General features: G+C 40.0%; 3 protein-coding genes across 6 annotated transcripts; all 3 read right to left on the bottom strand.

Moving 5' to 3' along the window:
* Positions 1-2,087: 2,087 nt before the first annotated feature.
* LOC104091873 (uncharacterized) lies at positions 2,088-8,321 on the bottom strand. The gene is made up of 3 exons (XM_070189480.1): positions 7,678-8,321; positions 7,507-7,591; positions 2,088-2,318 (listed from the first exon to the last, which is right to left on the bottom strand). Exons 1-3 carry the CDS (start codon positions 8,319-8,321, stop codon positions 2,088-2,090), a joined length of 960 nt encoding a protein of 319 aa, XP_070045581.1.
* Positions 8,322-15,915: 7,594 nt separating this feature from the next.
* LOC104091867 (endoglucanase 25-like) lies at positions 15,916-19,464 on the bottom strand. The gene is made up of 6 exons (XM_009597312.4): positions 18,940-19,464; positions 18,164-18,474; positions 17,471-17,926; positions 17,176-17,311; positions 16,920-17,092; positions 15,916-16,674 (listed from the first exon to the last, which is right to left on the bottom strand). The coding sequence occupies exons 1-6, from the start codon at positions 19,310-19,312 to the stop codon at positions 16,273-16,275; spliced, it is 1,851 nt and encodes a 616-aa protein (XP_009595607.1). The 5' UTR covers positions 19,313-19,464; the 3' UTR covers positions 15,916-16,272.
* A 2,653-nt stretch (positions 19,465-22,117) lies between these two features.
* Positions 22,118-29,694, bottom strand: LOC104091866 (disease resistance protein RUN1-like). 4 transcript variants are annotated; one of them, XR_011411817.1, is made up of 7 exons: positions 29,046-29,692; positions 27,491-28,586; positions 26,981-27,406; positions 25,890-26,855; positions 25,270-25,794; positions 24,498-24,616; positions 22,118-22,559 (listed from the first exon to the last, which is right to left on the bottom strand). XR_011411817.1 is itself a non-coding variant. In XM_009597311.4 (6 exons), the coding sequence occupies exons 1-6, from the start codon at positions 29,546-29,548 to the stop codon at positions 25,452-25,454; spliced, it is 3,183 nt and encodes a 1,060-aa protein (XP_009595606.1). In that variant the 5' UTR covers positions 29,549-29,694; the 3' UTR covers positions 25,269-25,451. The 4 variants fall into 4 exon arrangements, 2 of the variants coding, with proteins under 2 accessions (XP_009595606.1, XP_070044039.1); XR_011411818.1 differs by having other exon boundaries at positions 29,050-29,184; XM_009597311.4 differs by lacking the exons at positions 22,118-22,559; positions 24,498-24,616 and having other exon boundaries at positions 25,269-25,463; positions 25,615-25,794; positions 29,046-29,694.
* Between the last annotated feature and the right edge of the window lie 42,395 nt (positions 29,695-72,089).

Below are 72,089 nucleotides of genomic sequence, written 5' to 3' on the forward strand. Positions count from 1 at the left end.
GTTCACCTGCAAGACTAAGATCAAGGTTAAGCATCTTAATTGCCCAATAAGCTTTATGTTCTATCTCAACAGGTAAGTGACACAATTTTCCATATACCAGTTTGAACAGTGAAGTCCATATGGTTGTTTTGAACGTAGTTCTGTACACCTATGGAGCTTCCTCCAACTTTATAGACCAATCCTTACGCGAAGCACTAGCCGTCTTTTCAAGAATTCTTTTAAGTTCACGGTTATCCACTTCAACTTACCACTAGTTTGGGCATGGTACGTGGTTCCTGTTTTGTGTGTGAACCTATACTTGAATAGTAGTGCAGCAAACTGTTTGTTCACAAAGTGTGACCCATTGTCGCTGATAATCACCCATAAGAACTCACACACCACCCGAGCACCATTGGTCCTAGTAGAGATTGCTTCGACCCACTTAGAGACATAGTCAACGGCTTCTAGGATATACTCATAAGAATGTGACAACGGGAATGGACCCATGAAGTCAATTCTCCACACGTAAAACATTTCACATACCAGAATGGAGTTGAGAGGCATTTCGACCCTCTTGCTAATATTACCTGCCCTTTGACACTTGTCATAAGCAGCTACATACGCTCGTGCGTCTTTGTACAAAGTAGGCTAATAGAAATCGGCTTCCATGACCTTTGTTGCAGTGCGATTTCTACCATAATGTCCTCCAGCTACTCCATCATGGCAATGAGACAAAACGCTTGCCATCTCTCCTTCAGGCACACATCTTCGAATCACACCATCTGCACACAGTTTAAACAAGAAAGGGTCATTCCAAAAATAACTTTTTACCTCACCTTGAAGCTTCCTTCTTTGATCATGAGAGAGATCGTGAGGTAACCATCTGCTAGCCAAAAATTTGGCTACATCAGCATACCAAGGCGGCCTTTCGGAGACCGCAACAATGGAGAAAATCTACTAATCAGGGAATTCTTCCCTTATTTCAACTCTTTCAACCGGATATCTCTCAAGTCAAGGTAGATGATCGGCGACCTAATTTTCTATTCCTTCCTATCTTTGATCTCTAAGTCAAACTCTTGGAGCAACCGCACCCACCATATCAGACACGACTTTGACTCCTTCTTACTCAACAGATATTTCAAGGTTGACTGATCCGTATGTACAATCACTTTGCTCCCCACCAGATATGATCTAAACTTGTCAAAAGCAAAGACCACAACAAAGAACTCTTTTTCAGTGGTGGCATAGTTGACTTGAGCGTCATTCAACGTCCTGCTTTCATAGTAGATGAGCCTAAAAATTTTATCTTTTCTTTTCCCCCAGAACTGCACCCACAACTGCATCACTGGCATCATACATTATCTCAAATGGCTGGCTCCAATCATGTGTCACCATAATAGGAGCACTTACAAGCTTTTCCTTTATCAATTCGAATGCTCTTAAGCACTCTATATTGAAAACAAACTTAACATCTTTCGCTAGCAATGCAGTCAACAGTTTGGTAATGCTGGAAAAGATTTTGATGAACCTCCTATAGAATCCAGCATGTCCTAAGAAACTCCTTATGCTCTTCACAGAAGTCAGTAGAGGGATCCTAGAAATTACATCAACCTTAGCTCTATCTACTTCAATCCTTGTACAGTCACTTTGTGGCCCAAGACAATTCCCTCTTTCACCATGAAATGACACTTCTCCCAGTTAAGGTCGAGTGCGTGGCTTCACAGCGTTCAAGCACGAGCTCCAAATTCTTCAAGCAGTCCTCAAAGTCATCATCAAAGTGGGTGAATCATTTATGAATACTTCTAGACACTTTCCGTTTAAATCAGAGAATATAGACACGGGCAAGTAAATATGGTCTTCTCAACATCTTTTGGGTCAATGAGTATCTGATTGTATCCTGAGTACCCATCCAAGAAGCAGTAACATCCATGTCCAGCCACTTTCTCGAGCATTTGATCAATAAAGGGGAGTGGGAAGTGATCCTTCCTTGTTGAATCATTCAGCCTTCTATAATCAATGCACATTCTCCACCCAGTGACTGTTCTGGTGGGGATCAATTCATTATATTCATTTTTCACTACTGTCATGCCCCCCTTCTTAGGTACAACTTATACTGGACCAATCCACTGGCTATCAGAGATAGGAAAAATCACTCCCGCATCTACCTCCTCCAAATATTTGTTCATCTTGCGTTGGGACTGCACCATTGGCTTGCTATTTTCTTCCAACAGAATTTTATGTATGCAAATGGCCGGACTGATTCCTTGAGTGTCAGCTATACTCCAGCCCATGGCTTTCCTGTGCTTTTTCAGTAGCTCCACCAGTTTTCGCTCGTGTACCTGTCAAGTCAGCAGAAATAATCACAGAAAAATTGTTAGTTTCAAGAAAAGCATATTTTAAATGAGTGGGAAGGATTTTCTGTAACACCCCGAAAAATTTCGAAGTACTTAAGCGCTATTAAGAAAGTTGATGTACGCTAATTATATTATTTTGTGTGTAGACAAGGACTATTATATGAATGATATCAATTGATCATGATAATATATGTATGATGTGCATTAAGAATGATTTATGGTCTAAGAAGAGCCCCAAGGCTAAGAGAAGTTGAAAATTTTATAATGGGATAAAGTTTTAAGTGAGTTCACACAAGATCCTACTTCAAATGCATGCCGCTACCAAACTAGTAGATGATCTACCTATCACATTAAAGATCTTTGAGTCTAGTTTCCAACTCTTTAAACCGTTTGTCATTTGGACACTCCTATAAGAAGTTATGACCAAATTACCAAAGTCTAGAAAAATGAGATTTTGCGATCGCATAATTATTATGCGATTGCAGAATTATTATGCGATCGCAAAAGTGCTTCTGCGACCGCAAACTGGTCGCAAAATAGACCAGTACAGCCCAATTTTTGGCACCAATTGTGCGGTGCATTTTACGACCCGCATATCCATTCTGCGGTCCATTATGCGACCGCAGTCCTGATTTCAGAGGGTTAATTTTTCTATTTTCATAACCCCACCCCATTTTGATAAGTAGGCTTTAGGGATTATTTTGGGAAAATTATCTAAGGTTTTTTATAGAGAAGTGACAGTGTTCTAGAGAGAGAAAGTAGATGAAGTATTTTGTTCATCAAGATCTTGCCCAAGCTTTGAAATCTAACAAGGAAATCTCACAAGATCTTAAGGTTCCATACCCTAGTTTTCAAATTTGAATTTGGGTAAAAGATGGTTGATTGAGAGTATGATTCTTGGGTGTAAGAGTATTATTTATATATGCTTGTACTAATAAGGTTTGTGGACAGATTGTTGAGCTCAAATAAGTAAATATTGGGTTGTAGAGTGAAGAAAATCTTGTAGAAGAACCTTGTAGTTAAATTTGCACGCCTAGTATTTGATAAAATGCTCAAATGAGTTGAGACCATGGATATCTTCCTAATTATGGTTCAATTTTGTTATGTCTCAAAATAGATTGGGATTGCTAGAATTTTTGGGACGTTGTAGTAATTTAAGGAAAGCTCAAAGCGAGGTATGTTGGCTAAACTTCCTTCTTAGAATTGAATTCAATGATGTTCCCGTAAGTTTCAAGTATGGATGTCTCAAGTACCTTATTCTATGTTCTGGGTTGTTCCCAATAAATTTGAATGTCCCAAATAAGTAAAGTGCCGAGAATTATGTATTCAAAACATGTTTCGAATATTCCTATCACATTATGTTATCTTTTGGGAATGTGCTCAAGAATGATATATGTATTAAAATGCTATATCTTTGAGTCACTACTAGAAATTCAGGAAAAATCATCCAAAAAAACCAACCAAAGTTGATCGGTAATGACCAATAACCATCCAAAACGTGACCATTAACATGTGGTTGGTATTTTGAAGGTCGGAAGGGCGTACCGACCAACTTTGATTGGCCATTAAATTCAAAAAAAAAATGCCAAAAAAATCGATCAAAGTTGGTCGGTATTTTAATTATGTAATTAAAAATGCACCATCTGGGAATCGAACCGGGCTCTGTACTGTGGCAGGATATTATTCTACCACTAGACCATTAGTGCATTTTATTTTAAGATTGTCTTTTATTTCATTTATACTCTTTAATTGTATTTTCGCACTAAAGTTTTATTAAAAAATAAAATTACCGACCGAATTCGGTCGGTTTTTTGAAATGACCGGCCGAATTAACCGACCGATTTCGGTCGGTTTTTTAATATTAATTTTAATTTATTTTAAATGAACAGACCAAAGTTGATCGGTTTCTTGAAAAATAAATTTTGCCGAACTCAAAAATAGTTTGTTCGCATTTTTGCGCCAAAGAAAACTGACCAAAGTTGGTCGGTTTCGTAAAAAAAAATTAAAAAATAAAATATTTTGAAAAATCGACCAACTTTGGTCGGTTTTTTGGCCGGTTTTTTAACCAACCAAATCGGTCGACCGTGGTCGGTTTTTGCCAAATTTCTAGTAGTGATAGTGGTGTTTCAAAGGAAGGTTATGATGTCAAATTGTGTGAGAAAACTCAAAATGCTTAAGACTCTTAATTGCTCATATGTTTACCTAAAGTATTGATTGAAATGTCTTATTGTTGATAACCTACAAAGATGGTTGGAAGTGAAATAAGTGAATTGGGGATATAAAGTGTGGCCAATGTACCAAGAGTGAAAGTTATACTTGTGGCCAATGGTGCCCATGAAATGAGATGATGTGAGAAAGTTTATGAAATGAGCTTTGATTCAACTATTCTAAAATTAACTTTGAAAATAGAATTGCCTAAAAGCTTATGAACTCAAGTGATGCCCATATGTGGCTGTTTTAGCTAATGCTATGTTTAGTGAGTATTTTCAATGTGTTTTGCATTCTTACATATTCGTGAGTGAAAATTGTGTATTGTCCTTTTGGGGAAAAGGTAATTCAAGAAGAAACAATATGTTACTTGTTTATGATTTTAACTTGTGCTTCGATTGCCAATCATTTTACTCCATTTCTCGGAAAGAAATCCATTGTGTTTAAAGTCTTCATTACTAATTAATCTAAAGTTGTGATTTTCGGAATATTGTATATGTTGATATTTAGGATGATGATCCATGTAAGGAAAGATATGAAAGTGTGAAATATGAAATACGGCCATTGTGCCATGAAAGGAGAATCATATGTATGGCCAAGAGAGCCAATAAAATAATAATATTGTAAGTGGTTGAAAGTACGGATTAAGTGATATAGGGTGTGAAAGGTTATGAGATGCACGTATTTGTACTTTTGTTTTCAATGTGTTATAAGCCCCTACGTTCTTGCGAGTAAAGATTATGATGTTCCTAAATGTTCTAAATGCTCTTAATGTTCTATGATCACCCATGACAAGTACAAGTAAGTGATAGTATGAACATGAAATGTGATCGTTGCCTAAATGAGAATTTCGAAGTGTTGTATGTCCCAATGGTTTCAACTATAGTTGTATGCTTCTGAAATAATGTATGTAAATGACTTTGATTGTTAAGTCCCCAAGAGTCATGAACCTAGATAATGACCTCAAGAGGTCAAGGGAGTGAATAATGAGATGTCCTTTGTTAAATGATGATGAACCTTAAAAAAAGGAATTGGGCCCATGTGCCATTGAAATCAAATTATTGATTTACCATACATGCGCTAATGTAATGAGTTGTGTTTCTCCATGATAAGCATGAACATGAAGTATTCCAATGATATGAGTAATTATGATGTTAAATGTAATGACAAACTATGTTGCTTTGAGTTTATATATGGTATTGTGATTGTGGAATACACCTCCACCTGTATATATTGGGGTAAGGCGGCAGGACCACTTTGTGTAGAGATTGTTGTATTATGGAATACACCTCCACCCGCATATATTGGGGTGAGGCGGTATGACCGCTTTGTGTAGGGATTGTGGTATTGTGATACACCTCCACCTGCGTATATTGGGGTGAGGCGGTAGGACCGCTTTGTGTAGGGATTGTGGTATTGTGGAATACACCTCCACCCGCATATATTGGGGTGAGGCGGTATGACCGCTTTGTGTAGGGATTGTGGTATTGTGATATACCTCCACCTGCCTATATTGGGGTGAGGCGGTAAGACCGCTTTGTGTAGGGATTGTGATATTGTGGAATATACCTCCACCCGCATATATTGGGGTGAGGCAGCATGACCGCTTTGTGTAGGAATTGTGGTATTGTGGAATACACCTCCACCCATATATATTGGGGTGAGGCGGTCGGACCGCTTTGTGTAGGGATTGTGGTATTGTGGAATACACCTCCACCCGTATATATTGGGGTGAGGCGGTAGGACCGCTTTGTGTAGGGATTGTGGTATTGTGGAATACACCTCCACCCACATATATTGGGGTGAGGCGGCATGACAGCTTTGTGTTGGGATTATGGTGTTATGATACACCTCCATCCGCATATATTGGGGTGAGGCGGTAGGGTCGCTTTGTGTTGGGATTGTGGTATGGTGATACACCTCCACCCGCATATATTAGGGTGAGGAGGCAGGGTCGCTTTGTGTAGAGGTTGTGGTATCATGATACACCTCCACCCGCATATGTTGGGGTGAGGCGGCAGGGCCGCTTTGTGTGAGGGTGGTTATAAAGAATCCCCGACTTAATATCGATAAATTTGAATAGAAGCTCTTAATAAATTTGCTTAACGTTAACGGCTATCTAAGCCCATTTATTGTTACCATGATTCATCATATTCATGTTGTATTTCCAAGCTCTTGAATAGGTGTATTTGTATCGTGTAAGTGAACGCTGTGAACGGTCTATGAGACGCATATGTGTATAATATGATATGTGAACACTAAGGACGGTCTACAAAATGTGTATGTGTAAAATAAGGGAGGAAGGTGCCACTTTCGTTGGCATTGTTTGTACATATTGATAAAATTACATTATATTATGTATTCCACGTATAGTTTATATGGCGCAGTTGATCCTAAAAGAAGGTTAGAATGATGCAAGTATAATAAGACTTGAAATGTGATTTTATTGGATGTTTCGTAGTTTCTTGATGTACTTTATTTGCCTCTTATTTGAGTTACCGTATTTTCATATGTTGTTTTGACTGCCTTACATACGAGTACTATTCCACATGTACTCACGTATCTTTTTCCGGGGGTGTTGCATTTTTTAATGGATGCAGGTATACTTCTACAGGATGATATGGATCTTTGATAGACATCTTCTTCACTACTCAGCTTATGGTGAGCCCGCTACAGTTCTAGTGGGTGTTTGGGTCAAGTAGTTACAGCTATTTATAGAGCTATGTAACCACCACGAGAAAGAAAATATGGGCCATTAAGCCAAGTGTAATTAATATGAAAGTCAAGATCTTATTATGTTATGGTAAACCATGCATGAGTAATGATGAGAGGTTAATGTAAATTAGGCTTGCTCGACTGGGTTTACTCGTTTGAGCGCCAGTCGCGCTCCTCGATTTTGGGGCGTGACATTTTCAATTCCACTAGGCTTAGCATCCTCCTATTTTAGTTCCTCCTCATCAACCACTTGATCCTCAGTCTCAAGAGCTTCTTCCTCTTTTTTTATTTCAGGATCTTCATCCTCCACTGTGCTAGACTGGTAATACACCTCTCTAGAGTATCCCCCATAAGCTTGTCAAACATGTATATTTTAGCCAATTCTCCAACAACGTCCAGCTTGAAACACGAGTAGGCATACCCCTCATCACTGGGGTATTTCATCATCCTCTTTATCTGAAACACAACTTTTTTGTTGCCCACTCTGAGCATAAGCTGCCCTTCATAGATATCAAGGATAGCTCTGTCTGTGCATAAGAATGGCCTCCCTAGAATTACAGGTACCTCCTTGTTCACCTCCATATCCACCACAATAAAATATACGGGGAAAAAAAACTTGTCCACCCGCACTAAAACATCCTCAATGATTTCCTCAGATAGAATGGTGGTTTGGTCGGCCAGTTGTAGGGACACTGGTATTGATTTGATCACTCCAAGCTCACCTTCCAGTTTCCTGAATAAAGACAGAGGCATTAAATTTATAAACGCACCAGAATCACAGAGGGCCTTGTCGAATATTTCACTCCCCAACGAGCATGGTATGGTGAATCTTCCTAGATCCCCACACTTTTGGGGAATTTTATTTTGCAAGATGGCACTGCAATGGGAATTTACCTTGACCACTATTGTTTCCTCTAATTTTCTCTTGCTAGATAGGATTTCCTTTAAGAACTTGGCATAAACAGGCATCTGAGTGAGTACCTCTGTGAAAGGAATGTTCACATACAGTTGCCTGAGCATCTCCGGGAATCGCCCAAAATATTTGTCAAGTTTCTCTCGCTTCATCTTTTGAGGGAATGGTAGAGCTGGCATATGTCTACTTTTCTTCAATCCTTTTTTGTACCCCACTACTCTCGCTCTTTTGCTCTTCACTCTCTTTCTCTACTGGTGTCTCAATCTGCTTGCTAACCACCTCAGGTCTAGCTTTCACCTCTGGGTCAGTCAATGTTTTACCACTTCTCAAAGATATAACTTTGATTGTTTCCTTTGGGTTCTTTTCAGTGTCAGAGGGAAGAGTACCGGGAGTCCTCTCAGATAACAAATTCACAATCTGTCCCATTTGTCTTTCTAAATTCCGGATAGTCGTGCCATGATTCTCGAATTTTTTATTTATTTTGTTGATGAATGCCTTCATGAGATCTTCCATATTTGACTAAATTTGCTATGGTGGCTGGTATTGATGCTTCTGCTGGTTCTGAAAACCTAGTGGTCCTTGACCCTTGGGTCTGAGATTGTTTTGCTGCCATGAGTTCAAGCTCCCATTAGGTGAACTCCATGAAAAACCTGGATGTCTTTGACCCATAGCATTATAGTTGTTCCCACCTTGGTAGTTTCCTCTATTAAAGATCCCCACAATGTTGACTTCCTCAGCTGTGGCTTGACAGTCATGTGTAGGGTGTCCCAATCCACAGATGTCACATCCCACCTGTGGTTGATTTTGCACCTGAGCTATCGTCAGTTGCTTAATGTCCTCAGCCATAGCTGTAATTTCAGCTTGCATTGCTACCGACGATTCTACTTGGTGCACCCCCGCTGATCTTCTTCGATCCTCTTAGTCAGTGGACCATTGTTCTGCGTCTTCAGATAGTTCATTCAGAAGTGTAACAATATCTTCAGGGGTTTTCTTCATCAGAGGACCTGCAACCGCACTATTCAGCAATCTCTTTGATGATGGGTTTAATCCATCCCAGAAGTCCTGGAGTTGCATCCATTGCTCCATTCCATTATGAGAGCACTCTGCAATAGCTTCTGAAATCTTTTCCATGCCTCGAACATTGTCTCCCCTTCACCTAGATTGTTGTTGGTTTTACATGTGTCTGGCATAATCTCCCAGCGACCTCCCAGGCCTAGGGGCTGTATTTTCAAATTTATCTTCGATCATGGTTCGGTTGAGATTAAACCTTCTATCCCCATCAATTGTTTCATCCACAACTCTACGGGCTGCTTCAGCTGCTAACTGTGTTTCCTGTCGCTGAGCTGCCTCTCTCGCAGCTAGGTTCACCTCCTCTTTGTTGTTCAACATTGTATTCTGAGTTGAAGGCTGACCCAACAGCAATCCGCTCGATCCTTTCTCCCTTCTCAACTACCTCAAGTGCTTGTCTAAATCTAGATCGTATGGCACCAATTCCTTGGAAGAGGATCGAGTCATACGCCGCTGAACTTAACTTGTTTCCTGAACACAGATGAGAAGAGCATAAAAAAGGAAAATAAAATAAAATTATTCCTGAATTAGCACCGAAAATTAATTCAAACACTATTAAGTGCCAATCCCCGGCAACAATGCCAAAATTTGACGAGCGCAAAATCGGTGTATAGAACTTAAGCTCGCTAGTCAAAGATAGTATAATATTAAATCGTTTCCACATGGATGTAAGGCCCCGTAAAATATTTCCTAAAAACCTGAATTCCAAGCTCGCCGCAGTTCGGACTTTTTGGATTGAACAGTGCGCTGGGGAGTTGAAGGAAAATTTTGGGCAGAAGTAGGCATTTTTACGGCCTGTTCTACGACCGTAGAATCACTCTGCGGACCGCGGAATGGCCGTAGAGTGGAGCAGTCTTTTGGGAAATTTTTAATGTCATTTTTGCGGCCCATTATGCGACCGCATAACTATTTCGCGGGCCGCACTCTTGTCGCATATTCCGCTTTGGGATTTTTTGGAGGGAGGTTCAGCGGTGTACTATGCAACCGCAGAACCGTTCTGCGGTGTATTATGCGACCGTAGAACAGGTCTGCGGGCCACGTAGTGACCGCAGACCTGTTTAGTTCCTTTCCAGTTTTGGCACCCAAATTTCGCAGTCATTTCGCGGACCGCAAGCAGAACCTATTCCGAAGTTTCATTTTTTGGGTTTTTAAACCTGACCCTATTCCGTTAAAACACCTACCTTGGACCATTTTGAACTTATTTTCTGATATTTTTAGAGTGAGAGAGAGGGTCCTAGAGGGAGAAAGTGATCTTCATCAAATTACTCTTCAATTCTCACTTAAAACCTTAAAGATTATCAAGTGAGGCACCTAGGTCTTCTTCCTAAGAGGTAAGATTCTATCACTCAAGCTCTTAATTTTAAAATGTAACTAGAATGGGCCATTAGTAAGGTAATTCATGGGGATGGGAGTGCTTACCTTGTATGCATGTGTTCCTAAGGTATGTGGGGAGGCTGTGAGTTAAAGATAGAAAAGAATGGGGCGTGGGTTGGTGGAGTCTTTCATAAAATGGGCCATGAAACCTTAATACACATATAGTGTTTGATAGAATGCTCAAGTGAGCTAGAATTATGATCGTTTTCCTAATTTTGGGTTCAATTTTGCAATATTGCTAAAATAGATTAAAGTTGCTAATATTCCGGAACGTCTTAAAGTTTTAAGAGACTCAATTGAGGTATGTTGGCTAAACCCCCTCTTCTTAGAATTGAATCCCGTGGTATTCATGCAATCGACGTAAGTCCCAAATTGAACGTCCTAGAAATTGCTATCTCGAATGTGCTTGCTTTGCAAATATATTTGTAATATGTATTCCCATGCTTTCATTATGTTATCTCGTCATCTGGGAAAATGTTCAAGAATTAGAATATATGCTAATATTCCTAGACTTTAAGTCAAATTCGATTAAGGATTGTTATGCCAAATTGTGTGAAAAGCCTCCATGTGCCTTGAATTCTAAATTGCTCACATGTGAAATCAAGAGTCTTGAATGAAAATCGTGTTGTTATTGATGATAATAATAATAATAATGTTGGATTGTCGAAAAGAACTTGAATTATGTAATAAGGCCAAGTGCCAAGAACGACTTTATAATTAAAGCCACCTGTGCCAATGTGCTAAAAAGATGAGAAAAAAATATGAAGTAAGATGATCGATTGGAATGGTTGATGTCTCGAATGAGATGGATTAGCCGATCAGGCCGAGATCGGACTCCGTGTAATAATACGGTGGTATTTTGAATGAAATTGTGAACATGGTTGATGTCTTAAATGAGATGGCTTAGCTGATCGGGCCGAGATCGGACTCCGTATAATAACGCGATAGTATTGTGAATGAAATAGTGAATATGGTTGATGTCTCAAATGAGATGGCTTAGCCGATCGGGCCGAGATTGGACTCCGTATAAGAATACAGTGGTATTGTGGATTGTGGCATATTGGCTCTAAAAACTATCCAACCTAATAATACGGGAATTGACTTAAAAAGCTATGTGATCCTTAACTTGATGTTTTAAAATTATTTGAAGCTCTTATTGAATTCTTGACTGTTCCTCTTGTATTATTATTCATTCTATTGAGATGGTGTTTAGCTATACATACTAGTGCTATTCGACATTACTAACATCCCTTTTTTCGGGGGCGCTGCATCTTAAAATAGATGCAGGTGGTTACATAGCAGATAGTGTTGATCACAGATAGTGCTGCATCCTCTTCTCGGTGGACTCGGTGAGCCCCATTTCATTCCGGGGTCATGTATTGTACCTTTTGTTTATATTGTGGTCACTTTTTGAGGTATAGCGGGGGCCTTGTTGTCGGCACCATCTTTATTCTCTTTTATATCTTTAGAGACTCCGTAGACACTATGTGGGTTGTATATGGGTGTTAGAAAGGTCAACGGATCATGTTGTATTTGGGGCTCTTGTTCCACTTAGTCATAAGGATGTATGTATTTTGAAACTTAACAATGATGTGACAAAATAAAACGACCTAGTAATGTATATATGTATGAACCTTCTATTGCCTAACAAATGAGAGCATGCCTTCTCTGGATCATAGGTGAGTCGGGTAGATAGTGTCTAACAGGCTTGCTCGACCGGGTCCACTCGGTTGAGCATCGGTTGCGCTCCCCGAGGTTGGGGTGTAACAATGGATTGATTTAAATAATGTTCTAATAAATCTTCAGCTTAATACTATCCATGAAATAAACCTTTTTATTATGTTATTATCAACTAATAATAAAAACTAAAATTATCAATTGTGAGAAAATAATGAAAATTTAATGACTAAGTAGCAACGATTGAATATCAAGGTGAGAAGTAAGGGTTGTGACAAGATATGTGATCAACTATTATTCTGGGTAACTCCGTGCTAAGTTCACTCTTAACTTCTATTGACTCTTACGATTTCAACAAATGATTAGTCTATCTTACAGATTCAAATTCTTCTTCCGAATGAATGAGAGTTCTGTTAACCGACCTAATGACAGGTTCTAAGAACGTATGCGAATATACAGTGAGTGAAAAATATTTCAAAGAACGTCTCCCGACTATTCTTCTAAATTGGGTCAATTGATAACTCTCTAAGCTCTTTCGATTACCTAAGAGAGTCGTAAAATCAACCCAAACAAGAAAATACAATGCGAATTGCAGCAACACTTCTCTTTCGATTAAAGTAAAACCACAATTGGATTTGCAATTCAATTAATACTCATTCAACGAATTCAGGCAATTAACAGAACGTAAAGCCCCAAAACACTAGCCAATCACAATATCCGTCAACAACCCTAAGGAAGATTACTCCATAGTGGAGAAGTTATTCATCACAAGAGTATTAGAAGAACAAGAAGACATTACAATTCCCAAAATCAAACAAACTACTGTATTGAATGAATTGGATGAAGTATTTTGAGTCTCCATTATTTTCTTGCCTTCTTCTCTCCCTAAAAGTTCTCTAAAATTCGAGATATCCGTTTTTAGACGAGTTAGGCTTCATATAGGTTAAAAGGAGTCGCCTCCAAAAATACAAAAATAGGCCTGGGTAAAGTTTCCGGAAGTGGTCGTGCACGGCCGCGCATATAACCGTGCACCTCTGGCAGTGCACTGTGTTACTTGCGCGCTCAAGTGCGCGCCGGAGGGGGTCTCATGCGCGGCCGCGCATCTAGTTTAGCCTTCTGCTCAACTCTTAGTTTCTCCCATTAAGTGCACTATTCATCCGTTGATCTCCGAACATGATCCCAACTTAATCCTTGGGCTTTTACTCAGACTTCAAAGCTCCAAAATAGCTCGAATTAGCTCCACAACCTCTTCATAACTCGGAATCGCTCCTATAAGGCACAAAACACACACTCAATGCAAAACAATACCATTTAAAGTTCAAACACTAGTAAAGTGCAGTGAATTAGAGTGCAATTAGTTACCAAAATACATAATTATAGCCTACCATCACATATGAACTTTTTTTTGGATAATATATGGTAGTCAAATTTAAACTCAGAATTTTTCCATCTACAAGTTTAAAAATATCAGACATAAACACACTTACTCAGTAATGTTAGGTTTGCTACATTGCACCACTGGTTGAACACAAACTCCGTACAATTGGTAATTCCTCTTTGTTCTTGCTTCTTTTTATCTTCATTTATTTTTTGTCTGGATCAAACACAGAGATTAAGTCAGGATATAAGCAGGGCTGCAGGCGCATGCAGATATAAATTTTCAAAAAAGAATTGTACACGTAGCAAGGTATTTTACATCCTGGATACGGTAAATATTCACAATAACACATGCATACTTACGCTTTGGGACTTTACAAAAATACATGTATATTTCCCATGGATAAAGCTGGGATGTTGCTGTAAAACCAAAATTAAAACTCTAGCATCAAGTTACATTTTGAATAGGTGCAAGTATAATTTTGTGTTCATCCTTCTCTTTCTCAGAGGGAAGTTCGACTGAATCTGTTAGTGGCCTTGCTTAATTTGTTAGCTCGCATAAATAGTTTTAGACATATAAGATAGAAGAGGGCTTAGTTTAGTATACACCAGAAATTAATTTTGAAGTGGATAATTAAATGATTATAAAGATGCTTTGTTTGATCATATTAGGTTACGTTTTCCCCGTACAGGGTGGAATACTGTAAGTCATCTTTGTCTCACAGTATAGATCTAAAATCTGAATTCAATTCTCTATCAATTGGAGTCTAGGATATATCTTTCAATATATGGTAACTACTTAATTTTATGCTACATGTTATCTTATTGTTCTTCTGCAATATGATTTGAAGCAGGTAAGGTCAGTTCTATTCTAGAAATGAACTCAAAAGAGACTGTTGGTCATAACATGAGCTCCTTTACTTAAGTTGGTTGTAATGTCATCTATTGTAAATTAGCTATTTTCTAAAATTTAGTAAACTGCTCTTTATTTTGGGGGAGGGGAAGCTTATAACCCTGATAAAGAAACACAATATTAAGTGTTCTATCCACTTTACTTTATGTTAAACATCTTATAATATGATTGTTTTTATTCCCGTTATTTATGTGAAATTGATGATATGAAAAATAGTTATTTCATTTTTACAACCGCGCTAGCGCGGATAAATTTACTAGTCTGGAAATAAAGGGCAGCCATATTCAGCTTGCATGATACTTGGTATCTCATGCCTCTATAGTCCTGCATTAAGTCAGCCAAAAGAGCCAAAACAAATTGGAGAGAATGTCAGTAACAAGATTATAGGCTAGCTGCAGAAGACAGCAAAATCTTTGAAGAGTTAAACTGCCTGGATGTAGATGGTTTAAGTAAAGCCCCCTTGTAACAAAATTTTCAGCTTTTCACTTTGTTCAATATTGTGACCTAACTTGATAGCTTGCTCAAGTTGGCACAACAGAATGCTATATCACAATTCATATCATATGGAAACCAAACTGCAAATGACCTTTTACGGCGGATAACATCTGCTGGCCTGGTCTCTGAAGGTAGTAGGAGCAAAATAATACTGAGTTAAGATTTAAGAATACGTGCTACTAGCCAAGAATCAGAATTAGCCATCCGTAGAATCATTGATAGTGCATCAATGTTAATCGTCAATACTAAGTGGACAATTAATTATACTACCGAGTCTAGTTGGTACATAAAGTTAACACTAAGGATTAAGTCAGGGTGTATCATCTAACACATCATTTGGATCAAAGGTTAAATGAGTTCTGCAGGGAACAAAACAAATAGAAGTAAAAAAAGTAGAATTCTTTTGACACGTGCAACAAATGCTGAAGAGGAAGACTTAAGCAAAAATGTAGCAAAGTTGAGTTGATAGTAGGGCTGGAAGTATAAGAGATGAGCTTGAAAGACGACACTCAAAATGTGCTCTACACATATATCGCCTGTGAAATTTAATGGACTAGATCGTCTCTCGGTTACTCATTCAAGAGACACATCTCCAACTAAACTAATCATCTTCCTCTTCCTCCCAACTAATCCAATGTGCCTTTGACTTCAATGATGTCATTATGTCAACTTATTAGACTATCAATTTATTGCAGCAGCCAGTACATGTCAAGGTGGATACACATTATGAAAGAATTAAGAGGCAGAGAACAAAAGCAGCACCACTTAGATTAAGATCTTAAGCAGCAGTTCCAAACCACGGTCTACAACTACCATTATTCTTGCACTACTGCACTACAAAATGCAAAAATCAAATATCTGTGGGACATTAATTGAAAGTTTGTCCAATAAAAATTTGAGGCTGTTCACGTTCCAGTTCTCAATGAGTAGTATATCATTGGTTTGTTACATACATACAAACTGTGTATATGATATATTGCAAAACATACCGTTGGGCATTCCTTCAAGACAGAGTACTACATCTGGATTCTAGACCAAGCTGAGCACGAGCTTTATACGTTCAAGGTGCTCATTCTGTTTCTTGGCTTTCACACTACTTCAAACTTTATGGTATCAGAATCCCATATCGACCACATTATGAAAACAAATGAACCTATGGTCACACAAGACAGGGGGTTGATAGAACTAGCATCAACAAATCATGGTTTCCAAGCAGCTGGCGGAGGTGGTGGAGTGGGGAACATGGGTGGTACTGCAGAGAATATTGTGTTCTTGTCAATTCCAACACTTTTATCTCCAGATAGAGCTACAAGGGCTGCAACTAAACCAGCATTTCCAGCAAGTGTTGGCTCAGTATAATTGTAATTAGTACGAACATCATGGAAACCATCATTCTTGTCCGGTCCAGCAACCATGGCTCCAACAAGAGTATTCGGATTATTCTTAGATGAATCCCTCCACTTCCATCCTCCTTTACAATTATACTTGACCTTGTTTTTAGGAATTGATGCACCTCTGTGGTGGACACGTTTTGGATAGCGATTGCCGAAGCCCACAACATAACTCATCTTCCTCGGGTTCTTGCCAAGGATGTAGTTAATCTAGAAGTCAAAGAAAGACAACTGAGTTAACACCAGAAACGGTTTAATTTTCATCAGAGTTGACTAATAAGAACATGCTTACACCATCTATATCTAATATACTCATGATCTTTTGCATTTATCACTTAACATATCACAGAGATTTTTAAGTAGTATTCCACACTTATTAGCAGAACTAGGTAAAAGGAACAAGAAAATAAGAAAAGAGATTATTGCAAACATAAAGATCGTAAAGTTTCATTTACCTGTGTCTGTGCAAATTCACGTAGGACATCGGTAGAATAGAAATTGGGTCCACAATACCATCCAGGGGTGTCAGCAGCAGCAAGATAGTCGCTATACAAGGTAGCAAGGAAGGCAGCATTGACTACATACTGAAGAGGCTGAGGCCTTCCGTGGTTTAACTGTATCAGCCCTCCTACAAAGGCCCAACAGTTTTATATTTGACTTCCCACAAACTCTGCAAAACTTTACATGCTAACTAGCTAAAACAAGGCTTACCTTTTGTCCGGTTAAAAGAAGAGAAGTATGGCAAGAAGGAGCACATGATTATGCTTGTCTGGTTATGGAATGTACTTAAAATATCTTCATAAGGATATCCAGGGCTCAAAAACAATCTCAAACGGCTCAGAAGCACCTAAATACAAATGAAAAGCATTGCTTCAGTACAATATATAGATCTCTCAACGAAAAACATGCAACTTATAAACAGATATACAGACTAAGTTCAAAATGTTGCAGGCAAGAAAAATTCAACGATCATGCAAGACAAAATAAAGAGGCGATATCTTCTTACTTGTGATCCAGTGAGCTTGTTATCCCAGCTGAGCACACCGTAGTCAGGACCTCCCCAGAAAGCACCAGCGCGTTTGGCAATACCAGGAGTTGTAGCAAGCTGAAGATATGAAGTATTTCCTGTAGCATAATACAACCAGGACGCACCCCACACAAACTCATCCCAGTAACTAGTCGAATTGTAGAATATTGCAGCTTCATTACCGTTACTGTATCTACCGCGCTGCTCCCTGGAAAATTTGAAGAGAGTTCTAGCACCATGGACGAGCTTCTGTGAGTAGACTTTGTTGTCCTTAAAAACAATGGAGGCAGAAGCCAGAGCAGCAGCCATCTCGGCAGCAAGATCCGAGCAGCTGTGACATTCTGTTACAGGCCGTGGATAATCAATGTCTTCTGGACGCACCCAACAATAGTGATCATTGGGATCTGGCCCTCCTGAAGTATCCCCTTTCCCCACCTATAAAACAGAACAGAAATCCTTCTATGAGATCAAGCAGCCCATATGTATGGTCATTTTCTCAATGATCGAGAGAAACAAAACAATGCAATCATTGATGTCGTTCTTGTCAATAAGATACAGTTGGTGATGATAATTGATAAGGCAGAAACAATGATTGATGAAAAGAAAACCATTATAAAATGTTATAAACCAACGTAATCAACTAATTCAAAATGCCCAATGAATGATATTTACCTGTGCAACAATGCGATCAATAGTATCAGCAGAGGAATTGAAGGTTTTGAGGAGGTAATCAGTACCCCACTTAATAATATCTTTGACATGACTGAGCTCTCCAGCAGCTTCATATTTTGCACTATACTCAATCACACTCCAACTTAACATAGTGAGAGCAAAAGATTGAGGGAAGTTAAACTTTATTGCATCTCCTGCATCATAATAGCCACCAACCAAATTCTTAAACATGGTTGAATCATCAGATTTGCCGTCTTGCATACCTGAACTCCCCCTCCATGATACATTGTTGTGCTTAGGTAGTTTCCCAGCTGTCAAAAACAAACAGATAATTAAATGACGAACTGAACAAAATAACCACCAATCTGACCCAAAATGTAGCTGTCAAACATCAAAAAAGAGAAACACCCAAATCCAGATAGTCCACAGATAAATTTGTTGAAGGCAAAATCATAAATCTGCATCTTAAAACCCTGTAATCTTGTGATCTTAATCATCAAATAAAGGCAGGCAACATAGAAGAACAGATGGCAAAGTTCTATTCTTCACAAAACAACATCGATCTTCCAATTTTTAATGCTTTAGAGTAAGGAGATATTTCACTAGTAAGTAAAGCAAGTAAATGAAAGAGATACATAGGCAGGATCGAATCATGTATTTAATCAAGTCCCATAGTATCATTCAAATTAGAATCTGAATCCCATAGATGAGATAGCTGAAGCAAAGAGTTTAACTTGTATAGTAAAGGAAATTATTATATTGGGGTAATTACTTACAGCGTTGGGCATTGAAGAACATAAGGGCCTTGCGAAGAGCCAAAGTGTAATTATCGGGTGGGGGACTACGGTGTCGGTGCTTAGGAAGAGTCTTGACAATGAGAGTTACAAAACCAGCAATTAGAGCAGCAGCAATAATGCAGCCGAGAGTCCATTTGAATACCTTTCGACTGACAATAATACAACCAAGATCGACATACTTCTTCTTCTTCTTCTCAGTTGGACCCAATAGCCAACTCTGCTGTGTCTCATCCAGATTCCTTGACAAAGCTGCCCTGTCAAAATCCTGTAAATTCCTGCTCCTATCATCATCTGTTGCTGAATCTGTTGCGTTTATCTCCAGTGCCCCTCCCCATGGATCCCTCCCGTACATATTGCTGTTTCTGATTTCTTGAGCTAAAAGAAACTACTAGTATATACTTATATTTCAGCTCAAAACTGAAGGGAGAGGAATTAGGAGAGGAAAGAGCAGTGTGGCATATGAAGATGCTTTTGGTGGTGTCAAGACAATTTACAACAGTGTAGTGTAGTGTAGTGTTGGTGAAGAAATATAGTGTAAATGAGTTGAGGACACCGACACTTGTGCTAACAGACGACAAAGACACTTTGCCTAAATCTAACCTCTCTCTCTCATGCTTCTTTACTTTCTAACTACTCCATTTTGCATGTAATTATTAGCTTCTCATGGTAAAAAGGTGAACTTAGGATTCTTAAATCATGTCCACTATTATTTACTACTCATTTCTTAATTAATAGGAGTAAATACATATATATATATTCGAAATACGAGTGCGCCCACTATAAATAAATGTCTATATATCGTCATGACTTCAACTTTATTACTACTACTTTCTTTTTTGAACCAGTTTTAAATTAAAATACAAACTTCGGTTTAATTAAGTAGTAGTTCATACATGAGATTCACCGACATTTTTATTACTGTTTGATTAACTTATGAATATTTTCACAAGTCCTTGCACTATTGTTCTAGGCCATGTTTTGGTCAAATATCTTTTTTACTAGCATTTTTGAATACCCAACTTTCGTCGTTTCAATAGTACTAGATATACCATTTCTTGTACAGTTTCAGCTTTCAAATTTAGCTGTTGGAGAAAAGTTCATAATTAGTATATACCTACTAGTGCTAGCATTACACTTTTCATTAAAATATAAAGTACTAGTAGTATATTTCACTTCAAAATTTAAATGAGGCTGAGTAGGAGAAATATTGGAGAAATCTGGGAAAATGCAGTTTGACAAATTTAATTAGGGTGTTTACTTTTTCTTGGTTAATTTTCTTGATTTGGTTTGCTGAACTCTTTCACCTCAAGGGCTATATACCTAACTATTGGATGAGAGATGAAAGGACCCCATTTTACAGGGAGGGGCAAAATGGTCCACTAAGGGAACCAGCTGACACATTTAGCTGCATTAGTTTATCTTCAACTTGTCCACCGACAGAGGAAGAAATATATAAATAGTAGGTTGGTTCATAATATAAAACGAAATAAAGAAGATAAAGGACATTGAAAAAGACAACAGTAGTATGAGCATTTTTTGCATAATAGATAGAATAATTTAATTTAGTGATAATGCATAAAATCGGGGGGTCATATTACCCACTAAACTTTTTAAAAGTCTAATAATTTTCACCCTAAGTGCTGAGTGCTGACTTGACATAGAGAACAAAACATTTGGCAAAAGGTGAAATACACACGTTGCCACATATAATTTCGTATTTTTTTTATTTTTTAAATCTGTTTCATTTTCTTCCTTGAAGGAGTTATTCTCACGCAGTACGTCAGCAGGAAAGGCGCAAACAATTACGGAAACAAAAATTAGGGGTAATAGGACCCTCGCAGAACTAATGTGTGTCGTAGCAACTTCGGGTATAGTTCAGGAGGAATTTTTTATATTATCTCTTTAATTTACTATAAGAAAATTGATTATTATTTTTATCAAGTCCTCAATTAATGTTTATCATAATAATTTATTTGCTTCCTTATAAATTATCCAATACTAGTATAAATAATGTTGTTAATTATAGAGGAAACTCGTAGAAAAGTACTATTCCAACCCCAAGATTTTCCTATTTATAGATTTCAGAAGTGGGAATATTATTGTCGGCGGGGTTGCTTAAATGAAGGAATCATTAATGTTGATTTTGGATTTGTTTTCAGTTCATACATGATAGAGTAATAACCAAGAAGAGTAATATACAATGAAAGGGAAACGGTGTCTCACCTTTTCAATATAAATTATACTACGAGAAATGGACATCTCAGTTTCCTTTCGAAAAAATATAGTGTGGATAAATAACAAAAAGAAAAAAAACAACAACCAATATTTACATAAATCTAATAGATGCATAACGTTATCTTTCATATGCACTTTTGTCGCTATTAATGATGATTGGTATATATTTTCACTTAAATCAACCACTAGACTACAGTGAACTACTGTAATTTAATGTACGTAAGTAAAAAGAATTTGTTATGGAATATATCATATGCGCTTTAGTCTTTAAGGTTCCAGGACTAATTAGGGTTGGTTTTGGATTTTCTTTTTCTTTTTCTTTTTCTTTTTCTTTTTCTTTTTCTTTTTGTAGTTAATTAATCACATGGCTGTTTGTTTATAAATAACCAAAATATACAAATAAAGGGAGAAGGTGACTCACCAGCTCAATACCTAAACGAGAAATGGACCTCTCATCTTTCTCTTAAAAAAATATGGTCTGCATAGTAAAGAGAGAACGTATTTCATCAAATTAACACCCAATATTTACATCAAATTAATAAATACATTGCATTCTAACATATATACTTTCTTCACTGACTATAATTAATTTATACGGAGTATATTTTACCACCTCAATCTGTCACTTCAGCATAATATAATAATGTGTATGCAAGGGGGAACCCCTCTTTTTTTTTTCTTTTTTTTTTTTTAAAAAAAATTCCTCCCAAATTAAGAGAACAAGAAATGGACATCTCATCTTTCTCTTAAAAAAATATGGTCTGCTTAGTAAAGAGAAAATGTATTTCACATTCAATAATTACATCAAATTAATAAATACATTGCATTCTTTCATATACACTTTTTTTACTAACTATAATTAATTTATACGGAGTATATTTTATCACCTCAATCTGTCACTTTAGCATAATAAAGTAATGTGTATGCAAGGGGAAACCCTTTTTTTTCTTTTTTTTTTAAATCCCTCCCAAATTAGGAAGATCTATAATGTTTCCATACTTTCTCTCCAGTGTTACTCAAACCCAGGACCTAACGGTCGTGGGTGGAGGTGCTTTATCAACTGAGCAAGACTCACTTTGAAATTAAGGATGTACGTTCCCACTCTGCAACATATGTCTTTCTTAACAAGAAGATTGCCTACGCTAAATTAAGGAAGACTCCTCTTCTTTACTAATATGGTACACTTACAAAAATAAGTATAAAATAATATTTTGGAATTTCCATATCAGGATCTGAAGTTGCTTGCTTTGTCTTGCCTAATTCTGAAGGTAGGCATCTGTATCTGATCCAACCAACAACCTTTACCTTTCCTTGCCCAAGAATCTGTCTCCACTGTTGTAGCTGATCATGAGTTTAACAATAATCTAAAACAGAATGTAAAATGAAGTCTTATTAGGACCAAAATTTTATAATTTGCTAATATATTACCCTCCAGCAGAAAATAAGTAGTAATTCAGCAACTGTAAACAAACAGGATGATGTTATGTTATGAGTACAGATTCATAATAATGATTTAAAAATGGGAAAATAGTGCCGACCAGTGAAGGATGTGATTCTCAAGATACAGTTCATCAGGGAGAAAAAGACAGATTGCCTACATGTGCACTGTTTCATAAAATGAAAGCTCATCTGTTTTTCCTTTTTGTTTTTCCTTCACAACCAGAATAAGTCTAGGCAGACAAGGCTTGATATCATTAAACAGGTGGAAAATATTACTCAACATCTATGGTCTATCTCTATGCCACCTGTCCCCAAAATGAGATTTGCATACCTCAAAAGAAACATGGTCAAGCCAATAGTTCAACCAACGACTTATTAAGAGATAAATCGAGTAGTGAACAGATTATAACGCGGGGAGGACATACTTTAAGAGTTGGAAAATATTAGAGATGGTAAAGAAGAATATTTAATCAACAACAAGACACAATAGTTAACTATCAAGAATTTTGGCACTCTATGGAATGCACTAACTTCAGAGTAGATTTCCGTTGCTACCTAGGTGCAGTGGCAAAGCCAAAAATTTCTCCAAGGATGTTCAAATTTGAAACAAGTAAAAAAAATCTCCGATAAAAGGTATTCAATATATGTTATATACCTCTAAAATCTAATATTTTATTTATATACACAATATAATTTTTCGACGAAGGATAGTCAATTGACCACCCTTGATACGTTGTAGCTTCGCCCCTGCCTAGGTGCAGATAGTAAAGTGGCGTCCTACACCCAAGAGACAGCGAACCACTCAACAATCTTCAAATGTGCACTCAAATAGAAGTTCCAGAGAACTCTTAATCTCCCAACTACTTTTGTAGGAATCAGAATAATGAAGGAAACTGACTCTGGAATAATGACAAATGAAGATTCAAATGATGAAGATTTCTTAGTGTTAATTCTCCAATGGAATCAACGATTTATAGAGAGCAAAAAGATAACTATTGCACCTTTTCTGAATAGATATGTCCTTTTACAAATATTGGATGCTCTTCAATTAATGAGTAGATATCTCCTAAAAAGATTGGACATTTAAAAATATTGTGCCTTTTCAACAATAGGCATATTAAATTTTGAATCACTCAACTAAATTCCATCATTAAGTAGTTGACTCGTGGCCATAAGGCCCTTCAACAGAAGCTGTTATCTGGTGTTGATGCCGCAAAAGAGCTCCATCTGACATTGTTCTGTAGAAAGATTTAAGATATGTCCAGAACTTTTATAAGGATAGAAAGACAATGTTTTTCATGAAGGGGACTAGAAGTAGACACTGGACGCAGCCAGGATAATTTGCGAATGTGCAGAAAAGCCAAACCAAGGTATCGTACTTCAGATCTACACAGTGGAAGGAGGATGATTAAGATTATGCCAAAAGCATGATTAATTAGGGGTTCAATTGATTGATAAGGAATTTTAAGAGAACAAATTCAGTGTTCCATATGCAGACGCATATGTACCTTACACCATCAAACTCTAAAATAGAAAAAGATTGAATATATATATATAACACAGATTGAATATATATATATATAACACAGAACTGCACACATTGACATTGTCACAAAGGAGTGGTTTGTCTGTAGTACTCTGCACTCACTGACCTAAAATCTTGAGTTTGCCTTTGGCTAAATGCATGACAACAGTCCTACGACTGACAGAATCTAAGGAAACAGTCGAGAATGGAAATAAAAATTCCAGCACAAGCTACAAAGAAGATGGAATGACCAAACATGCAAGATCAGGAACACAACAAGCACTACATAAGTTGGTGCATATCGAAAAGTTTCTACTCTCACCAGGAATAATCTTACCTGTTTAGACAAGCCTCTGGAAGGTTCATATCTTCTGAAGATTCACGCCAACATTTTCCCACTCTGACAGCTGCATTAGCAATATAGGAATGCCATAGTCTTCGTTCTTGTTTCTTTTCCTGAGAACACGCAAAGATGCATTTGACGTGACAAATTGACCTAGAATATTATATGATTCGATACAAGAATCTCCATAGAGCTCAGTAAATGAAATTACAGCTTTAAAATTCACTTCCTGTACAAGGTGTTGACCACGATGACTGAAAAGAATCATAGCAGGATGTCCCAGGCTGACATGATATTTAGTGGCAAGGAAATTTTTGCTTAAGAAAAAGGAAAATCATGTAGACGAGATGAGGAAAAAAAACTATGTTCCCCTTGTACTATCCAATGAAGACATAAGACGCTATCCTTTAACATTAAGTGTAATAGAAACAACAATTAATACCTGAGCAAGAACTCCGATTCATATGCCAACAATTTATTCTATCATCTTAATAACTACTCCCTCCGTTCACTTTTACTTGTCCACTATGGACTTTGCACACCCCTTAATAAATAATAAATGAAGTGCATAATTTACCATGATACCCATATTAATTGATGCATATTTTTAATGAATTTAAGAAAATAATTTGAAATGAGTAATTAATATTGTGGGTATAACATGAAAAAAGAAATTGTCATCCTCTTTATATGCTAAAAGTGACAAGTAAAAGTGAAAATCAAATTTTTAGAATACTGGACAAGTAAAAGTGAACAGAGGGAGTACCTTTTATCACATCGGGAAGACTCTGACAAGGAGCAAATTCTGATGACATGGACTAGAAAAAAACTCTTCAACTTCACAATTAGATTCTTTGTCCTGGTCTTGTTGTTCTTCCAGGAACAGAATCCTCATTCCAACCTCGTTGATACTGAAACGTTGTTTATCTCCAACACTGGCTGAAATTTCTACAACATCACCTGTTTGCAACGAGTTGCCAATTTCCCAATAACTTAACCACATCATCCGCTCTTCAACTTCAGGAATAGCTAGAAATATAGGGTCTTGCTTCCACTTGATCCTTTGCGACAAATTATTAATTGTAATGGATAGGCAATGGCCCTCACTTACCATTTCTTCACTCTCCAAGCATGTATACACCAAGCAAAAACTCAAGCCTCGAATTCTATGATTATCAGGAGTGGGCACGATGAACGATGAACAGAAAGGCTCACTCAACTTCGTGTCAAAGCAACTTGGCACGTTTTCACCCGATAGGAATGTGGAGAAGACGCCATTGCAGTAATAACCCTGAGACATGAAAATCATAAAATGTTAAGCAAATGCACAATCAGTTGAGCATATAATATATATGCTTCATTTTACACAAAACCAGAAAGATGCACCTGAGCGGGAAGCTTCTTAGGTGGGAGAGATTGTAATTTTGCCATGTCATTTTGGACAAATTCTGGAAATTCCATTTCATCAGCATGCAATTTCTGAATGTCAAATCTTAATCTAAAAGTAACATTTCTAATCAACTCCAAGTTTGACAGACCCAAATAGCCGAGAGTTTCTGCATTGACATTTTCAAGATGTTCTAACTTGAAATTAGCGTTCATCTCAACCAGATTAGCACAATTTATGTAAAGAATGCTGCATGAGCTAGGTGCGCCTGATACTTTCTCCAAGGATATACAGTCAGTTGCATCAACAATCTCAACACCATTTGGCAGCTCGAGTACTGATTTTAGCCTTGTACACGAATTTAGTGAAAGGTTTTCGAGCCTGCTAAGATATCTAATGCTCTCTGGGGGATGGCAAAGTGGATTTCGGCTCAAACTCAATTCTTTCAGCAAATTGAGCTTACTAAAATCAACATGGAGAAATGCATTATCACCCAGATTGCAGTCAGAAAGTCTTAGAGTAACTAGAGAAGTCGGAAAACTGATTGGTGAAACTCTATGACATACTTTCTCCTTCCTCAGCAAAGACCACAAGATTGTATGCCATGGTCTTACTAGCTTGGTACTATCTATTTGGTTTCTTCCACTTTCATCTGAAAGCTCACTTGGAAAATCCGACTTTTCAAGCTTCAGGGCGACATATTCAAGATTTGAGCAACCAGAAATATCAAGGGTCTCAAGATGTGTTAACATGCAAACACTTTCTGAAATACTCCTCAAGTTTATACAACCATTAAGGCTTAAAACAGTGAGTCCTTCCAGATATCCAATAGTGTCATCCACCTCAGTTAGACTTGTACAATATTCGAGGATTAATTGTTCAAGGTTGGGAAGTAATGAAAAATCAGGAGTTCTACTAAGCTGATAAGAGTGGCTGAGATTGAGAAACTTTAACCATCTGAGTAACTAGTCAAACGAACAAGAGAAACGAAAAGATATGTTAGATGCAACTGATCACTTAAAATCATGCTGGATGCAACTGATGATAAATACTTACAAGCAGATAATGACAAAGGGCATGGACAAAGTACCTTTGGTGCTGTCCAAAGTTGTTTCAATCTGCTGTAACAAAGGTCTATAGCAACAAGTTTTCCCATCGGAAAGTCGCTTGGTAGGGATTCTAACTGGAGATAACGCCAAAACAACCATCTTAATTTCTTGGGAAATTTCCTGTAACATCCAGAAAGTTGTATATTGCTAAGCAACAGAAATTTCAACTTGTGCATGTTTGTGAATGAGTCAGTTTCCAAATCCTCATTTGGAACTTCCCTTGTGCCCATTATATGACGAGAGAAAATGGACATCCAATTCCGCTTTGGTTGATCTTCCTGAGAATTATTCATAAATTCTTCCACTTTACTTTTTTTGCCATAATTTTCATTAGATGTTATCCTAGTTGATCCATGCCCCTTGCGCATATTTCCGTCGAGAATGATGCCTTCAATTGCTTCAGTTCCCTAATAAAAATAGGAAACAGACATGTAAGAGAAAAGTGCACGCATGGATTAAAGGAAAAAGCCTAAAGTGATTAAGTTGCTTACCGTTTTGTTTCTCAATACGTACAAAGATTCTTCATGACGCCAAAGTCTACTACGCCTCCCTGGCTCCTTAACAGATTCTTGACGAACAATTTCTCTTCCCAGATCTTGAATCAGTTGATGCATGAAGAGCTTACCATTTGGTATTGACAAGAGATCTCTATCAATTAGGTTTTGGATCCCCACTATAGTGAAAAGTTCACATTTATCCAGTATTTTGACAGCAAAATCTTTATCCTCCCAGAGAAAGAAACAGGCAATATGAAGGAATAAACTCCTATCATCATCTTCTAGAGATTCATAACTGATTTTGAGCAGTTCAATAATCCGATTATTAGGAACAACTTGCAACTTCTTTATTGTACTTTGCCATACATCCAAATTTTGTCCTGCCAGGGAAGAACCCAAAACTCTTAGTGCAAGTGGAATTCCTCCACACCGTTTCACTACTTCATTTGAACCCACAAGAAAACCTTCAACAGGATGTGGTTTTCCAAAGGCATGCCAACTGAAGAGCTCTAAGGATTCGTCCATGCTCAGTTTCTCAACGGTATACACCTTATCAACTAGGTGAGGATTTAGAATTCGCTCATGTCGGGTTGTTATGATGATTTTACTTCCGGGGTAAAATAAACTTTTCATCCCCAACACTGCATTTAGTTGATCAGAATCATCCACATCATCAAGAACAAGTAGGACTCTTTTGCCACTTAAGGCATCTGAAATCTTAACAATTCCTTCATCAACGCATGATACTCGTTCCTTTGTCCTTTTTAGAATGTTAGAAAGTATTTGCTTTTGCAATCTAACTAAACCGTTAGGTTGCTTTGAAATTTCTCTTATGTTAAGCACAAAGCTGCTACCTTCAAAAGCATGAAAGTTTGAATTGTAGATGAACTTGGCCAGAGTAGTCTTCCCTATACCGCCCATGCCGCAAACAATCAATATGCCAACGTCAGCCGATCCATTTTGCAGCCAAAAGCTAATATGGTTAGCCCGGCGATCTATGCCGATTAGGTAAGGTGCAACATACAAAGCTGTCCGACTTAGTCTATTTGTGACCACATTAACAATCTTTCGAATAAATTTCGACTCATGCCTGTACATTCAGAAAACGAGATAAGAATGTAAGATATAAGTGAACTGCCAACAAGGAGATAACAAGTTTTTCCCTCAACCAAGATGGGACACTTAACACCCCTCGGAAAATGAAAATGAACGTTGGACCTAATTCAACCCGAAAAGCTAGTTCATCGGGTGAGATTTTCCAAGACCATATAAAGTGGTAACAACCCATTCCCACAACCAATGTGGGACAATTAACGGCTACTATTATTCTTCCACTTTTTTTCCTTTTCTTTTTTTTCCTTCTGATTTTTTTTAAATCAAGTTTTTGTTATTCTGTTAACTGCAATTTCAGAACTTATATCACGTTTGCTAGGATTCTTATTCAGCATTCTTTCCTAATTCAAATGGTCTTTATAAGGAAGAACAAAATTGAGTAAGAAGAAGAAAAAGAGACAATAAAATGGGGAGAAATATATATATATATGATTACCCACGAGCTTGATTGTGTAAGACCATTCCCCCCAAGTCAGCAACTTTAGCAAGTGCCTGCCTCCATCTTTCTACCCTTTCCCTTCCACTGCTTTCCCATTTCAATTCTTGTTCATGCAATGCTAATGCTTCCCCAATCCTTCCCTTCTTGTTCCTAACATCAGAAGGATCCACATAGTAGAAGACGGGTAGAATTGCCCGATCCAATTTCTCCTTACATGTCAGAATCACATCGAGCTGATCAAGACATGATTGAGAAAAGGCATAGCCTTCGGACAGGACAATCAGCGAAACTTTCGACTCTCGGATTGCGTTGTGGAGTTGTTCTTTTCTTGTGTCAGTGCCCTGTTTGAATGTTTGAAACCCAGCTTGAACTAAGGCAGTGTAAAGGTGATCAGTGAAAGACATGCAACAAGAGTCTTCTGCTCTAAAACTCAAGAATACTTGATTTGAGGAACACCCATAAGATGGAGACGAAGGTGTTGGATCCAGAGGTTTCTCCATGGACGTACTAATGGAGATAAAGGTAAAGGAGCTTGCGTAAATATAATTGTAAGAATCTCTGCAAAATTGTTTCGCAGTGCACACCTGAGACACAACAAGTGACAAGTCCCAACAGCTGGAGATCAGAGTCAGATGTCAACGACAGAGGTCCACTGAAAATGACTTTTAAATTATAGGACAATTAGTTAATTAAATTATTACCTCTGCTTTGGAACTTAATTTACAGAGGTTATACGTACGGATTTTTGTCCTAACGCGTAAACACTTAGCTCTATCTTAGAGTCCGAAACCAAAATATGATTTTTTTTTACTCAAAGAACCATAATGCGCAAAAAAAAAATCTGGTAACTATTTTATATATAACGTCCTTTTAAATGACGTTATACCTTAACGGTTATTTGCCCAGTTAAGTATAACATAGTAGCGCCATTTTAAAAGGCGTTATATATATAAAGCTTTTTTTAAAGGCGCTATATATATTATGTGGACCCACCAATAATTCTTCTGTGCTTAACTGATATAATAATAATTCAACTATACCTCAAATAATTATATCCCGAACTAGTTTTTGCCTTATTTAAAGAGGTTAAGAATTTTATAAAAATCCATTCATAAATATTCTCAAGTCTTCTGAAATATTTCTTCGTTAAGTTGAAATATTAACAAATGTCTGGATACAATGACGTACCAAGGTGTTATTATGGCAAACGTGCGATTTTGAAGCCATGTTGGTCAAATAGTAATGTTGGACGCAGAAGCTGGATATGTCAACAACTTGTAATTTATTGTTTGAAAAAAATGTTTGTTAATATTTTTTATATAAAATGTTAACTAATAGTGTTGTGTTATAATCCCCATTGGTAGGACGGAAATTAATGTAGATTTGAAGAATGATATTATGAACCCATTAACCAGGAATACTACAAATCATGTTTGCAGTATGTTTGGAATATGACCGGTGAATACGAACTCCAGATCTTTAAAATGCAACGACAAATTGCGGCAGTGCAGGAGAAACTAAAAGAGGCGGAAGAAGAAAAAAATTGGAAGAGAAATTTAAGTGGTTGAAGCAGAGAATAATGGGCGATAGTGACTAAACAAACACATGTATGTGTTGAGTGTAGTATTTTATCTTTATGTTTTTCCGTGTCATGTATTTTCATTAGTTGTACTGAATTTAAATTATGTTAAGTTGCTATGTTTGTGTTTGTGTTGTAGTATTAAAATAACGAAGAACCTGAGAAATAAAAATATAATGTGCATATAATGTAAACAATAAAAATTATTGCTATTATTTACTGAATTTCATATGTACATAAAATAAAAAAAAGTCAACGTGTCCCACATCATGTATGCTTTAAAGCAGTTGTTGGCCTGAGGCGCATCCCATCCCGCCCGGCTACAATATCATGATCATCCTCATCACGTCGCCTCTTTATCGGAGGATGCGCTGCAGCATGATCGTCAGTGGGGCTGGTAGGCTCGGTAGAAGGGATCGTCGGTCCAGCAGTAACCTATAGAATAATAACATATTTTAGTATATGAAATATATATTAGTAATGTACGTGTTAAGTCACAAAAATTTAAATTGTCTTACCATGGTCTCGGCGGGCTCCTGAATATAATCATCCGTCTCAGCCATGTCAGTATCGCATAAAGTGGCATGCGTGGCAGGCGAGGATGATGCCTTCAAAAAAAGGCTTTAGATATTTATGACTAATCAATGAGATAAAAATAAATATAAATAATAGTAATACAAACAAACCTACGCCTGTGAAAGATCCTCAACATCCCTCGATGATAAGCCATAACTCAGTCGGCGCCCACTATCCACATCTCGTGTCGGACGATCATTAGCAACCGTCGATGGCTCTAGAGGATAAGGAAAATACTGATTCCACTCCTGTCGCATAATGGTCGTGTCCGCGATCAACAATGGAGCTGACGGGGTCACCTGCGAAGTCCCTGGAGTAAGCTGAAGGCTGAATGATGGTATATCACTAGGAGCATGGTCTGGCTCATGGTGGTCACCCCGCAGATCAAGTCCAACATCCTCAACAGGTGCCTCAATGCCCCCTTGTTGGGGACCACCTCCTCGCTGACCCCCACGACATCGTGGGACACCCCTACTCTCTGGCATGCCTGCCACGTCGACCACGTTCCGGCTCCACTGCTGGCCTACGATGGTACTGCTTTGGCGCTACATAATCAGCCTCGTATCCTAAGCGATCATCATCTCGGGCTCGCCTCAATGTCCGGGAAGCCAGATCTATAACATATCAGCCATACTCGTGCAAAGCGGCTGCTCCCTCACTTATTGCATCTGCAGTCCCAACTAGTGGAACAGATGTAGGCCAATAGCCGGCACAACATGTAAAATATAAATTACGGAACGCTAGGTTAACGTTATAAGTAAGTATACCAAATAACATACCAATGCCTCGTGCCTCCCGGCGTATGGAACGTACCGACCGCTAGCGCGATGAATGGGATTCCCGACGAAAAGTCGGGTAACGCTGCGGTACCAGCCCATATAGTCATGCTCACCATCCGTACGGTCAGGTGGAGGGGGCGGAATCAGGTCATGTCGCTGGTCCCATGTATCGATATGCGCCTCTAGCCATGCCACATATATCTGGTCCACCCTGGAATGATCATCCCGCTGGTAATGTGTCATATGCCAAGCGGGCGGTGGAGGTACAAGTTGCGGTCGACCAAACTAGTGAAGGACTCGGTCGGTGGCATGATGCTCGACAATATCGAGACACATCAACGGAATGGAAGAGCTCCACATAATTCGGTCGGTCGAGCAATAATTGGGCAAACCAGCTATTAGCTCGTTGTTGTATGGGCTCCAAACAAACTATTAAGTAAAAATAGGAACCGTGAGTATATGCAACACATATAAAGCCATGCCAAGTAAACCTAAGTATACATTTACGTGTGCACCCTCCAACAAATCCCTACAATAAGAGAGATTATGTCGAGCCTCGTACTCCCGTCCATATCCTCACCTATCAACCCACCTCCTAGATAAAGGGAGAAACGGAGGTGGTGCATCCGGAGCGAAGGGTGGTAGAGGTGGCTGCAACTGCAGGAACCGCTCCCATGCCCAAACCTAATATACAATGTGGACGTAAAATTTAAGGTATATTTTTACTAGGTATGTTATAATAAAGAGAATATTCGACTATGTTTTCACCTGCAACAGCGGCAAAAATCCGGCAACGTCTCGTTGGGTGCCCATGCTCGCCCGACACATCTGCATGTACAAGTAACCGAAAACAGCAGCACCCCAACTGTAATCATGTAAATCATCTATCCGCTCAAGATGATGAAGAAATCTCAAGCTGACTAGGTTTCCTGAAGTGTTCGGGAACAAAACCCCTCCAAACATAAGCAGCAACAACAACCACGTGTACCGGTTAATATGAAGCTCCGGTGTATCATCAGTGATGTCAACATGCATCGCCTCCAGATGCAGCCGGACGGGCGTCAATTGCAGACGACTAGCCCCAATCAATGTAGCCTCATCCGCTGGTTGAAAACCGGTGAGCCGCTGAAACATCTCCAGGTACTGCAAACTCGTATACTCTCTGATGGCATGCGGCAAAGCAACAAGGTGTCCATCAACCGGCAGCCCATACAGGACCTCCACGTCGTGAAGTGTGATAGTGGCCTAGCCAATGGGAAAATGGAATGTGTGCGTCTCCGGTTGCCACCGCTCTATCAGAGTCATGATCAACAACCAATCCAGCTGCAGCCGGCCGATCTCAACAATCCTATAAAAATCCGTATCCTGGAGGCGTCTGCCTATACGGGGATGGAGGTGGTGGTCCCTAAGAAAGTCCCACATATCGTCTACTCTCCTGGCGCGGAACGTCTGGGCCAATAACTGTCCCTCCCATATGTAGGAAGACTTATGCTCGCCCTGTAGCAACAGTAACTCTAGCGAGGCAGGTCCGGGATGCAAAGACGGAACCTCCATAATGACTACTGTAAATTGAACAATATTAATTACATTATTTTTTTCATTGCTTAAATATATTGCAATACCTTTAATTTTAAATTTTATTCGATATTGTTACTATATTGTTAATTAGGTTGATACATTTTTAATATTATAATTTTATATTTTATATGTTACTTTAATATGTTAGTTTTATTATTTTATATGTTTGTTTGTTACTCACCTATTTTTCACTATAATAAAATTAAATAATTAATTTTCCTAACTATACAGGATTTAATTATTAAATATTCACATTTTGAGGCCCAGTAGCACCAAGGTATCCTGAATTCTTGTGTTCATGATGAGAAACGTTTTTCGATTTATCACTCAACATGTCTGTTATTTTATATGTTAGTTTATTATTTTATATGTTAGTTTATTATTGTATATGTTAGTTTTATTATTTTATATGTTTGTTTGTTACTCACTTATTTTTTACTATAATAAAATTAAATAATTAATTTCCATAACTATACAAAATTTAATTATTAAATATTCATATAACAATACTTAGTTTGACAAATATTGTTGTTTTCTCATGTTATTTTCTTACGTTTATTGACTAGAATTGGAGAGAGTTTGTGTTTGAACTATTAACTTTTTTGACGTATTTTTGGGTATAAGAGATACTTAAATGATTAATTTCAATAACTACAAGGATACTACGCTAAAGGGCACTACATTTTACTATGCTAAAAGGGCACTGTATTACAAATACGAGCACTACATTAGGCCACAAGATACCACTACAGGGAACTAAAGTAATAATTTATCTATTTTCTTGATCTTTTAGAAAATAATTTGTCACAACCCAAAATTTCACCATAGGCGTCGTGATAGCACTTAGTCTCTAAGACTAAGTAAGCCGATTATAATTACAATTCAAGCCGATTTTTTTTTAATATAAATTAATACACGTGTCGAAAACCAACAGCGAAAACAGTTATGAAAAACTCCCAAGACTGGTAATACTGAGTCACGAACTCTAACTGAATACATGAAATGATCTCAAGGATCGAATGCTCAATATTGTTTGAATAATAAATAACAGTACAATTAAATGGAAAGACTCCAAGGAACTGCGACGACCAAGCAACTCTACCTTGAATCCCTGCGATCCCACTTTAACTTTGTCCGAGTCCGATATCTCCAATACCAGACTCTGCACAAAAATATGTAGAAGTATAGTATGAGTACACCACGGTCGGTACCTAGTAAGTATCAAGACTAACCTCAGTGGAGTAGAGACGAGGTACAGTCAAGACACTCACTAGTCTAATAACCTGTGCAATATAATATACAAAATAATATGAAATAAATAACAATAAGAGCAACATAAAACAACCAGTGATATGCACAACAAGACAGCAAGAACACCATTAATATCGCTCAACAAATAATAAATACAAGTACACCTAATTAAATCAAGTTCTTCAAATAAATGTCTTTCACATATAATTCTTCCAAATAACTCTCTTTCAAATATAATTTTCTCAAATAATTATCTTTCAAATATAATTCTTCCAATAAATCTCTTCAAATATAATTTTCTCAAAAAAATATCTTTCAAATACAATTATTTTATATAATACTTTCTAAATAAAAATCCTTCCAAATAAATATTTTGAATATAATTCTTTCAAATTAAAAAGTCACCATGTGACACCTCATTTCATAATCATAAAATATACGGGTCTCAGCCCAATTTCATATTTTTCGTAAATATGGGTCTCAACCCATTTTTTATATTTTCACGACACTTCGTGCCCATAATTAAATCATCATATTTCCCCGGCACCTCGTGCCCTCATTTCATATCAGAACTGCGCGGACAATTCACGTGCCAAATATCATTATCATTTACTCACAGCACCTCGTGCCCACATTTTATATCATAACTGCACGGACAATTCACGTGCCAATATCCTCATTATTTACTCACGGCACCTCGTGCCCACATTTTATTTTATAATCCGCCCGGCAATAGCCACATGCTCTCAATTTCAACATAAATAAGATTGTTATCAATCTACCAACAACAAGACAAATTACACAAGGTATATAAATGAACACAAGAAAATCATAACATCACATGAAAATCATCAGACCACAACTCCACATCATCACATATCGTCCCTGACAATAGTCACCCTTATCACTCCTATAATAGCCTCATTTATCCCTCCGCCCTGATAATATCAATAGCCACCCTTATCGCTTCTATTGCTACCCTTATCTCTCTTATAGCCACCCTTATCGCTCCGCCCATACAATATTCTAACAAACACAATAACAGTGATATGCCACCCTTATACCCACATAATATCAACGGTGAAATGCCACCCTCATATCCTCAAAATAATAACTCACACAACACAATAATTTACACATAAAATTATCATGGCGACATAACAAAATCAATTCATATCATAATTTGACCAATGGACATAACCAAAATTCCAAAGATATAACTGATCGGGTCCAAGCCTACACTACTATTGAGTAGCGAGGGTGGTCGATGCAGTTTTAACCCAACTAGGTCGGGATCGAATCCACATGGAGTTAATATTTGGAATCAGGTTTATATCTAAGCTAGATGCGGGTTTTGAATCTAATTACACTTCCACAAGTTTGGGTTTGATTTCTACTTCTAACTTTACTCTAAAGATTGCAATAATTGAAACTAAGGACAATATTTTTGTTGTTGTTTTTCAAATGTTTAAAGAGACTAGGGGAATGACTTCTACCTAGGTGGATATCTAACGGGTAGCAAAATCTAAGGCAAGCTTGATTAGTTGGGATTGTAATATAACTATCACACTCGAGTGCTCACTCTATACCTCTCGGAGGTTTGAGTGATTTTTGCCCAATTTGGCCTTCTCAAGTCCAAATGGGTATTCATGCAAATAAAGTGATATTAGCTCAAGTTGTGTATTACTATCTCTAGGTTTAACCCTCTAATTGAGGCTATCAATTTCTTGAGTTCACCCCAATTCCTTGTTAGCCTAGTTTCCCTAGACTTAGTCCCTCTTTCTCAAGTAGAGATTAAGTCATAAAGGCATAAATCAATATTTGCAACCATTAATTCTTGAGGTCTAGCAAGAACTAGATTAAATATCACTAACTCATTCACATTCAAGCCCTAAAATCAAATACCCATTAAATACCCACACTAGGGTTAGGTCACAACCCTAGCTATGGGTTTAGCTACTCATGGAAATAATAGAAATTAAAGATGAAATGAAGATAAAATCCATAATATTAATTTATGGAATGAAAATCTAATGTTAAGAAGTGAATCTAGTACAGAAATTCTGAAAATAGAAAAGTCAGCTGTCTCAGGTGCTCATACCAAACATAACATGACCTAAAAATGACAAAAAAATCTATTCATACTAAGCTGAAAATATCTAACAAAAGTGCCCATGCGAAGGTTGTGCGGCCACGTAATTCTGAGTGCGGCCGCACTCTTGCTTTCGCGGCCGCATAATTCTGATGCGGTCCGCGTTCTTATCTTTTGGATCTGGGTTGAGCTGAACTTTTGCGAACCGCATAATTCTAAGTTCGGCCACGCTCAAGATTATGCGGCCGCATAAAAGTGATGCGGTCCGCACTTGCTTGAGTTTGGCTTGAAATCAACTCTCCGATTCTTCATCTCGCGGACCGCATAAATTTGATTGTGGCCACATCATGGCTTTCACGGCCGAACAATTCTGGTGCGGTCCGCACTTTTCTCTTTTGCTCAAGTTGTCAGCTCTCTGAATCTCAATCATCGTTGTCCGCAAAATTTCAATTGCGGCCGCACAGGGACTTTCGCGACCGCACATTTCTGGTGTGGTCCGCGCTCATCATTTAGCCCAAAATCACACTCTCTGAATCTCCCTCTCGCGTACTGCATAATTATGATCGCGGCCGTATTATGGCTTTCGCGGCCGCACAATATTTGTGCGGTCCGCACTTCAGACCTCTTTGCCCAACCTTGGTTTTTGTTCAACTACTTTTCACAATTCCTGCAAGCAAGCATATTTCATTAGTTTCCAAGAATACCTTCAAGCATTTTTGGCCTAAAACACAAATAAAAGAGAGCAAATAATAGGTTAAAATCCCCACTTATCAACTCCCCAAAACTTAAGCTTTTGCTTGTCCTCAAGTAAATAAGGTAATTCCCACCTCCATTAGAAAAAAAAGATATTTCAGCTGGCCTATGGTGAATTAATCATGCATCAATTGGTACTAACAATTACCCTCAACACAGATGAATTATCAACAACAACATGTTTTGACCTTTTGAGTACCATAGTTCTAACGTAACACTAGAGCATCAAGGGTTGACTTAATTCACCAAGGAAGCTCGCTCTATCACGTAGGTCATTGTGGAATCCAAACTCCTCCTCCTCTACTCTCCATGAGCAAATCTCACTTTAGAATGTAACACTCAAAACAAGGATTGTGAAGAAGTGCGCTCATCTCTCTCAAAAGAATATCAGAAGGTCGGCTCTAAGTACCATAAGCTTGCCCCTTATGTAAATCACCACTAATGTAAGCTCACTCAACTTGAAATCATATAGGGATTTTGCGGGAATGTAATGAAGGCTTTTGGATCAAGGTAGGACTTAACGGCATATGATAGTTTCATCTTTCCTTTAGCATTCCATTTTCTCTTTTTGGCTCATACTTTCTTGACTCTTTGAGTCATTTTCTTCTTCCTTAGGGGAACTAGAGAGACATAATGTCACTCTTTCTTGATCATGATAATCATTTTTCTCCTTTTCTAATCACTCCATGCCTTTAATCATTGCTTTCTTTGAATCACTTCAACTTTCTACTTTATTCACTTTCTTTTTGACATATTTCTTTTGGTCTTTCTTCATTTTCTTTGCCTTCCCTTTTCTTTGTACCTTTTATCACTTCCACATTCCTCGTCTCTTCCCCAAACTTATACTTTTGCCAATGCTAAGGAAAGATCGGGTGCCAAGAGAGGGTCAATATAAAAGGGATAAAGGCTTGTAACATGGCTATTGGATGAAAAAAGGCTTCGGCTCAAAGGGGTTGACTAGGGATATCACATTGGCAGGCTACAGAAGCTTTCAGGTTTCACATTGGATCAAGGAGAGCCTACAATCATTTCTCAAGTCGAGCTACACTTAGAATTTCACCTAGACAAACATTCAGGGCAAGTTCTAGACTTATTAGCACGGAACTTGAACTTGCAATTCAATACCTCACCTCTCATGCTGCTGGATTATTAAAGAGAATAGAGTTGAGGACCACAACAACCCTAGCTAAGATTGAAAATTACAAATGGCTCAAAGAAATCACTCGATGATTGTTTTAGTCAACACAAGAGTCTAAAGGTCACAACTAGAGTTATTCTTTGCCAATCAACTTGTTTCTAACCATAAGGTCGAAGGTAAATGTGTTAGTACCAATTGAAGCCTACTTGAGACACTTTTATCCATTACTACTATATATGCAAAAACATAAAGTAAATGGACTCAATCCCTTAAGAAGGTTGTCACGCCATCCATCGTTGAAAAGAGTCACCCGATTCACACAACATCCACCTTTAGAAAGAACCGTGGAATTAAGAAAACCAAAGGCTTATTATTCACACAAAACGTAAAAAGAAGCTAACAAATTAAAAAGAAGCTACTAAAGTAACTACTAAGGAAAAACAACGAAAGAAGTTATGAAGTAAACTACGGAAAGTAGACTAAATATATACAAAATGAAGTAAAGCGAATATATACACAATGGAAATGAATATATACATCGAATGGTAAGAATATATACATACCAAAAGTGAAAATAAAGATAAATAAAGATAAAGAAAAATAGTATTATGGTTATGACATACCAAATGTCATCAAATCAAAATGGACCACCCCCCAAGTGAAAAATAGCATTGTCCTCAATGCTCATAACAAATAAGAACAGAAAAAAGGGGTAGAGAGTAGAGAAAACACCTTATGTGGTCTTTGTCTGCATCGGGTCCTCAGCACCCTCTGTATCCTCTAACTGGATCTCCACATCCTCTGACTGGGGGAATACGGGGCTGCTGAGCATCTTAATCAACTCCTCAGCAGTGTGTAAAGTGGCAGCCGATTCCTCAGACTGACCGTCTGCTGCCTCTGATGTGTTGGGCACTGCTGTATGTGCTGCTGGGATTGTCTCCTCTATGAGCAGGTCCAGTGGAATATCACCAGCAGAAGCAATCTTCTCAACCTCTTTTCTCAACTTCTCCACCGACTCCTTAGATGCATGAGTCTTCCGCATCTTTTTCACCTGCTTTCCCAAATCCTTGATAATCCTCCCATGTGTATCAAGAATCTCCTGGATCTTCTTTATCAAGAATCTCCTGGATCTTCTTCTGGTCATCCAAAATATTCTTCTGGTTGTCCAGGATCTTCTTCAAAGAGTCCTCCACTGATGGAGGTACCTGAAGCTCTGATGGGGCTGAAGATTGTGCTACCACTGCACCGGATAAGGCAGTCAACTTTGTAGTAGCTGCTTGCATCCAGTTGTTGAGACTGTATAGTGTTTGTGAAACCCGCAGTGCAGTTTGAGGGTAGGTGGAAGATGTGGGCACTGATAGTGGCACTGGGAGGGATGGTCTGGAGGCATGGCAGTTGCTCTAGCAGAAGTACCGGATGCTGTGAAGGTCTCTGCAACTGACCCAGTGGCCACTACCTGTGGCTCTTCAGACTGGCCAGTGGAGGTAGTGGCTTTACCCTTGAATTTATGGTTGTCCGCTCCCTAGAGGTGGTACCATGAGAAAGTCTTTTTAGCCTTCACCTCCACATCAAAATGTCTCGGCTCTACCCCTTGGTCTTGGAAATACTCTGTGAGGAAGTTGGTGTAGGGGTACGATTTTTCTTCTTTCCGGACTGCATTGGAGATGTTGTAGGACATCAAGTTTCCTACATTAATAGGATAGCCTGCCATGATGGAAGCTACCAATACTGCCTAGGGGAGTGGAAGGACATTCTCATGCTGGCACGAGTCAAGACGGCTGCGCACGAATGTTTGCCACCCTTTTGCTTCAAAGTTAAGGGTGGCTCTGACAATTTGAACTCCTGTTGTGAGCCATGTAGGTGTTGTCCCCGAAAATAGCAAGTATCTCAGCTAGCCATGGGCGAACTGCATTACTCAAGGCTAGCTTCTCTAGGTATTACACTGCCTCGACCTCCTCAAACCCTACATATTTGTTTAGTACATGGCCATCAAACCGGATTTTCAAGTTCCGGACCTTTATCACCTTTGTACCCTTTTTGATGTTGGAAACATTTGTATAAAATAACTTGACGAGGTATTCATTAGCATCTTGCAACAGGACGGTGAACTATTCCTATCCTTTTCTCTCCGTAATTTGTTTTAGGACATTCGGATTGTGCTAGCTTAGGTCTTTGGTTATGAATTGTCGCTCAAGAGTGAGCGACCTTTGGGGCCACCATTACCAAAAATTTACATACACCTTCTCACTTACAAATCTATCTGCCCACACCTCTAGTTTCCTTGATCTAGCCAGGCCTCCCACAATTGTGTCACCCCCTCTCCCGTCATACAAGACCTCATTATCATTATCTAAATTGATTGGGCTAGCTGTTGTGGCAGGTGTTGTAGCTGGTGAGGAAGATGGTTCAGATGCCTGACTACCTCCCTCTGAGCCATCAGAAGAATTAAAGGAGGAGGTAGGTTCATCGACTAGACAGAGTCTATCGGGGAATTGTTGTGATTATGCCCTCGATTGCGGTTGTACAGAATCCCCCTCATAAGTTTCCCTGGATGGAAAGTATTCACTAGTGTCTGAGGATTCTGGAGGTGGTCTACTGAGAGTAGTCGTTTTGCCCAAGACTTTCTGGGCTGATAGTGGCATGTTGGGTTTTCCTCTACCCTGGCCTCGGGAGGATTCTGCCCTCCCTTTGGAAGTATCACATCGACCACGAGAACGCACACACAAGTAGTGAAAGTCAGTTAGAATTGGTGTTCAACATGTGTTATTGAATTATAGTTGAAAAGAAAGATACTGTTTCTCAAAACAGGGCAGCGCTGACCACACAAAAGTGAGTGCGGTCGCAGACTGCCCATCGCGGACCGCAAAAAAATGAGTGCGACCGCATAATACCCATCGCGGACCGCACAAAATTTAGTGTGGTCACAGAGATCCCAAGTTCACACTACTGGTTCTCTGAAGTTACCTCAGCATGGACCACATACTTTTAAGTGCGGCCGTGAAAACCTATCGCGAACCGCACAAAATTGAGTGCGGCCGCATAATCTATTTGTTGAGTCTCTGAAGTTTAATTGTGCGGACCGCACAAAATTGAGTGTAGCCGCAAAAACCAACCGCGAATCGCACAAAATTGAGTGCGGTCGCACAAACTTAGCAGTGACAAGTGCCCTCAACCTAGGGTATCGTGGACCGCACAATTATATTTGCGGCCGCATATCCTAGCGCGGACCGTACAAAAATCTGTGTGGTCACGAAATTCAAATCAGAAAGGCACTGAAGTACGATTTATACCAGGGTTTTTACTAATTAGGCATGATTTGTGGTAATTAAACAATAAAAGCTACTAACCCCAGCCCCCATTATGCATTCAAACATATCCACATGCTTCTAATCAAGAATTAAGCATCAATTTGACATTTTTGGCATGAATTTAACCATATATAAAAAGAAAACTAAAATAAAGAGAAAAGAAAAGAAAAAGATGAAATTAATTCATTGAAATCAACATATCAATAATGAAATGTAGTAGGAAATCAACACTTGATGAATATGGGATGAGATTGAAAACAAGAAAGTGTGCATTGTGCTTTAGTTTAGCTTGAGTGGTCAGAGTGTGTAAAGTGTGAATAGTCTCAAAAAGTCCTATTTATACTCTGACCATGTTGGCCCACCGACTTACCTGAGTGCGGCCGCACAATTTTGGTGTGGTCCGCACTCTTTACCTTTTCTAACTCAGCAGTTGATTCAGTGATGCGGTCCGCATAAAAATGGCTGAGACCGCACAATCTGTGCGGTCCACGAAATTTTGATCACGACCGCGAATCCTTAAGGTATTTTGTTAGGCCAAACTTCAGAGAGTTGTCATTTTTCATCTTTCAATTTTGCGACCGCACACAGAATTGTGCGGCCGTGAAGGGCTTGTGCGGTCGCACAATTCTGGCGAGGTCCGCACAATTTCACCACTCGGCCAATTTTTTCTTGTAAATTTTCTGCACTGCACACCCAATTCCTGCATACACTTCACAACCAGTTAGTCCAAAACAATGCCTAATCTAACAAGAAAGTCAAAAGAAAGAAAAACACATGGGTTGCCTCCCAAGAAGTGCCCGATTTAACGTCGCGGCACGACGCATATTACTATCATTCATTTGAAATGGAGCAATGCCACAATGTGGCTATCATCAACCTTACCAAGGTAGTGCTTCACCCGGTGCCCATTGACTCTAAAGATCTCACCATTCTTATTTTTCAAATCAAGAGCACCAAAAGGAGTCACGTGTACCACTTCAAAAGGACCACTCCACTTTGATGTAAGCTTTCCCGGAAACATCCGTAACCGGGAGTTGAATAAAAGAACAAGGTCACCTTCTTTGAATTCTTTGTTCCGGATATACTTATTATGTAAGTACTTCATCTTGTCCTTATACAAGGACGAACTGGAGTAAGCATGGAACCGGATCTCATCAAGTTCATTCAATTGCTCCACCCAAAGATTGGCAGCTACATCCCACTCAAGGTTCAATTTCTTCAACGCCCACATGGCCTTATGCTCTAATTCCACTGGAAGGTGACATGCTTTCCCAAACACCAACCGATATGGAGACATACCAATTGGAGTTTTGTAAGTTGTTCTATAGGACCAAAGAGCATCGTCAAGTTTCCTTGACCTAGAAGTCATATTTGCATTGACAGTCTTGGATAAAATACTCTTGATTTCCCTGTTGGATACTTCAACCTCTCCACTTGCCTGGGGGTGATAGGGGGTTGACACTTTGTGAGTGACACCACAATTGTAGAGTAAAGTATCAAAGGCTTTTTTGCAAAAATGCGAGCCCCCATCACTAATGATGGCCCTTGGGGTACCGAACCTTGTGAATATATTTTTTTTCAAGAAAGCCACCACACTTCGTGCTTGATTGTTGGGCAAAGCCACAGCTTCAACCCATTTGGAAGCGTAATTCACAACTACAAGAATATGGGTGTTCCCACACGAGCTCACAAATGGACCCACAAAGCCGATGCCCCACACGTCGAAAATATCAATCTCGAGGATGGTGGTGAGAGGCATCTCATTTTTCTTGGAGATCCCACCGGCCCTTTGGCAATCTTCACAATGCTTAACGAGCTCGCTTGCATCTTTGTACAAGGTAGGCCAATAGAATCCATAGCTTAGGACCTTTGTAGAAGTTCTCGCCCCACCATGGTGACCACCATTAGGCGAAGAATGGCAAGCTTCAAGAATACCCAATTTCTCTTCTTTTGGAACACATCTCCGGATAACGCCATCAGTTAAAATTTTGAAAAGATATGGCTCATCCCAATAGTAGTCCAGGCGGTCCCGTTTGAGCTTCTTCCTTTGTTTTGAGGAGAACTCATTCAAAACAATGCCACTCACAAGATTGTTGGCCATATCGGCAAACCATGGCATCCCAGTGATAGAAATGGAAAGGAGTTATCCATCTGAAAATGAATCATTGATCTCAAGTCCATCATGTGGACTCCCCTCCTCCTCCAATCGGGACAAGTGGTCCGCCACTTGATTTTTACTTCGGTCTTGAATTTCTAGATCAAACTCTTGTAATAGAAGCACCCACCGCATCAACCTTGCCTTAGATTCTTTCTTGCTTATCAAATAATGAAGTGCCGCATGGTCAGTGTGAACAATCACCTTTGTACCCATTAGGTACGGGCGAAACTTCTCTATAGCAAAGACAATGGCTAGGAGTTCTTTCTCGGTCACCGTATAGTTGACTTGGGCCTCATTCATGATCTTGCTAGCATAGTAGACCAGATGAAACATATTATTATTTTGTTGCCCCAATACCGCACCAACCGCCACATCGCTTGCATCACACATGAGCTCAAATGGTAAGCTCCAATTTGGCGCGGTGATAATAGGAGTGGTAGTCAACTTATACTTGAGTAGTTCAAATACCTTCATACAATCTTCATTGAAAAGTAACTTGGCATCTTTCTCCAAGAGTTTTCACAAGGGGTTTACCACCTTAGAAAAGTCCTTGATGAATCGGCGGTAAAACCCCGCATGGCCTAGAAAGCTTCTCACTCCATTTACAGAAGTAGGGGGAGTTTGGATATCACTTCAATATTTGCTTTATCACCCTCAATACCATTCTTGGAAATCATGTGACCGAGGACAATTCCCTCCTTGACCATAAAGTGACACTTCTCCCAATTCAGAACCAAATTAGTTTCTTCACAACGTGCCAATACCTTATCCAAGTTATCCAAGCACTCTTCAAAAGAATCCCCCACAACAGAGAAATCATCCATGAAAACCTCGAGAAAGTCCTCCACCATATCGGTGAAGATGGACATCATACATCGCTAAAACGTTATCGGTGCATTGCAAACCCGAATGGCATCCGCGAGAATGCGAAAGTGCCATATGGACAAGTGAATGTGGTCTTCTCTTGGTCTTCAGGTGCAATAAGAATCTGGTTATACTCGGAATATCCATCCAAGAAGTAATAATAAGCATGTCTGGCTAACCTATCCAACATTTGATCAAGAAATGGAAGCGGAAAATGGTCTTTCCATGTAACTTTGTTGAGTTTTCTATAATCCATGCACACTCTCCACCCGGTGACAGTTCTTGTGGGGATCAATTCATTTTTGTCATTTGTTATCACAGTTATGACCCCTTTCTTTGGGACACATTGCACCGATGTGGTCCACGAACTATCGAAAATGGGGTAAACCACCCCAGCATCCAACCACTTGATGATCTCTTTCTTTACTACCTCTTGCATGGACTCATTTAATCGTCTTTGATGTTCCACGGAGGGTTTGGCATCCTCCTCCAAAATAATTTTGTGCATGCAAAAGACGGTGCTTATACCCCGAATATCCGCCAATGTCCAACCTATTGCTTTCTTCCTTATTTGAAGCACCACAAGGGTGGCATCTACCTGCACGTTAGTTAAGCACGAGGAAAGAATAACAGGTAAAGTGGAACAAGGGCCTAAAAACTCATACCTGAGTGTGAAGTCAAAGGATTTAACTCCAAGGTGGGAGGCTCCTCGATTGAGGGCTTTGTTGGTGGAGTCTTCCGGTTTTTGAGATCCAAGAAACGTTTTCGGGGCTTATAAGTATATTATCCTATTCCTTGCAAAGAATTGACACATTCCACAAAGCCTTACTTCTCATCCTCATCATGATTCAACAACACAATTTCCTAAGGTATCTTCCACATTTATCACAGCACTTGTTTCATCAACAATTACTTCGGTCACAAGATCCACGAACGAACACACTTCGTTGCTATTTGGCTGCCTCATTGACTTACAAACATGGAACACCACTTTTTCGTCGCCCACCCGGAAGGTGAGCTCTCCAGCTTCCATATCACCGTCCGATCCTCCATTTGCAACCTCATGGATATGAGTCTTGGTTTCCCAATCCCCAACGTTTTGAACACATAATAGGGCATCAAGTTAATGCTTGCCCCCAAATCACATAAAGCTTTGGCGAAATCGGCACTCCCAATAGTACACGGGATTGTGAAGGCACCGGGGTCTTCCAACTTTGGAGCCATGGAGTGCACCATAGCACTCACTCGATGTGTCATTTTGATCATTTCACAGTTCATTGATCTCTTCTTTGTAAACAAATCCTTCATGAACTTGGCTTATCCCGACATTTGTTCTAAGGCTTCAACCAACGGCACATTTATGGACAAACTTATCATCATATCAATGAATTTCTTGAATTGATTCTCATTGTTTTGCTTTGCAAGTATTTGAGGGTATGGAGGAGGAGGCCTTGGCATTGATACCTTATCCTTTGGAACTACATGTTCTGGCATGTCGGTCACGTGCTCCCTAGACGGGTTCACTTCTTCTTGCATCTCCTCCACATTTTCATCCATACCAATCCTCGCTTCTTCATTAGATTGAACATCATTGCTTAGCTCAATATCATCTTGCACCAACACATCATCACCCACATATCTTCTTTGGTTTGAGGTACTAGCAACTCCATCTCTCTGACTTCTTCTTGTCACGGCCATTGCATGCCCCGTATTCCCACCTTTCGGGTTCACCACCATATCACTAGGTAGTGCCCCATTTTGGGCGAGTATTTAAAGCTTGAGAAATTTGGCCAAGTTGAACCTCCAAGTTGCGGATAGAAGTGTTGTGGGAGGCTAATTGGGCATCGGAGTTTATCCATCATTTGCTTAAACATGTTTTAAATCCGTCCTATTTTATTATTGGAAGAACTAGGACCTTGCGACGGATATGGAGGCGGGTTGTTTGGTTGTTGATACTTCGGGGGCCTCTGAAAACCCGGCCCCCGATTTCCTTGATTGTTATTGTTCCAACCCCCTTGATTATTGTTGTTCCCCCAATTGCTTTGATTGTTGACACCCCAATTACCTTGATTATTTCCTCCCCAATTGCCTTGATTACCCCAATTGCTTTGATTATTGTTGTTGCCACCACTCCAATTTCCTTGGTGGCCTTGGTTGTTCCAGTTTCCTTATGATCTCCATTATTATTGATTTGGAGCATTGCTTCTTTGACCTTGATAATTGTTGACATATTGAACCTCTTCATCTTGCTCATCATATGAATCATCTTGATTATACCCATTATTACTTTGCTCAAATTATTCTGGATGGTTTTGTACTTGTTGACTTTGTTGTCGTCTCTTGTTTACTATCATGTTCACCCCTTCCATAGCATTCACCTGTTTTGACCCTTGAACATGTTGAAGCTGAGCCTTGGCCAATTAGTTCATGGTGGTTGTCAACTCCGCAATAGCCTGCCCATGATCATGTAGCTCCTTGTGTAGGTGAGTAACATTTGGGTCACCCTGAGGAACATTGGCTCTTCTTTGCCACGCCGAAGAGGTGTCCACCATCTCATCCAAGATTTCACAAGCTTCAGAATAAGGCGTGTTCATGAAGTTACCCCCATCGAGTTGATTTACCACACACTGATTTGTTGTATTGACCCCCCTGTAGAAGGTCTGTTGGATCATGGCCTCGGTCATATCATTGTTCGGGCATTCTTTGACCATGGTGCAATATCTTTCCCAAATCTCGTGCAATATCTCATTGGGCTCTTGTTTGAAAGCTAAAATTTTGTCCCTTACTGTAGCCATGTGCCCCTGAGAGAAACAATTGGCAATGAACTTCTCGGCCAACTCATCCCAAGTTTGGATGGAATAATTGGGCAATCTTTCTATCCAGTCCAAAGCCTTTCCCCGTAGAGAAAAGGGAAACAACCTTAACAGCAGTGCATCCTCGGTGACATTTGTTTGCTTGCTCCCCAACAAGTATCGACAAAACCCTTGAGATGCTTGTAGGAATTTTGGTATGGAGCTCCGATGAAGAAACCCCGTTGCTCAAGAAGTGTAAGCATCACGTTGGTAATTTGGAAGTTGCTCGCCCTAATTCGGGGTGGGGCTATTGCACATGCATAGAACTCATTCGGCAACACCCGGTGAGCTGCTCTTGGTGGAGGCGGTCGGCCTTGCCTGCTCACTTGAGCCTCGGGATGAACCTCATCCACTTGATTGTCATCTACCTCCTCCCCCAATGGTAAATTTCCGAGGGGCTCGTTGTTAAGGGACATTTTGTACCTAAAAGCAATTCACAAACAAAATTAGTGACTCGAAAGGAAAGAAAGAAAAAACATACAAATACCTAGATATATATAGATAAATCCGTTTAACTCCCCGGCAACAACGTCAAAAATTGATCGGGTCCAAGCCTACACTACTATTGAGTAGCGAGGGTGGTCGATGCAGTTTTAACCCAACTAGGTCGGGATCGAATCCACAGGGAGTTAATATTTGGAATTAGGTTTATATCTAAGCTAAATGCGGGTTTTGAATCTAATTACACTTCCACAAGTTTGGGTTTGATTTCAACTTCTAACTTTACTCTAAAGATTGCAATAATTGAAACAAAGGACAATATTTTTGTTGTTGTTTTTCAAATGCTTAAAGAGACTAGGGGAGTGACTTCTACCTAGGTAGATATCTAACAGGTAGCAAAATCTAAAGCAAGATTGATTAGTTGGAGTTGTAATATAACTATCATACTCGGGTGCTCACTCTATACCTCTCGGTAGTTTGAGTGATTTTTGCCCAATTTGGCTTTCTCAAGTCCAAATGGGTATTCATGCAAATTAAGTGATATTAGCTCAAGTTGTGTATTACTTTCTCTAGGTTTAACCCTCTAATTGGGGCTATCAATTTCTTAAGTTCACCCCAATTCCTTGTTAGCCTAGTTTTCCTAGACTTAGTCCCTCTTTCTCAAGTAGAGACTAAGTCATAAAGGCATAAATCAATATTTGCAACCATTAATTCTTGAGTTCTATCAAGAACTAGGTTAAATATCACTAACCCATTCACATTCAAGCCCTAAAATCAAATACCCATTAAATACCCACACTAGGGTTGGGTCACAACTCTAGCTATGGGTGTAGCTACTCATGGAAATAACAGAAATTAAAGATGAAATGAAGATAAAATCCATAATATTAATTTATGGAATGAAAATCTAATATTAAGAAGTGAATCTAGTAGAAAAATTCTGAAAATAGAAAAGTCAGCCGTCTTAGGTGCTCATACCAAACATAACATGACCTAAAAATGACAAAAGATTCTATTATTCTCTTTTGGATCTGGGTTGAGCTGAACTTTCGCGGACCGCATAATTCTAAGTGCGGCCGCGCTACAGATTATGCGGTTGCATAAAAGTGATTTGGTATACACTTGCTTGAGTTTGGCTTGAAATCAACTCTCTGATTCTTCATCTCGTGGACCGCATAATTTCGATCGCGGCCGCACAATTCTGGCGTGGTTCGCACTTCTCTCTTTTTCTCAAGTTATTAGCTCTCTGAATCTCAATCATCGCGGTCCACGAAATTTCAATTGCGGCCGCACATGGACTTTCGCGGCCGCACATTTTTGGTGCGGTCCGCACTCATCATTTAGCCCAAAATCACACTCTCTGAATCTCCCTCTCGTGGGCCGCATAATTATGATCACGGCCGCATCATGTCTTTCGCGGCCGCACAATATTTGTGCGGTCCGCACTTCAGACCTTTTTGCCCAGCCTTGGTTTTTGTTCAACTTTTGACTCCTTTGTGAGCTGATTTTGATTCCTTTGGCTCATTTTGAACAATTCCTGCAAGCAAGCATATTTCATTAGTTTTCGGGAATACCTTCTAGCATTTTTAGCCTAAAACACAAGTAAAAGAGAGCAAATAATAGGTTAAAATCCCCACTTATCAACAACCAAATCAATTAATTTCACAATAAATAGCCGAAGGCTCCACACAATGTGTATAACATCTCAAAAATAATTAACAGTGATAGAAATTACTCAGCATAAAGCAAATTCTTCATTAATCCAAATTCTCAATAAATATATAAACACCTCTTCTTAAGCTCATTTAATTAATTATTTGCAGAGGAAAAATTCATAATGAAATTAAATTTCAAGAATTATCAAACCAACAAATTCACGAAATTACACAAATAATCAAGTAACAATCACATCAAAATGTCATATAACAACAAATCCAACAACAAGAATTTAGGCATGACAAATAGATAATTAAATATATACCAATAATTATCCAATCTACTACACAACATGCCCAAGACTTTAACTCAATATATTTTGCACATATAAGCCCGAGTACGTACTCGTCACCTCACGTACACGACTTTTCACATTTCACAAATGTCACATAAGACTCGATGCCTAAAGGATAATTCCACCACCCGAGGTTAGGCAAGACACTTACCATTTTGAAGTTATGTCGATATTCCAAAATCGCCTTCTTGCTTGAATTGAACTCCGAACCGTTCAAATCTATTCAAATTAATTGTATAACTTCATTAAAAATTCATCGAAAACAATTCCGGATAATAAAACGTTGACTTAAAAATTTATTCCAAAAAGTCAACAAAAGTCAACGTGGGGGCCGCCTCTCGTAACCCTATAGAATTCTCACAAAATCCGAACACCCATTCCGATACGAGTTCAACCATACCAATTTTATCGAATTCCAATAAAACAATCGTCCTTCAAATCTATATTTTTCTTTTTTGAAAAGTTTTACAATTTTTCCAAAATTTCCAACTGAATTCACTAATTAAATGACCAAATCAGTGATATATTCATGTATATTAACCAAATACGAGTTAGCATCACTTACCTCGATGAATTTCTTGAAAATTTCATGAAAATTCGTCGTCAAACTGAGCTCCCAAAGTCAAAAAATGAAATAATAACCTGAGTCTCGGTTATAAAGTACATTCTCTGAACTCACCATGTGCGGTCCACTCTCTTGGTGACTGCACTGCCAGGATTTAGTATTTTGGCCATAACTTTCTCTATTGATGTCCAAATGATGACTTCTTTACTTTTCTGAAAACTAGACACGAAGGGATATAACTTTCGTATTTGAATCATCTCAAAATTCCTTGTAGATCAAAATATATAAGCTTCCGAAGTCGAACCAGCGAATCTAATAGTTCCTGAGTGCGGCCGCACACAAAATTGTGCGGTCCGCACTTTTCCTCTGGAGTGCAGAAATGTCCTATCTCGCTCAAAACTCACCCCGAAACTCATCCGGAACCTCCCGGACACAAACCATATATGAATTTCAATCATAAAACACGCTGCAGACCTACTCGCGCACTCAAAACACTGAAAAGAGGTTGCCTTGACCCGATATTGACCATGGTCTAACTCTCAAATTTCTTAGCTTTACTAATCTCTCAACCAATGACCCAAAAATACACCCCAAGCCCCTTGGGACCTCAATCAAATATACCAACATGTTCCAAAATACAATACGAACTTAGTGGAGGCTTCAAATAACGTCAAACAAATGTGGGAATTACGAATCGTGCCTCGAATCGAATTATGAATTTTCGGATCTTCCAACATATATATTTTGCGCTGAAACGTATCAAATCAATCCGGAATGAGTTCAAATTTTGTACACAAGTCATAATTGACATATTAGAGCTATTCCCATTTTCGAAATCGAAATCCGACCTCGTTATCAATAATTCACCCTTCGGTCGGACTTTTTAAAATCTTCTATTTTCCAACTTTCACCAAAATGCGTCGAATTTCAATTCCAAATACGAACATACGCCTAAATCCTAAATCATCATACGAATATATTGCCATTATCGAAATTTTATTCCGGGGTCGTTTGCTCAAAAGTTAACTCTCCGATCAACTCTTTCCATTTAAGCTTCTAATTAAGAATTGTTCTCTTAATTAAATTCCGAATCTTCCGAAAATCAAACTCGACCATACCCGCATGTCATAATACTTATTATGAAGTTGCTCGAGACCTTAAGTCACTGAACGGAGCATTAATTCTTAAAACGACAAGTCGGGTCATTATATTCTCCACCTCTTAAACAAACGTTCGTCCTCGAACGTGCTCAGAATTATTCTGAGGTTACCAAATTGACGATTTTACTTTTACACATATACTCACGGTTGATCCACGTTACCGCATTTGAGATAAGCCCGAAAACACCATCTCAATTGAGATTATTTCTTTTATCCATATTTGTAAACTTTAAGACCAATTTCTTATACTCCAAATATTTTCAAAAGGCCTGATTTTCACATCAACGCATGGTATTAGTCTAAACTGGCTATAGTAACTCGTGCCTACACATACATCAACTTTCTTGATAGTGTTGAAGTACTTCAAAAAAAATTTGCGGTGTTACATTCTTCCCCACTTAGGATCATTCGCACTCAAACACATAACAAAATTTATCTCTTCTTTTGCATGTCTCAATCCCCCAAATTTTACTAACTCCCAAATTTTTTAGAAATTTCGGAAGAGTCTCCCCTGTAGTTGGGCCTATCCACCTGCCAGAGTAACAACAAAATAACTCCTAACAATATGTCCACAACCCAACAAAACACCACAAGGTATATCATCAATAACACTAATCTCAGCATTACAAGCATCGCATTATCATAATGATAACAGGACATGAAGAACATCATATGTATGCTCATCACCACATCTCTAGTCTTAAAAGTTGTTCATAATTAATTCCAGCATCATCAACTAATCTCATATTAACCACCATCTCGTTTCGAATTTTTCACAACACTGACAACAGAATGTGAGGCATGAAGACCTTATGATTACTTACTCAGATTAATGAGTCACATTTAACGCCACTTGGGCACACACCTCATAGGCTAAAACTCAATGTTTACATCACAGAAATGGCTGAATATGCACAGAAAATATACAAGAATTATCAAATAAGCCTAACAGGCAAGACTCTCTATTAATACTATAGTACAAATTTAATTTCACAAAGGGAGAATTTTAAACTCATAAATATTTTACCACAAGGACCTCGTACTTATATAACTTTCACTGTGGCTCGTAGCCCGGTTTAATATTTCACATCATATAAAAATACGAGAATCTCGTCCTCAATTCCGAATTACAAGTATTTTGCACATTGTGCCAACTGAAATTTTTAATTTTCTTTCTTTATTCTTTTCAATAAATTTCGTAAACAGTGTTCACAATGCATAATGAACCCTCATCTCGGTAGGACATATAATTCATAAAATTGAAATTAATTATTCCAAAATTAAATCAAAACTCACTGTAAGTAAGGTTATATGAGTGCAGAAAAGATTCACAAAATCTCAGAGAAGTCAATTATAGAGCTTTGGTATTTGGATTTAGAAATTTAATTATACTAATATGGTTTTATAGTATAAGAAATTAAGTTTACGGCTTTGAAAAATGAAAATAATTTGGGAAAACATTAAAGAAAGCATTCAAGGTAATTTGGGACACTTGTAGGACTTAACTACTCACTGTTCATTAAAATGACAAAACAAAGGACTTACTATTCATCATTTTGAACTTGTATGCTTTTTCAAAATTCGTGATGTACATAATATCAATAGTTTAACCACCTACAAATCAACCTGTACAATTTAACAGTTTATATACAAATAACAGTAATGAACAGCTAGACAGAAAATATCGGGAGGGGGAAACATGCTGGGGGAAATATGAGATAAGGAACTATAGTAGAATGATAACTGGAACAACCAACATACTATGAATCAACAGAAACAACAAATACAGTAAAGGAAAAATGCACGGCATCACCCTTCGTGCTGTTACTCTCAATCTCACCATATAATCAATAGAAACGGCACGGCATCACCCTTCGTGCATTAACTCTCATATCATGGCACAACATCACCCTTCGTGCATTAACACTCACAATATGGCACGACATCACCCTTCGTGCATTAACACTCACAATATGGCATGACATCACCCTTCGTACATTAACACGCCCCCTTACCATAATGCAATGAACAATTAACAACAATGAGATAAAATAACAAGTACAAGCCTTACCTCAACATTTAGTTCCACAATATAAATCTCAATCGTAGAAATAAATACTCAATTATCACTAGAAGGTTCATGAACATGATAAGAACAATCAATTTAACACTAGTCTAAACACGTAGCAATTAGGCATAAGAAAGAGACAATATAAGAAAAATGGAAGAAACCGGGAAAACATGTAAATTGGCGGTGCATAAGTACTCGTCACCTCACATATACGCCGCTCACATGAATTTCACTTAACGAATAGTCTGAGGTTCCTAATTCCCTCAAGTCAGGGTTAACCACGACATTTACCTCGCTCTGAAGGTCACTTAATACTCAATCACAGCTTTTTCTTTAGAATCCACCTCCAAACAACTTATATATATTCAAAAATGACTCATTAATATCAAATATTACTAAATGAATAAATTATATTGCATAAATTTAGATTTCCTTAATTTTCCTCTAAAAAGTCAAAAATTGACCCCGGGCCCGCTTGGTCAAAACCTGAAGTTCGGACCAAAATCCATTTACACATTCACCCCCGAGCCCGGATATATAAATGGTTTTGGAATCCAACCTCAAATTGAGGTCTAAATCCCCAAATTTCCGAGATTCCTAGTTTCTACCCAACACCCCTAATTCTACTATGAAAACTCTAGATTTTAGGTTGATAATTCATGAAATGTAATGGGTAATTGAAAGAAAATAGTTTAGAATCACTTACCAACACTTTGGGGAAGAAAATGACTCTTGAAAATCGCCTCTAACCGTTTGGTTCTTGAAAATGTTGAAGAAATGGCTTAAGTCCCATTTGATTCTATTTTAATTTGAGCGACAATGTGCATCACGTTCGCGAGGCCACTATCGCGTTCGTGAAGAGCAGAGCTGTCAAGCCTTCGCGTTCGCGATACCTCCTTCACGTTCACGAAGGATACTTCCCCCTTGGCCTTCGCGTTCGCGAGACACTGCTCGCGTTCGCGATGAAGGAATGACCGACCCTCCCCCACGTCCCAAATGCTTTTTATTCGCGATGAGCTGGTCGCATTCGCAAAGGGTAAATCCCCCATCATTTCGCATTCGTGACCAGGCCTTCGCGTTTGCGAAGAGTAGAAATCAGCCATCCCAGTTTCTACTTCGCCTTCATGAGAGTGCCTTCGCGAATGCGAAGAAGGAAACCAGAAGGCACCAGAATCTGTAGAAAACCAGATTTTCCAAAGTCCAAACATCCTGTGGCCTATCCGAAACTGACCCGAGCCCCCGGGGCTCCAAACCAAACATGCGGACAAGTCTTAAAAACATCATACGAACTTGATCGCACGATCAAATCGCCCAAATAACACCTAGAACTACGAATTTAGCACCAAATCAATTGAAATTCTCAAGAGCACTTTAAAATCCCTATCTTCTCAACTGGACGTCCGAATCACGTCAAATCAACTCTGTTTCTCACCAAATTTCACAGACAAGTCTTAAATATTATGATGAACCTGTACCGGGCTCCGGAACCAAAATACGGACCTAGTACTAATAATGCCAAACATCAATCAATTCTTAAAAACAAATAAATTTTCAAACTTTAACTTTTCATCAAAAATTCATAACTCGAACTAGGGACCTTCGAATTCGGTTCCGGGCATACGCTCAGGTCCCATAATTCGATACGGACCTACTGGACCATCAAATTATGGATACAGGCCCATTTACCAAACATATTGATCAAAGTCAACTAAAATCAACTTTTAAGGCAAATATTCTTATTTTCATCAATTTTCAACATAAAAGTTTTCCAGAAACACGCCCGGACTACGCACGCAAATTGAGGAGGGTAAAAAAATGAGATTTTAAGGCTTAAGAGTGTAGATTCGAGTTCTAAAACATAAGAAGACCTTCTGGGTCATCACATTCTCTACCTCTAAAATAACCGTTCGTCCTCGAACGGACATAGAAAAGTACCTGGGCTGGTAAAAGGTGGGGATATCTACTCCGCATATCAGACTCGGACTCCCAAGTAGTTGCCTCAACAGGCTGACCTCTTCACTGCACTCGAACTGAAGGGTAACCTTTTGATATCAATTGGTGAACTTGCCGGGCTAGAATAGCCACTGGCTCCTCCTCGTAAGTCGGATCCTTGTCCAACTGGACAGAGCTAAAATCTAACACATGGGACGGATCACCGTGATACTTTCGAAGCATGGACACATGGAATACCGGATGAACAATTGCTAAACTAGGTGGCAACGCAAGCCTGTAAGCCACCTCTCCTAGTCTCTCCAGAATCTTAAAAGGTCTGATATACCTAAGGCTCAACTTGCCTTTCTTTCCGAACCTCATTACACCCTTCATGGGTGATACCCGAAGCAACACTCTCTCCTCGACCATGAATGCAACATCACGAACTCTACGGTCAGCATAACTCTTTTGATTGGACTGAGCTGTGCGAAGTCGATCCTGAATAATCTTGACCTTATCCAAGGCATCCTGTACTAAGTCTGTGTCAAACAACAGAGCCTCTCCCGACTCGAACCACCCAACTAGCGACCGACACCGCCTACCATATAATGCCTCATAGGTAGCCATTTGAATGCTCGACTGGTAGCTGTTGTTGTAGGCGAACTCTGCAAGGGGAAAAAGTTGATCCCATGACCCTCCGAAGTCTATAACACATGCGTGGAGCATATCCTCCAAGATCTGAATAGTGCGCTCGAACTGCCCGTCCATCTGAGGATGAAATGTTATGCTCAACTCAACCCGCGTACCCAACTCATACTGTACTGCCCTCCAGAAGTGCGAGGTGAACTACGTACCTCGATCAGAAATGATAGACACGGGCACACCGTGAAGACCGACGATCTCACGAATGTAAATCTCTGCCAACCGCTCCGAAGAATAGGTAACTACCACAGGAATGAAGTGTGTTGACTTGGTCAGCCTGTACACAATGACCCAAACTGCATCGAACTTCCTATGAGTCCATGGGAGTCCAAAAATAAAATCCATAGTGATACGCTCCCACTTCCACTTAGGATTCTCTAACCTCTGAAGTAAACCACCAGGTCTCTGATGCTCACACTTTACCTGCTGGCAATTTAGGCACCGAACTACATATGCAACTATGTCTTTCTTCATCCTCCTCCACCAATAATGCTGCCGCAAGTCCTGATACATTTTGGCGGCTTCCAGATGAATAGAATACTGGGAACTGTGGGCCTCCTCAAGAATCAACTCATGAAGTCCATCCACATTAGGCACACAAATACGACCCTACATCCTCAAAACTCCATCACCTCCAACCGTAACCTGCTTGGCACCACCGTGCCACACTGTGTCTCTAAGGACAAGCAAATGAGGATCGTCATACTGCCGATCTCTGATGCGCTCAAACAAGGAAGACTGAGCAACTGTACAAGCTAGAACACGACTGCGATCAGAAATATCCAACCTCACAAGCTAATTGGCTAGGGCCTGAACATCCAATGCAAGCGGTCTCTCACCAATTTGAATATAAGCAAGGCGACCTATACTAGCTGACTTTCTACTCAAAGCATCGGCCACCATATTGGCCTTCCCGGGATGATACAAGATGCTGATATCATAATCTTTCAATAGCTCTAACCACCTCCTCTGCCTCAAATTGCGCTCCTTTTTCTTGAACAAATACTGCAAGCTCCGATGATCCGTGAATACCTGACATGGCACTCCGTAAAGATAGCGCCTCCAAATCTTCAGCGCGTGAACAATGGCTGCTAGCTCTAGATCATGAACGAGGTAATTCTTCTCATGAACCTTCAGCTACCATGAAGCATATGAAATAACCTTGCCACTCTACATCAATACCGCACCCAGACCAATACGAGATGCGTCACAATATACTATATAAGATCCTAAACCTGTAGGTAACACCAATATCGGTGCCGTAGTCAAAGTTGTCTTGAGCTTCTGGAAGCTCGCCTCATACTCGTCTGACCACCTGAACGAGGCACCCTTCTGGGTCAACCTGGTCAACGGGGCTGCTATGGATGAAAACCCCTCCACGAATCGACGGTAATAGCCTGCCAATCCCAAGAAACTACGGATCTCTGTAGCTGATATGGGTATAGGCCAGTTCTGAACTGCCTCAATCTTCTTGGGATCCACCTGAATACCCTCTCCTGATACAACGTGACTCAAGAAAGCAACTGAACTCAACCAAAACTCGCATTTTGAGAACTTAGCATATAACTGGCTGTCTCTCAAAGTCTGAAGAACGATCCGAAGGTGCTGCTCATGCTCCTCTCGGCTGTGGTAATAGATCAAAATATATCATCAATAAACACAATCACAAAGGAATCCAAGTAGGTCCTGAACACCCGATTCATCAAATCCATGAATGCTACTGGGCATTTGTCAGCCCAAATGACATCACTAGAAACTCATAATGCCCATACCGAGTCCGAAAAGCTGTCTTAGGGACATCAGATGCCCTAATCCTCAACTAATGGTAGCCAGATCTCAAATCAATCTTCGAAAACATATGTACACCCTGAAGTTGATCAAATAAATCATCAATACTCATCAATGGATACTTGTTCTTGATGGTGACTTTGTTCAACTGCCGATAATCTATACATATCCTCATCTATCCATCTTTCAACTTCACAAACAACACAGGTGCACCCCAGGGTGAGACACTAGGTCTAATGAAGCCCTTATCAAGCAGATCTTGCAACTGTTCCTTCAATTCTATCAGCTCTGACAGGGCCATACGAGGCGGAATGGAAATGGGCTGAGTGCCTGGAGCCAAATCAATATCCCTATCAGGTGGCATCCCCGACAGGTCTGCAGAAAACACCTCTGGAAACTCACAAACAACTGGCACTCAATCCATGGAAAGAACCTCCGTACTAGAATCACGGACATAAGCAAATTAAGCTAGACACCCCTTATCGACCATATGCCGAGCCTTCACATAAGAGATAACCCTGCTGGTAGAATGACCAAGAGTCCCTTTCCACTCTAATCGCGGCAACCCCTATAAGGCTAAAATCAACGTCTTGGCGTGAAAATCTAATATAGCATGATAGGGTGACAACCAATCCATACCCAGTATGACATAAAAATCAACCATATCGAGAAGTAGAAGATCTACACGAGTATCAAGAATCCCAATGGTGACCACACACGAACGATAAACACGATCTACAACAATAGCATCACCCACTGGTGTAGACACATACACAAGGGAACTCAAAAAATCATGGGGCACAACCAAATATGAAGAAAAATAGGATAACACATAAGAGTAAGTAGACCCTAGATCAAATAGAACTAAAGCATCTCTACTGCAAACTGAAACAGTACATGTGATAACATCGTCAGATGACTAAGTCTCAGGCCTGGCTGGGAAAGTATAACACCAATACTGGGCCCCACCACTCTGAACTACGTCCCTGGGACGACCTCTAACTGGCTGGTCTCCACCTCTAATGCCCTGACCTCCACCTCTAATAGCCTGGCCTCTATCTCTGGCTGCCTGACCCCTGCCTTTGGCTGGCTGAGCAGGTGGTGCAGCAACTGGTGCCGGAACTATGGCACGGGAACTCTGATGTTGTGAGTTGCCCGTTGCCCGAGGGCAAAATCTAGCAATGTGCCTCAAATCACCACAAGTATAACATAACCTCGGCTGATGTGACTGCTGACCCTGAAACTGACCTTGTCGACCTGAGTAACCATCCTAATAACTCTGGAGTGGAGGTGCACTAATAGGAGCTGGTGGCGTACTATAGGCTAGGTGGTCGGAATAATGCATTTGAGGGCCACGACCACCTGAGGCATCGTGGGATTCCTAGAGTACTGAATGAAATGGCCTGGGACGATGGCCTCTACCAAAAGTACCCCTGCCTCTAGATGAGGCACCGCTGAACTCACCAGAATAATGAGGTCTCTTGACAGACCCCTGACTTCCCTGAGCAAGAACCATCTCGACTCGTCTGGAGACATTAGCAGCCGCCTGAAAAGAAATCTCACTCCCAGTCTCCTTAGCCATCTGCAACCTGATAGGCTGAGCAAGTCCGTTAATAAACCTCCTCACCCTCTCTCTCTCTCTCTCGGTGGGAAGTAGAAGAATAGCATGACGGGCCAAATCCACAAAATGGGTCTCATACTGAGTAACAGTTATACTGCCTTGCTAAAGATGCTCAAACTGACGGCGACGCTCGTCTCTTAATATGATAGGCAGAAACTTCTATAGGAAGAGCTGAGAGAACTGGTCCCAAGTAAGAGCAGGAGACCCGGGTAGTCTGGTCAACAAATAATCTCTCCACCATTTCTTGGCAGAATCAGTCATTTGAAATGCAGCAAAGTCGACCCCATTGGTCTCCAATATACCCATGTTCCATAGCACCTCATGACAGCTGTCAAGATACTCCTGGGGATCCTCTGAAGTAGTGCCAATGAGTGAACTAGGAAGATCTTGGTAAACCTGTCCAATCTCCATAAAGCCTAAGAAGACATAGCTGGCCCATCTCCGGCCTGTGCCGCAACAACCGGTTGAACTACTCCAATTGGCTGAGCTACTTGAGCCTGATACTGGGGAGCTATCTGATCCGGAGCGGGAGTAGTGGGAGTCTGAGCTCCTTCTCTAGCCTGAGAGACGGCTGGTGCCATGGGAAATACGCTAGTCTGGGCCACTCTCTCCATAAGGCCCACCAAACGGACCAAATCGTCCTGAAGTACTGGGGTGGCAATGAACCCCTCTAAAACCTAAGCTGGTCCGGCAGGAATAGTTTGGGCTGGAATCTCCTCGTCAAGATCTATCTGAGGCTCCACTGCTGGGGCAGCTTCTCGGGCTCTAGACTGAGCCTTACCCCTGCCTCGGCCTCTGGCACGGCCTCGGCCTCGACCTCTGCCCCTCGTAGGAGCTGCCACCGGAGGCTCTTGCTGCTGCTCAGCTGAGGAAGCGATACATGTTCTCGCCATCTGCGAGAGAATAAGAGTAGAAGAGTTCAATCAGTATTGAGAAAACAACATCGCATGACAGAGGAGAATATAAGTGAAATTTGTTCCTAAACTTCATATCCTCTGGAAGATAAGCATAGATGTCTCTATAAAGATCCTCCAGATTCTACTAAGCTTGCTCGTGAATCATGAGACCTAGGCAACCTAGTGCTCTGATACCAACTTATCACGACCCAGAATTCCCACCGTCGGGACCGTGATGGCGCCTAACATTTCACTTGCTATGCAAGCCAATGTCAGAAAATCATTAAACCAATCTTTAATTCATTCAGTAATTAACAACAATTTGCTAAGATGAAATATAGTGAGTGCAGAATAATATAAAAGCTGCATTAATTACTACCACCCGGATCTAGAGTCACAATTCACGAGCATTCTAGAATTTACTACAAATAATAGTCTGAGAGAAATACAACTGTTTGAATGAGAGAAATAGTAAAATAGAAAAGATAGACGGGGATTTCAAGGTATGTGAGCGCCGATGGATTTACCTTTAGTCTCCGGATAGCGGGTCCAACAACAAAAATCTCGATCAACCCGAGCCGGTACAAAATCTGCACAGAAAGTGTAGAGAGCAGTATCAGTACAACCAATCCCATGTACTGGTAAGTGTCGAGCCTAACCTCGACGAAGTAGTGATGAGGCTAAGGCAAGGCACCTACAAATCAACCTGTACAATTTAACAGTGTATATACAAATAACAGTAATAAAGAGCTAGACAGGAAATATCAGGAGGGGGAAACATGCTGGGGAAATATGACATAAGGAACTACAACACAATGATAATTGGAACAACCAATGTACTATGAATCAACAAAAATAATGAATACAGTAAAGGAAAAATGCACGGCATCACCCTTCGTGTTTTTACTCTCAATCTCACCATATAACTAATAGAAACGACACGACATCACCATTCGTGCATTAACTCTCATATCATGGTACGACATCACCCTTCATACATTAACACTCACAATATGGCACGGCATCACCCTTCGTGCATTAACACTCACAATATGGCACGACATCACCCTTCGTGCATTAACACTCACAATATGAAACGGCATCACCCTTCGTGCATTAACACTTTCCCTTACTATAATGCAATGAACAATTAACAACATGGAGATAAAATAACAAGTACAAGCCTTACCTCAACATTTAGTTCCACAATATAAATCTCAATCTTTGAAATAAATACTCAATTATCACCAGAAGGTCCATTCAATTTAACAACACTAGTCTAAACACGTAGCAATTAGACATAGGAAAGAGACAATATAAGAAAAATGGAAGAAACCGGGAAAACAGGTAAATTGGCGGCGCATAAGTACTCGTCACCTCACATATGCGCCACTCACATGAATTTCACTTAATAAATAGTCTGAGGTTCCTAATTTCCTCAAGTCAGGGTTAACCACGACACTTACCTCGCTCCGAAGGCCACTTAATACTCAATCACAGCTTTTCCTTTATAATCCACCTCCAAATCACTTGTATCTATTCAAAAATGACTCATTAATATCAAATATTTCTAAAGGAATCAATTATATTGCATAAATTTAGATTTTCTAAATTTTACTCCAAAAGTCAAAAATCGACCTCGGGCCCGTTTGGTCAAAATTTGAGGTTCGGACCAAAATCCATTTACGCATTCACCCCCGAGCCCGGATATATAATTGGTTTTAGAATCCGAACTCAAATTGAGGTCTAAATACCTAAATTTCCAAAATCCTCAGTTTCTACCCAACACCCATAATTTGAGCTAGACAAGAAATGGCTCAAGTCCCGTTTGATTCTGTTTTATGCACTGGGCGATAGTGTGCATCGCATTTGCGAGGCCACTGTCGCGTTTGCGAAGAACAGAGCTGCCAAGACTTTGCGTTTGCGAGACCTCCTTCGTGTTCGCGAAGGCTACTTCCCCCTGGCCTTCGCGTTCGTGAGACACTGCTCGCGTTCACGATGAAGGAAGGACCCAAATGCATCGCGTTTCCGAAGACTAAATCCCCCATCACTTCGCGTTCACAACCAGGCCTTCGCGTTCGCAAAGAGTAAAAATTAGCCATCCCAGTTTCTACTTCGCGTTAGCGAGAGTGCCTTCATGAAAGAGAAGAAGGAAACCAGAAGGTACAAGAATCTGCAGAAAACCAGATTTTCCAATGTCCAAATATCCTGTGGCCTATCCGAAACTCACCCGAGCCCTCGGGGTTCCAAACCAAACATGTACACAAGTCTAAAAATATCATACGAACTTGCTCACTCGATCAAATCACCAAAATAACACCTAGAACTACGAATTTAGCACCAAATCAAATGCAATTCTCAAGAACACTTTAAAACTACTATCTTCTCAACTGGAAGTCTGAATCACGTCAAATCAACTCCGTTTCTCACCAAATTTCATAGACAAGTCTTAAATATTATGATGAACCTGTACCGGGCTCCGGAACCAAAATACGTACCCGGTACTAACAATGCCAAACATCAATCAATTCTTAAAAATAAATAAATTTTTTGACTTTTAATCTTCATCAAAAATTCATAACTCGAGCTAGGGATTTCCGAATTCGATTCTGGGCATGCGCCCAGGTCCCATAATTCAATACGGACCCACCGGGATCGTCAAAATATGGATTCGGGCCCGTTTACCAAATATGTTGACTGAAGTCAACTAAAATTAACTTTTAAGGAAAAAATTCTTATTTTCATCAATTATCAACATAAAAGTTTTCCGCAAACACGCCGGACTGTGCACGCAAATTGAGGAGGGTTAAAAAATGAGATTTTAAGGCTTAAGTGTGCAGATTCGAGTTTTAAAACATAAGAAGACTTTCTGAGTCATCACCGTAACTTCAATAGAACATGGGACTTGGACCTAAAATTAAACTATTGTAATGATCTAGGCAGTCGTTTTGAGTGGTATAACCCCGTTTCCCCTTTTAATGCTTATTTTATGCTCAATTGTCATTATGTGACTTGTCGGGATAGTTGGTTTGGTTCCGGAGATGTTTCGGAATGAATTGGGACACTTAGTCCCAAGGTTGGAAGCTTAAATTAAAAAGGTTGACTGGATGTTGACTTGTGTGTAAATGACTCCGAAATAGAGTTTTTATGATTCTGATAGCTCCGTAAGGTAAATTTAGACTTAGGAGTGTGTACGGATAGTGATTTGGAGGTCCTTTGTTGATTTTGTCTTGAAACAGCGAAAGTTGGAAAATTAGAAGTTTAGAAAGTTGGGAGGTTTGATCGAGAGTTGACTTTGTGGTTACCAGGCTCGGATTTTGGTTCCGGAAGTTGGAAAAGGTTTGTTGTGTCATTTATGACTTGTGTGTAAAATTTTAGGTTAATTGGACTTGATTTGATAAGTTTCGGCATCAATTGTAGAAATTGGAATTTCTTAGTTTTCATTTAGGCTTTAATTGGGGTGCGATTCATGTTTTTGATATTGTTTAATGTGAATTTAGGCCTCGACTAAGTTTGTATCAATTTTTAGGACCTGTCGGTATGTTTGGTTGAGGTCCTGGGGGCCTCGGGTGGATTCTGGATGGTTAACGGAACAAAAGGTAGATTTGAAGCAACGCTGGAATTTTTCCTTCTGGTGTGATCGCACCTACGAGGGGATTAGCCGCAGGTGCGGCTGATGTGGCACAGAAGCGGAGCTGGGCTGGGCTGGCCTGGGGTGTGACGCACATGCGAGTGGTCTTCAGCATTTGCGAGTCCGCATGTGCGAGCAAGGCTCCGCCGATGCGGAGAATGGGAGAGTGGGATGTCTTTGCAGAAGTGGATGGAGGGGTCGCAGAAGCGCTTCCGCAGGTGAGGACATAGTAGACCTAAGTGACTTCCGCAGAAGCGGGACTTTTATCACAAAAGTGATTCCGCAGGTGCGAAAGCACTGGGCAGAATATAAAATTCAAGGGTTTCGTGATTTTCATCATTTTAGACTTTGGAAACTCGGACTAAGGCAATTTTTGAGAGGGATTTCGAGGGGTTTCTTGAGGTAAGTCACTCTTGATCATTATTATGCAATAATATTATTTTTCCCATTGAATTTCCCACCTAGTTTGTGTGTTTTTGAGGTGGAATTTGGGATTTTTAGGGTAGGGATTAGAGAGTTAAATTTGTGGATTTGAGTCACGATTTGGTGTCAGAATTTGGTAAATTTGGTATGGTTGGACTCGTGGTTGAATAGGCTTTCGAATTTTGTGACTTTTATTGAATTCCTAGATGTGGGCCCAGGGGTTGACTCTTTGACTTTTGATTAAGAATTCAACATTTTCATATGGAATTGATTCCAATAGCTTGAGTTGATTGTATCGAATTGTTTGTGGCTAGTTTCTAGGCGTTCGAAGGTCGATTTACGAGGCAAGGGCTTACTAGCGGAGTGATTCGATTTGCTTGAGGTAAGTATCGTATTTAAACTTGGTTGAGGCACCAGTTGCCTGAATTGTTGTGATAGCCACGTGCTTTTGGGTGTGCGCATGCATGTGGATGAGCTTATATATTCATGTTTGGGTTGTGCTCGGGCTCTTATAAGCCTCAAAATGACTGTTAAGCTCTAAGATATGATATCTCACATGTTGTATCAATTTATGTGATCTGTTTGAGCCATGCTGAGGCTACATAGAGGTTTAACCCTTGAACGAACTTGATAAAATCTTTTCATTGATAAAATTGCCGGTTTGAGCTACGATAGCACACTTTGCACATGCCTACACTTTAGCATGTCATTTACATCAGTCCAGGGACATGAGAACCTTATTCCATTCATCATATATCTGTATGCATGCTTTATTGCTTCTGTATGATATGTTTGGACTGGGGCCTGCGGTTATGCCGGGGGGATTATGTTATTGGCTCGTGAGTTGTTCGTGTAGCACTTGAGTTGTCTGTGCGGATCCATGTATTGATATTATTGGCACATGAGTTGTTCGTGTAGATCCATATATTGATAATATTGACATGTGAGTTGTCCGTTTCACACATGAGTTATCCGTGCAGGTTCTATTGTTAGCACGTGAGTTGTCCGTGCAGTGTGCGAAACTTGTATTTTCTTGATCATTTATCTGATTTACTTGTTTTCTTCCTCTACATGCCATAATACCGTTTGAGCAGGGTATTTGAGAAATAGTGCACATGCACACACGGATATTCTTCTCAGAAATCCTTATGAGTTAGTTTTAAATATTGTATTGTGCTGATCTAAAAAGGAATAATTACACCGGAATTACTAGTATCCTCACTAATTTAAGCTTCTCTTACCTTGCCTTGTTTATTTGCGATACTTATTGAGATGGTTATACTCACACTACACCCTGCACCTCGTGTGCAGATCCAGGTATTTTCGGGAACGGTGGTTGTTGAACGTGGAGTTTTACATGTTCGGAGATTATCGAGGTAGCTGTTTTGACGTCCGCAGACCTTAACGCTCCTCCCCTATCTCTCAGTTTTTTATTATTCTGTTCTACTTTATTAGACAGTGTATTAGACTATGTTACTGTATAGATGCCCATATACTAAGTGACACTCAGGTTTTGAAAAAAATAGTTTGTAATGAGTTGAGGCGTTTTCATCCAGTTTTATGATATTTTCACCTAAACCTGTTTTAGTATGTTTTTAAATTGAAAGTGTTGGTATGTGTGAGTTATTGGCTTGCCTAGTATCATGATAGGCGCCATCATAACAGGTTGAGTTTTGGGTCGTGACAAGTTTGTATCAGAGCCTAGGTTACATAGGTCTCACGAGTCATGAGCAGGTTTAGTAGAGTCTTGCGGATCGGTACAGAGGTGTCTGTACTTATCTTCAAGAGGTTGTCGAACCCTTCAGAAAACTTCACATTCTTGTATTCTTGTCGTGCGAATTTGTTAATTCCGGGAACTAAACTTATGATATTTTATTCTCTCACAGATGGTGAGCACACATGCTATCGGATCACGCGAACGGCCACCAGTACCACTAGCTAGGGCCACGAGAGGCCGAGGCTGAGGTAGAGGCTGAGGCTGAGGTAGAGGCCGAGGTGCAGCTCGTACAACAGCTCGAACAGCACCTATAGACCCTTCAGTTGCTCCAGCTCAGGAGCAACTTCTAGATGTGGTTGAGTTGGTGGGGCCAGCTTAGGCACCAGTTGTGCCTATTGTGATTCCAGGCCTTCATGAGTTTTTGGCCCAGATATTGATTGTTTGCACTAGCCTTGGCCAGGTGGTTTCAGTTCCGACCGGAGAAACCATTTCTCAGGCCAGGGGAGGTACTCAGACTCCCGTCGCTCGCACTTCAGAGCAGGTGATACAGGGACTTCAGACACTGGGGATACTACTAGCCCAGTCGGTTGTAGTTGCTCAGGCCCCAGTGGGTCCTGTTATGAGTGATGAGGAGCAAAAGAGACAAGAGAGGTTTGGAAGGCTCCAGCCTCCATCATTCAGTGGGTCTGAGTTAGAGGATGCTCAGGACTTCTTGGATAGGTGCCAGCGGATTTTTCGCACAACGGGTATTCTAGAGACTAGTAGAGTCTCATTTACTACTTTTTCGTTGACTGGGGCAGCTTTCAGATGGTGGGAGACCTATGAAAAGAGCAAGCCAGTCGGTGCAGCACCACTTTCATGGCATGCATTTTCCGTTCTCTTCTTGGAGAAGTTTGTGCCACAAACCCGCAGAAAGGAGCTGCGCAAGCAGTTCGAGCAGCTACGTTAGGAGGGCATGTCTGTGACCTAGTATGAGATAAGGTTTTCAGATTTATCTCATCTCATAGTTTGGTTGGTTCCCACTAAGAGGGAGAGGTTTAGGAGGTACATTGATGGCCTCACCTATCATTTGCATTTTGTTATGACTCGGGAGAGTGTATCAGGTGCTAGGTTCGACGAGGTGGTTGATATTGCTTAGCAACTAGAGTTGGTTCATAGTCAGGAGCGTGAGGAGAGGGAGGCCAAGCGGCCTCTTGGTTTGGGTGGTTTCAGCGGTGCTTCTTCTGGGGGTCAGTCCCACCACAGCATGGGTCGTCTTTATAGGCCCGCTCAGACGGCTCGTCCAGCCCATCATGGTGCATCCGTTAGCCATGGTTCTTACAGTGCTCATTCGGGTCAGTCATTATTCAGTGCATTACCAGCACAGATTTCTCACCATGCCTCGTCTGCTCAGGTTTCTACAGGCAGTTCCTCGGGTTATCAGGAGCAGCAACTCTGTCAGAGGATGAGTTGTTTCGAATGCGAGGACTTGAGTCATCTAAAGAGGGATTGCCCTAGATTTTTGAGTGGGGTTCCACAGTAGAGTTCTCAGCCGATGATACCAGAACCAGCAGTTACACCACCCGCTCAGCCAGCTCGGGGTAGGGCCCAGGTAGCTAGAGGTCGCCCTAGAGGGGGAGGACGATTAGGTGGTGGTCAGGCTCGCTTCTATGCTATTCCTTCCAGACCAGATGCCTTTGCTTCAGATGCAGTGATCACATGTATTGTCTCAGTGTGCCACATAGATGCTTCCACATTATTTGACCTTGTTCTACTTATTCCTGTGTATCATCCTATTTTACTCATTATTTGGATATTCCATGTGATTCCTTAGTTTCACTTGTTCATGTATCTACGCAGGTGGGAGATACTATTATTGTGGACCATGTATATCGGTCGTGTGTAGTGACTATTGGGGGATTAGAGACTAGAGTTAATTTCTTATTGCTTAGTATTGTTGACTTCGACGTGATTTTGGGTATGGATTGGTTGTCTCCATGTCATGCTATTATGGATTGTCACGCTAAGATCGTGACATTGGCAATGTTGGGGTTGCCAAGGATCGAGTGGAGAGGTTCTCTAGATTATGTTCCCAGTAGGGTGATTCTTATCCGAAGGCCCAACGGATGGTTGGGAAGGGGTGTCCGTCATATTTGGCCTTTGTGAGGGATGTTGGTGTTGATACCCCTTCGATTGATTTTGATCCGGTGGTACGAGACTTTCCGGATATGTTCCCTGCAGACCTGCCAGGTATGCCACCCAACAGGGATATTGACTTTAGTATTGACTTAGTGTCGCGCACTCAGCCCGTTTCTTTTCCTCTGTATCATATGGCACCAGCTTAGTTCAAGGAATTGAAAGAGCAGCTTCAGGAGCTTCTTGATAAGGGATTTATTAGGCATAGTGTGTCGCCTTGGGGTGCACCGGTTCTATTTGTGAAGAAGAAGGATGGTACTATGCGGATGTGCATCGACTATAGGCAGTTGAACACAGTTACAATCAAGAGCAAGTATCCTTTGTCGCGCATTGATGATTTATTTGACCAACTTTAGGGAACGAGGGTGTTCTTTAAGATTTATTTGAGGTCTGGGTATCACCAGTTGAAGATTCGGGACTCGGATATTCTGAAGACGGTATTCAGGACCCATTATGGTCACTATGAGTTCCTTGTGACGTCTTTTGGGCTGACCAACGCCCCAACTTCATTCATGCATCTGATGAACAGTGTATTTCAGCCATATGTCGACTCGTTTGTCATATTATTCATTGATGATATCCTGGTGTTCTCACGTACCCAGGAGGAGCATGCCCATCATTTGAGAATTATGCTACAGCGGCTGCGGGAGGAGAAACTTTATGCCAAGTTCTCCAAGTATAAGTTTTGGCTTAGTTCGGTGGCGTTCTTGGGGAACGTAGTGTCCAGTGAGAGGATTAAGGTGGATCCAAAGAAGATAGAGGTGGTTCAGAGTTGGCCCAAACCGTCTTTAGCTACTAAGATTCAGAGCTTTCTCGGCTTGGCCTGTTATTATCGTCGCTCGTGGAGGGTTTATCGTCTATTGTGTCACCTTTGACCAAATTGACCCATAAGGGTACTCCATTCAGGTGGTCAGATAAGTGTGAGGAGAGCTTTCAGAAGCTCAAGACTACTTTGACCACAACTCTAGTTCTAGTTTTTCCTTTAGCGTCGGGCTATTATACAGTGTATTGTGAAGCTTCTAGGATTGGTATTGGGTGTGTCTTGATGCAAGAGGGTGGAGTTATTGCTTATTCTTTGCTCCAATGGAAGCCCCGTGAGAAGAACTACCATGTTCATGATTTGGAATTGGCAGCCACCATTCATGCATTGAGGATTTTGAGGCATTATCTCTATGGTGTGTCTTGCGAGGTATTTACAGATCATCAAAGTCTCCAACACTTGTTCAAACAAAATGATCTAAATTTGAGACAACAGAGATGGTTGGAGTTGTTAAAGGACTATGATATTACCATTCAGTATCATCCCGGGAAGGTCAATGTATGATATTACAATTCTGTATCATCCCGAGAAGGCCAATATGGTGACTGATGCCTTGAGTAGAAAGGCGGTGAGTATGGGTAGCCTTGCTTTTATTCCTGTTGGTGAGAGACCACTCGTAGATGATGTTTAGGCCTTGGCCAACCAGTTTGTGAGGTTAGATGTTTCGGAGCCCAATTGGGTTCTAGCTTGTATGGTTTCTTGGTCTTCCTTATATGATCGCATCAGGGAGCGCCAGTATGATGATCCCCACTTGCTTGTCCTTAAGGGCACGGTTCAGCAGGGTAATGCCTAGGAGGTTACTATTGGGGATGATGGGGTATTGCAGATGCAGGGTTGGATTTGTGTGTGTAATGTGGATAGGCTACATGATTTGATTCTTGAGGAGGCCCACAGTTCGCGGTATTCCATTCATCCGGGTGCCTCAAAGATGTACCAGGACTTGAGGTAGCACTATTGGTGGAGGAGAATGAAAAAAGACATAGTGGGATTTGTAGCTCGATGCCTAAACTGTCAGTATATGAAGTACGAGCATCAGAGACCGGGAGGATTACTTCACAGGCTTGCGATTCCGGAGTGGAAATGAGAGTGTATCATCATGGATTTTGTAGTTGTCTCCCACAGACTTCGAGGAAGTTTGATTCTATTTGGGTGATTGTGGATCGGTTGACCAAGTCCATGTATTTCATTCTAGTTGGGGCTACTTATTCTTCGGAGTGGTTGGCTGAGATCTACATCCGCGAGATTGTTAGCCTTTAAGGTATGCCGATGTCCATCATTTCGTATCGGGGCACGCAGTTTACATCACAATTTTGGAGGACAGTGCAGTGAGAGTTAGGCACACAGGTTAAGTTGAGTATAACATTCCACCCTTAGACGGACGGACAGTCCGAGCGCACTATTTAGATATTGGAGGATATGTTATGTGCTTGTGTCATAGACTTTGGGGGCTCATGTGATCAGTTTCTGCCGCTCGCAGAGTTTGCCTACAACAACAACTAGCAATCGATCATTCAGATGGCTCCGTATGAGGCTTTGTATAAGAGATGGTGTCGGTCTCCGGTAGGATGGTTTGAGTCGGGCGAGGCTAAGCTATTAGATACTGACCTATTTTAGGATGCTTTGGACAAGGATAAATTGATTCAGGATCGGCTTCGTATGGCGCAATCTAGACAGAAGATTTATGCCGACCGAAAGGTTCGGGATGTTGCTTACATGGTAGGGGAGAAGATACTACTTAAGGTTTCACCCATGAATGGTGTTATGAGGTTCGGGAAGAAGGAAAAATTGAGCCCTCGATATATTGGGCCGTTTGAGATGCTTTAGAGGATTGGAGAGGTAGCTTACAAGCTTGCCTTGCCGCTTAGTATGTCGCTTATTAAGAGAGGGAAGATGTAACGACCTGGCCAGTTATTTTGAGTGTTATAGTCCCGTTCCACCATTTAGTGCTTATTTTATGCTCAATTGTCGTTATGTGGGTTGTCAGGGTAGTTGGTTTGGTTCCGGGGATGTTTTCGAATGAGTTGGGACACTTAGCCCCAAGGTTGGAAATTTAAGTTGAAAAGGTTGATTGGATGTTGACTTGTGTTTAAACGACTCCGAAATAGAGTTTTGATGGTTCTGATAGCTCCGTAGGGTGATTTTGGACTTAAGAGTGTGTTC

This window comes from Nicotiana tomentosiformis, chromosome 11 (assembly GCF_000390325.3).
Source record: "Nicotiana tomentosiformis chromosome 11, ASM39032v3, whole genome shotgun sequence".
Taxonomy (NCBI): Eukaryota; Viridiplantae; Streptophyta; class Magnoliopsida; order Solanales; family Solanaceae; genus Nicotiana; species Nicotiana tomentosiformis.

Bases quoted from the DNA above. Each gene is read 5' to 3' on its own strand.
- LOC104091873 (XM_070189480.1), bottom strand. From the start codon at position 8,321: ATGAAGCGAGAGAAACTTGACAAATATTTTGGGCGATTCCCGGAGATG. The intron at 7,592-7,677 runs GTATGCCTACTC...GGGATACTCTAG, and splicing joins AAATACCCCAGTGATGAGGG to AGAGGTGTATTACCAGTCTA. The intron at 2,319-7,506 runs GTGGTTGATGAG...CTGACTTGACAG, and splicing joins CTCTTGAGACTGAGGATCAA to GTACACGAGCGAAAACTGGT.
- LOC104091867 (XM_009597312.4), bottom strand. From the start codon at position 19,312: ATGTACGGGAGGGATCCATGGGGAGGGGCACTGGAGATAAACGCAACA. The intron at 18,475-18,939 runs GTAAGTAATTAC...TGTTTTTGACAG, and splicing joins GTTCTTCAATGCCCAACGCT to CTGGGAAACTACCTAAGCAC. The intron at 16,675-16,919 runs GTAAATGAAACT...TTTGACTTCTAG, and splicing joins GTGAATTTGCACAGACACAG to ATTAACTACATCCTTGGCAA.
- LOC104091866 (XM_070187938.1), bottom strand. From the start codon at position 29,548: ATGGAGAAACCTCTGGATCCAACACCTTCGTCTCCATCTTATGGGTGT. The intron at 28,587-29,045 runs GTAATCATATAT...CTGAATGTACAG, and splicing joins TTACACAATCAAGCTCGTGG to GCATGAGTCGAAATTTATTC. The intron at 27,407-27,490 runs GTAAGCAACTTA...TATTTTTATTAG, and splicing joins ACGTATTGAGAAACAAAACG to GGAACTGAAGCAATTGAAGG.